General features: G+C 46.6%; 1 protein-coding gene across 1 annotated transcript; it reads right to left on the bottom strand.

Annotated features, from left to right (window-relative positions):
• Positions 1–29790: 29790 nt before the first annotated feature.
• LOC144599812 (organic cation/carnitine transporter 2-like) lies at positions 29791–55238 on the bottom strand. The gene is made up of 10 exons (XM_078411059.1): positions 54852–55238; positions 50950–51053; positions 43262–43416; positions 42521–42692; positions 40842–40968; positions 37722–37822; positions 34822–35036; positions 33291–33473; positions 30804–30939; positions 29791–29913 (listed from the first exon to the last, which is right to left on the bottom strand). The coding sequence occupies exons 1-10, from the start codon at positions 55236–55238 to the stop codon at positions 29838–29840; spliced, it is 1656 nt and encodes a 551-aa protein (XP_078267185.1). The 3' UTR covers positions 29791–29837.
• Between the last annotated feature and the right edge of the window lie 16851 nt (positions 55239–72089).

Here is a 72089-nt window from a genome sequence, read left to right as displayed (position 1 = left end):
ACTCCGTTATCCTTAAGAGCTCTATCTAGCTCTCTCTTGAATGCATTCAGACAATTGGCCTCCACGGCCTTCTGAGGCAGAGAATTCCATAGATTTACAACTCTCTGACTGAAAAAGTTTTTCCTCATCTCCGTTCTAAATGGCCTACCCCTTATTCTTAAACTGTGGCCCCTGGTTCTGGACTCCCCCAACATTGGGAACATGTTTCCTGCCTCTAACGTGTCCAAACCCTTAATAATCTTATATGTTTCGATAAGATCCCCTCTCATCCTTCTAAATTCCAGTGTATAAAAGCCTAGTCGCTCCAGTCTTTCAACATATGACAGTCCCGCCATTCCGGGAATTAACCTAATAAACCTACGCTGCACGCCCTGAATAGCAAAAATATCCTTCCTCAAATTTGGAGACCAAAATTGCACACAGTACTCCAGGTGTAGTCTCTCTAGGGCCCTGTACAACTGCAGAAGGACCTCTTTGCTCCTATACTCAACTCCTCTTGTTATGAAGGCTAACATTCCACTGGCTTTCTTCACTGCCTGCTGCACCTGCATGCTTCCTTTCAGTGACTGATGCACTAGGACACCCAGATCTCGTTGTACTTCCCCTTTTCCTAACTTGACACCATTCAAATAATCTGCCTTCCTATTCTTACCACCAAAGTGGATAACCTCACACTTATCCACATTAAACTGCATCTGCCATGCCCACTCACACAACCTGTCCAAGTCACCCTGCAACCTCATAGCATCTTCCTCACAGTTCACACTACCATCCAGCTTTGAAAGTATTTATAGTAACTCAGCAGGTCAGGCAGCATCTCAGATATAAGACCTGAAGATATCAGTCTGAATAAGGGTCTCGACCCGAAATGTCACCCATTCCTTCTCTCCTGAGATGCTGCCTGACCTGCTGAGTTACTCCAGCATTTTGTGAAATAAATACCTTCGATTTGTACCAGCATCTGCAGTTATTTTCTTACACCATCCAGCTTTGTATCATCTGCAAATTTGCTAATGGTACTTTTAATCTCTTCATCCAAGTCATTAATGTATATTGTAAATAGCTGCGGTCCCAGCACCGAGCCTTGCGGTACCCCACTAGTTACTGCCTGCCATTCTGAAAGGGACCCATTTATCCCCACTCTTTGCTTTCTGTCTGCCAACCAATTTTCTATCCATGTCAGTACCCTACCCCCAATACCATGTGCTCTAATTTTGCCCAGTAATCTCCTATGTGGGACCTTGTCGAAGGATTTCTGAAAGTCAAGGTACACCACATCCACCGGCTCTCCCCGGTCAATTTTCCTAGTTACATCCTCAAAAAATTCCAGAAGATTAGTCAAGCATTATTTCCCCTTCGTAAATCCATGCTGACTCGGAACGATCCTGTTACTGCTATCCCAATGCTCCGCAATTTTGTCTTTTGACTCCAGCATCTTCCCCACCACTGATGTCAGACTAACAGATCTATAATTTCCTGTTTTCTCTCTCCCTCCTTTCTTAAAAAGTGGGATAACATTAGCTACCCTCCAATCCACAGGAACTGATCCTGAATCTATAGAACATTGGAAAATTATCTCCAATGTGTCCACAATTTCTAGAGCCACTTCCTTAAGTACTCTGGGATGCAGACCATCAGGCCTTGGGGATTTATCAGCCTTCAGTCCCATCAGTCTACCCAACACCATTTCCAGCCTAATGTGAATTTCCTTCAGTTCCTCCGTCACCCTGGGATCTCTGGCCACTCGAACTTCTGGGAGATTGTTTGTATCTTCCTTAGTGAATACCAAGCCAATTAACCTACAAACCATCTTTGGAGCATGGGAGGAAACCGAAGAACTCGGAGAAAACCCACGCAGTGCATGGGGAGAATGTACAAACTCTTTACATAAGGTCATAGGGTCACAAGTAATAGGAGCAGAATTAGGCCATTCGGCACATCAAGTCTACTCCACCATTCAATCATGGCTGATCTATCTTTCCCTCCGAACCCCAATCTCCAGCCTTCTCCCCATAATCCCTGACACCCGTACTAATCAATAATCTCTCCCTGCCTTAAAAATATCCATTGACTTGGCCTCCACAGCCCTCTGTAGCAATAATTCCACAGATTCACCACCCTCTGACTAAAAAAAATCTTTCTCATTTCCTTCCTAAAGGAACGTCCTTTAATTCTGAGGCTAGGACCTCTTGTCTTAGATTCTCCCACTAGTGTAAACATCCTCCCCACATCCACCCTATCCAAGCCTTTCACTATTCGGTACATTTCATTGAGGTCCCCCCTCATTCTTCTAAATTCCAGCAAGTACATGCCCATTGCCGTTAAACACTCATCATATGTTTATTCCTGGGATCATTCTTGTAAATCTCCTCTGGACCCTCTCCAGGGCCAGCACATCCTTCCTCTGATATGGTGAACAATATTGCTCACAATACTCCAAATGCGGCCTAACCAGCGCCTTATAGAGCCTCAGCATTACATGCCTGTTGTTGTATTCTAGCCCTCTTGAACTAAATGCCAGCATTGCGTTTGCCTTCATTACTGATGATTCGACTTGCAGATTAACTTTTTGGGAATCCTGCACCAGCACTCCCAAGTCCCTTTGCGCCTCCGATTTCAGGATTCTCTCCCAATTTAGAAAATGGTCTACGCCTTTAACATAGAAACATAGAAAATAGGTGGAGGAGGCGGCCATTCGGCCCTTTGAGCTAGCACTGCCATTCACCATGATCATGGCTGATCACCATCAGTACCCCGTTCCTGCCTTCTCCCCATATCCCTTGACTCCGCTAACATTAAGAGCTCTACCTAACTCTCTCTTGAAAGCATCCAGAGAATTGGCCTCCACTGCCTTCTGAGGCAGAGAATTCCACAGATTTACAACTCTCTGAGTGAAAAAGTTTTTCCTCATGTCCATTCTAAATGGCCTACCCCTTATTCTTAAACTGTGGCCCCTGGTTCAGGACTTTCCCAACATTGGGAACATGTTTCCTGCCTCTAGCATGCCTAATCCCTTAATAATCTTATATGTTTCAATAAGATCCCCTCTCATCCTTTTAAATTCCAGAGTATACAAGCCCAGTCAATCCAGTCTTTCAACATACAACAGTCCCGCCATTCCGGGAACTAACCTCGTGAACCTACGCTGCACTCTCTCAATAACAAGAATTGGCATGGACTCGGTGTGCCTGATTCCGCGATGTATCACTAAACTAAACTAAACTGGGAAAAGAATCGGCACATGTTGGGCACTGTTTCTTGTATTTTCACAAGGTACAGGTGCACATTTGGCCCATTGAATCGAGTGAAATGCTGGCCAACGGACACGGATGACATCGTACGCAACTGCTTTGATTCAGGGGACTGGTCCACATTCAGAGATTCTGCAGCTAACCTGAATGTGTACGCCACTGCCGTGACGGACTTCATCAGCAAGTGCGTGGAAGACTGATGCCGCCGAAGGCAATCCGAGTGTTCCCCAACCGGAAACCATGGATGAACCGTGATGCACATTCACAGCATAAGGCCAGGTATGCTGCATACAACCCGAGCGGTACAACAAGGCCCGCTATGATCTCCGCAAAGCCATCCAGGATGCCAAGACACAATACCGGGACAAACTTGAGTTCCAATATAATCACTCGGACACACGAAGAATGTGGCATGGTCTGAATAAGATAACTGGCTGCAGAGCAAGTCCAGGCAACATCATTGGTGATAGTGCATTCGTACCCATGAACTGAATGGACAGATGATATTTCGGGTCGGGATCCTTCTTCAGACTGGCTGGTGATAGAAAGTTGGAAAAGAGAATTGGGGGTGGGGTTGATGGATAGCGGGGAGGGGGGTGGGGTTGGTGGATAGCGGGGAGGGGGGTGGGGTTGGTGGATAGCGGGGAGGGGGGTGGGGTTGGTGGATAGCGGGGAGGGGGGTGGGAGTGATAGTGGGGAGGGGGTGAGATTGATGGATAGCGGGGAGGGGGTGGGGTTGATGGATAGCGGGGAGGGGGGTGGGGTTGGTGGATAGCGGGGAGGGGGGTGGGAGTGATAGTGGGGAGGGGGTGGGGTTGATGGATAGCGGGGAGGGGGGTGGGGTTGATGGATAGTGGGGAGGGGGGTGGGGTTGGTGGATAGCTGGGAGGGGGGTGGGAGTGATAGTGGGGAGGGGGGTGGGGTTGGTTAGCGGGGAGGGGGGTGGGAGTGATAGCGGGGAGGGGGTGGCAGTGATGGATAGCGGGGAGGGGGTGAGATTGATGGATAGCGGGGAGGGGGGTGGAGTTGGTTAGTGGGGAGGGGGGTGGGATTGATGGATAGTGGGGAGGGGGTGAGATTGATGGATAGCGGGGAGGGGGTGGGGTTGGTGGATAGCGGGGAGGGGGGTGGGGTTGGTTAGCGGGGAGGGGGGTGGGAGTGATAGTGGGGAGGGGGTGGGGTTGGTGGATAGCGGGGAGGGGGGTGGGAGTGATAGTGGGGAGGGGGGTGGGGTTGGTGGATAGTGGGGAGGGGGTGAGATTGATGGATAGCGGGGAGGGGGTGGGGTTGGTTTGCAGATGTGTGGAGTAATTAACAAAGGCTGGAGGTGAAAAAGAGACAAGAGGGTGTCACATAAGGAAAGAAGTGGAGGACTGAAATGTAAAGCCAGAGGACGGGATGTGGGTAGAAGAGGACATTGGGGAGGGGAAAGTGTGTACACAGACACACGTAAACACAAAAGCAACAAACAATAATAATGCGAATAAGACAAAATCAATGCCCCCAAGTCTGTGTTAGTGCATTAGAGAATGAGCTGAGATCAGGCCAAATGAGTTAATTAGAGAGTGGGAATTAGGGAATGAGATAATTAGTACAAAGTTCAGAGTTAATTAGGAACTGCAGATGCTGGTTTACAAAGAAGGACACAAAGTGATGGATTTCCCAAGTGTTATCAGGCCACTGTACCATCCTATCAACAACTAGAGAGTGGTCCTGAACTACTATCTGCCTCATTGGAGACCCTCGGACTATCTTTAATTGGACTTTATCTTGCACTAAACGTTATTCCCTTTATCATGTATCAGTACACTGTGGATGGATCGATTGTAATCATGTATTTTCTTTCCGCTGACTGGTTAGCACGCAACAAAAGTTTTTCACTCTACCTGAACAGGTGACAATAAACTAAACTAACCTCAGCGGGTCAGGCAGCATCTCTGGAGAACACAGATAGCTGATGTTTCGGATCAGGAAAGACTGAATCTGAAGAAGGTCTGACTCGTCAACAATCCATGTTCTCTAGAGATGCTGCCTGGCCCGCTGAGCTACTCCAGCACTTTCTGTCCTTTTAATTAGTTAATTAGGGAGTGAGAATTGTTGAATAAGTGAATCAGGAAGTGAGCTTTGTGCTATGTGTCACTAATAGCAGTGTTGTGGGACTTGTCCAGTTTTTTTGGAAAGTTTCATTTTCCTCTTCATTTGCCTTTTCCTTTTTCAAAAACAGCAAAGCCTTGGCTGCATTTCACGTTGGCTATTGTAGTTTATGAGCCCCGACGCCAGATAGTGGTGTTGTACCGAACATTAGGCTGTTGCATTTATTCACAAAATGCTGGAGTAACTCAGCAGGTCGGGCAGCATCTCGGGAGAGAAGGAATGGGTGACGTTTCAGGTCGAGACCCTTCTTCAGACTGATGTCAGGGGGGGCGGGACAAAGGAAGGATATAGGTGGAGACAGGAAGATAGAGGGAGATCTGGGAAGGAGGAGGGGAAGGGAGGGACGGAGGAGCTATCTAAAGTTGGAGAAGTCGACGTTCATACCACCGGGCTGCAAACTGCCCAGGCGAAATATGAGGTGCTGTTCCTCCAATTTCCGGTGGGCCTCACTGTGGCACTGGAGGAGGCCCATGACAGAAAGGTCAGACTGGGAATGGGAGGGGGAGTTAAAGTGCTAGGCCACCGGGAGATCAGTTTTGTTAATGCGGACCGAGCGCAGGTGTTCAGTGAAGCGATCGCCGAGCCAGCGCTTGGTTTAGCCGATGTAAATGAGTTGACATCTAGAGCAGCGGATGCAATAGATGAGGTTGGAGGAGGTGCAGGTGAACCTTTGCCTCACCTGGAAAGACTGTTTGGGTCCTTGGATGGAGTTGAGGGGGGAGGTAAAGGGACAGGTGTTGCATCTCGTGCGGTTGCAAGGGAAAGTGCCCGGGGTTGGGGTGATTTGGGTAGGAAGGGACGAGTGGACCAGGGAGTTACGGAGGGAACGGTCTCTGCGGAACGCAGAGAGGGGAGGGGATGGGAAGATATGGCCAGTGGTGGGGTCCCGTTGTAGGTGACGTAAATGTTGGTGGATGATATGTTGGATCCGCTGGCTGGTGGGGTGGAAGGTGAGAACGAGGGGGATTCTGTCCTTGTTGCGAGTGGGGGGAGGGGGAGCAAGAGCGGAGCTGCGGGATGTAGAAGAGACCCTAGTGAGAGCCTCATCTATAATGGAGGAGGGGAAGCCCCGTTTTCTGAAGAACGAGGACATCTCGGAAGCCCTAGTGTGAAACACCTCATCCCGGGCACAGATGCGGCGTAGACGGAGGAATTGGGAGTAGGGGATAGACTTTTTGCAGGGGACCGGGTGGGAAGAAGTGTAGTCCAGATAGCTGTGTGAGTCAGTGGGTTTATAGTAAATGTCCGTCACTAGTCTGTCTCCTGTGATGGAGATGGTGAGGTCCAGAAACGGGAGGGAGATGTCAGAGATAGTCCAGGTATATTTAAGGGCAGGATGGAAATTGGAGGTGAAGTGTATGAAGTCAGGCTGTTGCATGTTGCATATTAGGCTGTTGCATGTTGCTCGCACCGTGTTGTACCTCTGCATGGACACTTGCAATTTGCTCGCACTAACACCAGATGGCAGTGTTGTACCTCTGCATGAACACTTGCAATTTGCTCGCACCCACACCAGATGGCGGTGTTGTACCTCTGCATGGACACTTGCAGTTTGCTCGCACCGACAACAGATGGCGGTGTTGTACCTCTGCATTGACACGTGCAATTTGCTCACACCGACAGCAGATGGCAGTGTTGTACCTCTGCATGGACACTTGCAGTTTGCTTGCACCAACAACAGATGGCGGTGTTGTACCTATGTGTGGACACTTGCAGTTTGCTCGCACCGACACCAGATGGCGGTGTTGTACCTATGTGTGGACACTTGCAGTTTGCTCGCACCGACCCCAGATGGCGGTCTTGTACCACTGTATGGACCCTTGCAGTTTTCCACAACCACTGCCAAATATGATGGTGATATTGGATAAATAAGAAACTATAGATGCTGGTTTACACCAAAGATAGACACAGAGTGCTGGAGTAACTCAGCGGGACAGGCAGCATCTCTTTAGCAAAAAAGGATGAGTGATATTTTGGGTCAGGACCCTTATTCAAACACTAAGTTCAAACTTCGAATTGTTCTTGGGGTTTTAACTAATTTAAATTAATTTATATGCAATAACAATAGGGCCCTGAAAGTTGCTTTTCCCCATGCAATCCCTATATTTAAAAAATAACTATTTAATTATTTACAATGGGGACACAAGAAATTGCAGGTGCTAGAATCTTGAACAAGACACAGAGTGCTGGAGTAACTCAGTGGGTTAGGCAGCATCGGTGGAGAAAAAGGAACAGGTGACTTTTCAGGTCGGACCCTTCTTCAGACTGGTTTACTGGTTTTCTTTAGACATGTCTGAGGAAGGGTCCCAACCCGAAGCATCACCTATCCTTTTTCTCCAGAGATGCTGCCTGACCCGCTGAGTTACTCCAGCACTCTGTGCCTTTTTTTGTAAACCAGTGCGTGCAGTTCCTTCAGTCTCCTCCGCCTGTAGCCCTGCATAACATTACCCTTCCTTGCTGTGCCTTGGAGGTCAGAGTGAGGTCAAATGCAAATTGCAGGAACAGCACCTCATATTTCGCTTGGGCATGTTACAACCCAGTGGAATGAGTATTGATTTCTCTAACTTCAAATAAACCTTGCTTTCCCTCTCTCTTCATGCTATTTGCTGTACTAGTTTCACTGTTGTCCTGTCTTGACCCAAAACATCACATATTCCTTTTATCCAGAGAAGCTGTCTGTCCCATTGAGTTACTCCAGTTTTTGGTGTCTGGATTCAGTTTAAACCAGTATCTGCAGTTCCTTCCTGCATGCAAAGTTTTAACCTGCTCTGGCTCTCGTTCTGCTGCTAACACTGTCTGAACCTTTGTCATTTTTTTACATCTCTTACCTCAGTATTCTGCTTATGTGACTGTGTGATTTCATTTGGGTCGAATCTCCGAAATGGGAGTTTTACTGACAACACTATCACCTGTGTTGTCACCTTGAGGAGCAAAGGAGGTTTGGCACCAGGCAAAATAAATTAGCTGTCAATATAAAATATGTCACACACAAAGACTTGGCATATAGGATCTAAAACACATCAGAGGAACAGATGTAGATTCATGCTATGAGATGGGTGGATCTGTAATGTAAATATTTCACAGTGTAAAGTCTTCAAAATGAACAGGATATTGTAGTATGAAGAAAGATCTCAACCCGAAATATCACCTATTCCTTTTCTCCAGAGATGCTGCCTGACCTGCTGAGTTACTCTAGTATTTTATGTCTATCTGGGTTATTTCTAAAAGTTGAAGAAGCAATGTTCCTGCAGGACTTCTTAATTAGTAGGCGGAACATGGAACTGCAGATGCCGGTTTACCAGCAAACACACAAAGTGCTGGTGTAACCCTGAGCATTTCCAACAAACCTGCCCATTACTGAATTCCATGTGGAGTCGAGAAGGAACACAACTACAAAACTTCCAGCTTTCCACCCACTCCTGCAAATAGATTGGTCCCGACCCAAAATGTCGCCAATCCATGTTCTCCAAAAATGCTGCCTGACCCGTTGAGTTACTCCAGCAGTTTGTGCTCTCCATTCTTGTCCCACACCTTCCCTTCACCTCCTTCTACCAGCACTCTCCCACCAAGGTCCCCACACCAAACGTCGGCTGCCCATTCCCCTCCACAGATGCTGCCTGACACCTCTGAGATCCTTCAGAATAGGAAGTAGAAACAAGGAACTGCAGATGCTGGATTACCAAGGAAAAGACACAATGTGCAGGAACAACTCAGAGGGTCAGGCAGCATTGTCGTCGCCGATCAACTGGACTCTGACAACTTGCATTCGTTTCCCAAACACACTTTATGTACCTGTGCACAAGGAGAGAAGCAAAGGCCCAGCTGCTGAATCACTCTCAAATTCCACTCGCAGCAGTCAATTCTTACACAGCTTTTGACCCTTGAAATTGTGCACAATTTCTCGTTTCTTATCATCAATAACAATAAGTTCTCTAAACACTAATACAAATGCAATGATACTAATAAAAGTAAAACGACATGCTATTTAATCCTTTATTTAATTCAGTAAGGAGGACTATCAAGAACCTTATAGTGGGCGTCGATGAAAACCTATTAGGAACATTGGGGTGTGTCAAGGAGTGCCTCAAGGCTGTTGTGCTGTACAGCTATCTTAAGCTTTGTCATACTGCAGCTTCCACAGCATCTCTGGAGAAGGTGATGTTTCAGGCAGCTGTGGAGACCTTTATCGAGGTGCTGCGGCTCGCTGGGCGTGGACCTGCCGGAGGCTCCGTCGGAAGACTGGACAAGAACAGAGGAGGTCGGGAACACATTGGGGCCGACGGAGCCTCGCGGCCGGAGCCTGGGTCGGTGGAGCCGAGGCGTCAGGAATGGACCCGGCGGCAGCCGTTTAGGTACCGTTGGTCCAGTACGGGCCACGTGGGAGCCGGAGAATGCGCCGCCAAGAACAAGGAGGACCAGGGGTGGGAGGACCGCCGTGAGGGGTGGGGGGAGGGTGGGGGTAGAACAAAGGACCAGGGGTGGGGGGAGGGTTGGGGAGGGGTGGGGGAGGGTTGGGGAGGGGTGGGGGAGGGTTTGGGAGGGGTAGAACAAAGGACCAGAGGTGGGGGGACCGCCGTGAGGGGTGGGGGAGGGTTGGGGAGGGGTGGGGGAGGGTTGGGGAGGGGTGGGGGAGGGTTGTGGAGGGGTGGGGGAGGGTTGTGGGGTGGGGGGACCGCCGTGAGGGGTGGGGGAGGGTTGGGGAGGGGTGGGGGGACTGCCGTGAGGGGTGGGAGAGGGTTGGGGAGGGGTGGGGGAGGGTTGGGGAGGGTTGGGGAGGGGTGGGGGAGGGTTGGGGAGGGGTGGGGGAGGGTTGGGGAGGGGTGGGGGAGGGGTGGGAAGGGTTGTGGAGGGGTGGGGGAAGGTTGGGGAGGGGTTTGGGAGGGGTAGAACAAAGGACCAGGGGTGGGGGTACCGCCGTGAGGGGTGGGGGAGGGTTGGGGAGGGGTGGGGAGGGTTGGGGGAGGGTTGGGGAGGGGTGGGGAGGGGTGGGGGAGGGTTGGGGAGGGGTGGGGGAGGGGTGGGGAGGGGTGGGGTGGGGTGGGGTGGGGAGGGGTGGGGTGGGATGGGGGAGGGGTGGAGAGGGGTGGGGAGGGTTGGGGGAGGGTTGGGAGAGGGTTGGGGGAGGGTTGGGGAGGGTTGGGGAGGGGTGGGAGAGGGTTGGGGAGGGTTGGGGAGGGGTGGGGGAGGGTTGGGGAGGGGTGGGGGAGGGTTGGGGAGGGGTGGGGAGGGGTGGGGGAGGGGTGGGAGGGGTGTGGGAGGGGTGGGGGGGGTGGGGGAGGGGTGGGGAGGGGTGGGGGAGGGATGGTGGAGGGGTGGGAGAGGGTTGGGGAGGGTTGGGGAGGGTTGGGGAGGGTTGGGGGAGGGTTGGGGAGGGGTGGGGAGGGGTGGGGGAGGGGGAGGGTTGGGGGAAGGGTGGGGAGGGGTGGGGGAGGGGTGGGGAGGTGTGGGAGGGGTGTGGGAGGGGTGGGGGGGTGGGGGAGGGGTGGGGAGGGGTGGGGAGGGGTGGGGGAGGGATGGGGAGGGGTTGGGGGGGGGTGGGGAGGGGTGGGGAGGGGTGGGGAGGGTTGGGGAGGGGTGGGGTGGGGAGGGGTGGGGAGGGGTGGGGAGGGGTGGGGAGGGGTGGAGAGGGGTGGGGAGGGTTGGGGGAGGGTTGGGGTGGGGTGGGAGAGGGTTCGGGGAGGGTTGGGGAGGGATGGGAGAGGGTTGGGGAGGGTTGGGGAGGGGTGGGGAGGGGTGGGGGAGGGTTGGGGGAGGGGTGGGGTGGGGTGGGGTGGGCTGGGGAGGTGTGGGAGGGGTGTGGGAGGGGTGGAGGGTGGGGGAGGGGTGGGGAGGGGTGGGGAGGGGTGGGGGAGGGATGGGGAGGGGTTGGGGAGGGGTGGGGAGGGTTGGGGAGGGGTGGGGTGGGGTGGGGAGGGGTGGGGAGGGGTGGGGAGGGGTGGGGAGGGATGGGGGAGGGGTGGAGAGGGGTGGGGAGGGTTGGGGGAGGGTTGGGGAGGGGTGGGGAGGGGTGGGGAGGGTTGGGGGAGGGTTGGGGAGGGGTGGGGAGGGGTGGGGAGGGATGGGGGAGGGGTGGAGAGGGGTGGGGAGGGTTGGGGGAGGGTTGGGGAGGGGTAGAACAAAGGAGGACCTGGCGTGAGATACTTTGTAACTTTGTTGGCGTCCTTAATGTGATGACTATTTGCATACCTTGGGTATGCAAAACAAACAGTTTCAATGTGGCTTGGCACGTGGCAATAAAATATTTATTCATTCATTCATATACTGTAACTACCGACTGTATATATAGGAACTCGTAATTACGTTAAGGTTGTTGGGTCTGAATTCCTTTTTACTTTAGAGATATAGCGTGGAAACAGGACCTTTGGCCCACCGAGTTCGCACTGTCTAGCAAGCACCCTGTCACTACCTCTATCCTACACACACTTGGGACAATTTACAATTTTAACCAAAGCCAATTAACCTAAAAACTTGTGCGTCTTTGGAGTGTGGGAGGAAACCGGAGCACCCGGAGTAAACCCACGTAGACACGGGGAGAACGTACAAACTCCATACAAACAGCTCCTGTAGTCAGGATCAAACCCAGGCACTGTAAGGCAGCAATTCTACCCTTTCTCTCACATGCTCATCAATAATCCCTGATTCCACCAAATGTCTGCAGTAGGCCAATCTCAGTACGGCACTGACATTGTGGGCCGAAGGGCCTGTTCCTGTGCTGCCCTGTTCTATGTAATCTGGGGAAAACCCAGATAGTCGCAGGGAAAAGATAAAAGCCCATAGAACAATCCCGGGGGTCAGGGCATCTGCAATTTCTTCTCAATCCCCCCGCAGTGTCATTGGATATATCTGATTAGGTCTGGGAGACTTGTCTACCTTCCTATGCCTTAGGACATTCAGCACCTCTCAACCGTAATACGGACTGTCCTCAAGACATCACCATTAACAGTCCCAAGTTACCCGATCTTCATGTGTAAGAAAGAGCTGCAGATGCTGGTTTACCCAGAAGAAAGACACGAAATGCTGGGGTAACTCAACGGCTCAGACAGCAACTCTGGAGACAAGAAATAGGTGACATTTCACGTCAGAAACTTTCTTCAGACAACTGGGAGTGACAGACGGGTCTGAAGAATGTTACCAATTCCTTTTCTCCAGGGATGCTGCCTGACCCACTGAGTTACTCCAGCATTTCGTGTCTATCCCCAGTCTTCATGTCTTTACAGTAAAACCAGAGGAAATACTCATTGAGGACCTTGCCCATCTCCTGTGGCTCCATTCAGAGATATACTTCACCCATACCTGGTCAAAATCCCTCTGAGGTCATTGAGAAAATTTAATTCAACAAATTTTTTAAAAGCCTTGTATTAGATCATATGATCATAAATGATAGGAGCAGAATTAAGCCATTCAGCCAACCAAGTCTACTCCGCCATTTATCATGGCTGATCTATCTCTCCCTCCTAACCCCATTCTCCTGCCTTCTCCCCATAACCCCTGACACCCGTACTAATCAAGAATCTATCTCTGCTTTAAAAATATCCATTGACTTGGCCTCCACAGCCTTCTGTGGCAATGAATTCCACAGATTCACCACCCTCTGAGTAAAAAAAATCCTTCTCCTCTCCTTCCTAAAGGAATGTCCTTTAATTCTGAAGCTATGACCTCTAGTCCGAGACTCTCCCTGGATGCAGAAGGGATTTATCAGGATGCTGACTGGTTGAGAGGGCATTAGCTATAAGCGGAGGTTGGACAAACATTGACTGTTCACACTGGAACCCCAAAGGTCACGGGGAGATCTGACAGAAACATATCAAGTTATGAGGCTTAGACATGGTAAATAGTCAGAACCTTTTTTTCCCAGGGTCAAAATGTCAAAGACCAGATGGCATAGGTTTAAGAAGGGCAAATTTCAAAGGAGATATGTGGGACAAATTTCCTTTTAACACAAAGAGTAGTGGGTGCCTGGAAAGTGTTGCCCAGGGTAGTAGAGGAGGCAGAGATAATAGTGGCATGTAGATCGGTACATGCATATGTAAGGAATTGAGCGATATGGATCACGTGCAGGCAGAGGAGATTAGTTTAACTTAGTATCATGTTTGTGAAAGGCCTTTCTCTGTGCTGTACTGTTCCATGGTCTAAGGCCAACAGATTTCACTTCTGGTAAATGGATCATTGAAAGAAGACACCTAATATAATGACCTGTTTCAAACTAAAGCAGAAGAGGAGTTTGAACCAAAACAGGAGGAATGGAACAGAAACAAGAGTTGATCATAGAAATCATTGACTGTAGGAAACCATCACAATAGACAATAGACAATAGACAATAGGTGCAGGAGTAGGCCATTCAGCCCTTCGAGCCAGCACCGCCATTCAATGCGATCATGGCTGATCACTCTCAATCAGTACCCCGTTCCTGCCTTCTCCCCATACCCCCTCACTCCGCTATCCTTAAGAGCTCTATCCAGCTCTCTCTTGAAAGCATCCAACGAACTGGCCTCCACTGCCTTCTGAGGCAGAGAATTCCACACCTTCACCACCCTCTGACTGAAAAAGTTCTTCCTCATCTCCGTTCTAAATGGCCTACCCCTTATTCTTAAACTGTGGCCCCTTGTTCTGGACTCCCCCAACATTGGGAACATGTTATCTGCCTCTAATGTGTCCAATCCCCTAATTATCTTATATGTTTCAATAAGATCCCCCCTCATCCTTCTAAATTCCAGTGTATACAAGCCCAATCGCTCCAGCCTTTCAACATACGACAGTCCCGCCATTCCGGGAATTAACCTAGTGAACCTACGCTGCACGCCCTCCATAGCAAGAATATCCTTCCTCAAATTTGGAGACCAAAACTGCACACAGTACTCCAGGTGCGGTCTCACCAGGGCCCGGTACAACTGTAGAAGGACCTCTTTGCTCCTATACTCAACTCCTCTTGTTACGAAGGCCAACATTCCATTGGCTTTCTTCACTGCCTGCTGTACCTGCATGCTTCCTTTCATTGACTGATGCACTAGGACACCCAGATCTCGTTGTACTCCCCCTCCTCCTAACTTGACACCATTCAGATAATAATCTGCCTTTCTATTCTTACTTCCAAAGTGAATAACCTCACACTTATCTACATTAAACTGCATCTGCCATGTATCCGCCCACTCACACAACCTGTCCAAGTCACCCTGCAGCCTTATTGCATCTTCCTCACAATTCACAATACCCCCCAACTTAGTATCATCTGCAAAATCACACTGGGTAGATGTCAATGGTTGGTTCATAGCATTTAATACATTGCTCTGCAAAGAGGAAAATATCCTAGGAATATAAAGTAATAGGATGCAAGAAAGACATCAAAAGTTCATGTCTATTTTTCTAACATATCTTAGAGAATAGGACCAGAAAATTGGTTTTGGAAGAATCATCAAATACTATTCCATGCAGAAGATCTGAGCATTTCACTGTGATCACGAGGTATCTCAATTTCATTTTGTATCGGAACAGAAGAAGTTACCACTTCTGGAGTTGCCACTCTTGAAGATTTGGCGTCTGCCCCAAATGGCAATAAATTCCTCAGTCCCTTGGCTGCCGGTGAAGATTTGTGCTCAAAGCATTTCTTCTTTGAAAATCACCACATTGTTTTCTCTGATTGTTTTAGTTTTATTTACAGAAGAGTAAGAACATCTTCGAATTTTAAACCTATATTGGAATAAAATAACATCATAAACCATGGACATATACTGAAACATTTCCCTGTAACACCGACAAGATATTTTTTTAAATTTCAAATCAGGTTAGTTTTAATTCAACAAGGTTCAGTGCCAGGGTACATTAGAACAGCACTGTGGTGCAACAGTAGAGTTACTGCCTCACAGCGCCAGAGTCCCAGGTTCAATCCAGATGACGGGTGCCGTCTGTACGGACTTTGTCCCCGTGACCGTGTGGGTTTTCTCCGGATGCTCCGGTTTCCTCCCACACTCCAAAAACCTACAAATGTGCTGGCTAATTGGTTTGGTAAAATTGTAAATTGTCCCTATGTGTGTAAGATAGTGTTAGTGTGCAGGGATCTCTGGTCAGCGTGGACTCGGTGGACCAAGGTTAATGATAAAGTTAGTTAAAGTTAGTCTACGAATGTGGCCAGTCAGTCTACAAGTAAGGCCAGTTAGTCTACAACTGTGGCCAGTTAGTCTATTACTGTGGCCAGTTAGTCTATTACTGTGGCCAGTTAGTCTATTACTGTGGCCAGTTAGTCTATTACTGTGGCCAGTTAGTCTACCACTGTGGCCTGTTAGTCTATTACTGTGGCCAGTGAGTCTACGTATGGGCAGTGAGTCTACGTGTGGGCAGTGAGTCTACGTATGGGCAGTGAGTCTACGTGTGGGCAGTGAGTCTACGTGTGGGCAGTTAGTCTACGTATGGGCAGTGAGTCTACGTGTGGGCAGTGAGTCTACGTATGGGCAGTGAGTCTACGTGTGGCCAGTTAGTCTACGTGTGGGCAGTGAGTCTACGTGTGGCCAGTTAGTCTACGTGTGGGCAGTGAGTCTACGTATGGGCAGTGAGTCTACGTGTGGGCAGTGAGTCTACGTATGGGCAGTGAGTCTACGTGTGGCCAGTTAGTCTACGTGTGGGCAGTGAGTCTACGTGTGGCCAGTTAGTCTACGTGTGGGCAGTGAGTCTACGTGTGGGCAGTGAGTCTACGTGTGGGCAGTGAGTCTACGTGTGGGCAGTGAGTCTACGTGTGGGCAGTGAGTCTACGTGTGGGCAGTTAGTCTACGTGTGGCCAGTTAGTCTACGTGTGGGCAGTGAGTCTACGTGTGGCCAGTGAGTCTACGTGTGGCCAGTTAGTCTACGTGTGGGCAGTGAGTCTACATGTGGCCAGTTAGTCTACTACTGTAGCTGGTTAGTCTACTACTGTGGCCAGTTAGACTACTGTGGCCAGTTAGTCTAGTACTGTGGTTAGTTAGTCTACTACTGTGGCCATTTAGTCTACGTGTGGCCAGCTAGTCTATTTGTGGCCAGTTAGTCTACTACTGTGGCTAGTTAATCTACTACTGTGGCCAGTTAGTCTACTACTGCAGCCAGTTAGTCTACTACTGTAGCCAGTTAGTCTACTACTGTGGCCAGTTAGTCTACTACTGTGGCCAGTTAGTCTACTACTGTGGCCAGTTAGTCTACTACTGTGGCCATTTAGTCTACCACTGTGGCCTGTTAGTCTACTACTGTGGCCAGTTAGTATACGAGTGTGGCCAGTTAGTCTACTACTGTGGCAAGTTAGTCTACTACTGTGGCCAGTTAGTCTACGAGTGTGGCCAGTTAGTCTACTACTGTGGCCAGTTAGTCTACTATTGTGGCCAGTTAGTCTACTACTGTGGCCAGTTAGTCTACTATTTTGGCCAGTTAGACTACTACTGAGGCCAGTTAGTCAACGTGTGGCTAGTTAGTCTACTACTGTGGCCTGTTAGTCTATTACTGTGGCCAGTTAGTCTACTACTATGGCCAGTTAGTCTACATGTGGCTAATTAGTCTACTACTGTGGCCAGTTAGTCTATGAGTGTGGCCAGTTAGTCTACTACTGTGGTCAGTTAGTCTACTACTGTGGCCAGTTAGTCCTCGAGTGTGGCCAGTTAGTCTACGTGTGGCTAGTTATTCTCCTACTGTGGCCAGTTAGTCTACTACTGTGGCCAGTTAGTCTACGCGTGGCTAGTTAGTCTACTACTGTGGCCAGTTAGTCTACTCCTATGACCAGTTAGTCTACTACTGAGTCTACTACTGTGGCCAGTTAGTCTATTATTGTGGCCAGGTAGTCTACTACTGTGGCCATTAGTCTACGTGTGGACAGTTAGTCTACTACTGTGGCCAGTTGGTCTATGGGTGGTTAGTTAGTCTACTACTGTGGCCAGTTAGTCTACGTGTATTTAGTTAGTCTACGACTGTGGCCAGTTAGTCTATGTATGGTTAGTTAGTCTCCTACTGTGGCTAGTTAGTCTACATGTGGCTAGTTATACTACTACTGTGGCCAGTTAGTCTACTACTGTGGCCAGTTAGTCTACTATTGTGGCCAGTTAGTCTACTACTGAGTCTACTACTGTGGCCAGTTAGTCTATTACAGTGGCCAGATAGTCTACTACTGTGGCCAGTTAGTCTACTACCGTGGCCAGTTAGTCTAATGTGTGGTTAGTTAGTCTACTACTGTGGCCAGTTAGTCTATGTGTGGTTAGTTAGTCTACTACTGTGGCCAGTTAATCTATGTGTGGTTAGTTAGTCTACTACTGTGGCCAGTTAGTCTACGTGTGGTTAGTTAGTCTACTACTGTGGCCAGTTAGTCTACGTGTGGTTGGTTAGTCTACTACTGTGGCCAGTTAGTCTACTACATGTGGTTAGTTAATCTACTACTGTGGCCAGTTAGTCTATGTGTGGTTAGTTAGTCTACTACAGCGGCCAGTTAGTCTACATGTGGCTAGTTATACTACTACTGTGGCCAGTTAGTCTACTACCGTGGCCAGTTAGTCTACGACTTGTTTATGATCATTTTTAGTGATAATTTTTCAAAACTCTTTAGATTCTGGAGTAGTTCCTGAGGACTGGAGGGTAGCTAATGTAACCATACTTTTTAAAAAGGGAGGGAGAGAGAAAACGGGGAATTATAGACCAGTTAGCCTAACATCGGTAGTGGGGAAAATGCTAGAGTCAGTTATTAAAGATGTGATAGCATCACATTTGGAAAGTGGTGAAATCATCGGACAAAGTCAGCATGGATTTACCAAAGGCAAATCATGTCTGACGAATCTTATAGAATTTTTCGAGGATGTAACTAGTAGAGTGGATAAGGGAGAACCAGTCGATGTGTTATATCTGGACTTTCAGAAGGCCTTCGACAAGGTCCCACATAGGAGATTGGTGTACAAACTTAAAGCACACGGTATTGAGGGTTCAGTTTTGAGGTGGATAGAAAATTGGTTGGCGGACAGGAAGCAAAGAGTAGGAATAAACGGGTCCTTTTTGGAATGGCAGGCAGTGACTAGTGGGGTACTGCAAGGCTCAGTGCTGGGACCCCAGTTATTTACAGTGTATATTAATGATTTGGACGAGGGAATTGAATGCAACATCTCTAAGTTTGCGGATGACACGAAGCTGGGTGGTAGTGTTAGCTGCGAGGAGGATGCTAGGAGGCTGCAGAGTGACTTGGATAGATTAGGCGAGTGGGCAAATGCATGGCAGATGCAATATAATGTGGATAAATGTGAGGTTATCCACTTTGGCGGCAAGAACAGGAAAGCAGAGTATTACCTGAATGGTGACCGATTGGGAGAAGGGGAAATGCAACGTGACCTGGGTGTCATGGTGCACCAGTCATTGAAAGCAAGCATGCAGGTGCAGCAGGCAGTGAAGAAAGCGAATGGTATGTTGGCATTCATAGCAAGAGGATTTGAGTTTAGCTGCAGTTGTACAGGGCCTTGGTGAGACCGCACCTGGAGTATTGTGTGCAGTTTTGGTCTCCTAACCTGAGGAAAGACGTTCTTGCCTTAGAGGGAGTACAGAGAAGGTTCACCAGATTAATCCCTGGGATGGCGGGAGTTGCATATGAGGGAAGACTGGATAGACTGGGCTTGTACTCGCTGGAATTTAGAAGACTGAGGGGGGATCTTATAGAAACATATAAAATTCTTAAGGGGTTGGAGAGGCTAGATGCGGGAAGATTGTTCCCGATGTTGGAGGAGTCCAGAACCAGGGTTCACAGCTTAAGGATAAGGGGGAAGTCTTTTAGGACCGAGATGAGAAAAAATTTCTTCACACAGAGAGTGGTGAGTCTGTGGAATTCTCTGCCACAGATGGTAGTTGAGGCCAGTTCATTGGCTATATTTAAGAGGGAGTTAGATGTGGCCCTTTTTGGTAAAGGGATCAGGGGGTATGGAGAGAAGGCAGGTACAGGCTACTGAGCTGGATGATCAGCCATGATCATATTGAATGGCGGTGCAGGCTCGAAGGGCCGAATGGCCTACTCCTGCACCTATTTTCTATGTTTCTATGTTTCTATGAGTGTGGCCAGTTAGTCTACTACTGTGGCAAGTTAGATTATGTGTGGCCAGTTAATCTACATGTGGCCAGTTAGTCTACTCCTGTGGCCAGTTAGTCTACGACTTGTTTATGAGTGTGGCCAGTTAGTCTACTACTGTGGCAAGTTAGATTATGTGTGGCCAGTTAATCTACATGTGGCCAGTTAGTCTACTACTGTGGCAAGTTAGATTATGTGTGGCCAGTTAATCTACATGTGGCCAGTTAGTCTATTCCAGTGGCCAGTTAGTCTATGTGTGGTTAGTTATACTACTACTGTGGCCAGTTAGTCTACTACCGTGGCCAGTTAGTCTACGACTTGTTTATGAGTGTGGCGAGTTAGTCTACTACTGTGGCAAGTTAGATTATGTGTGACCAGTTAATCTACATGTGGCCAGTTAGTCTATTCCTGTGGCCAGTTAGTCTACGACTTGTTTATGAGTGTGGCCAGTAAAGGGCCTGTCCCACTAAGGCGATCATTTTGGCGACTGCCGGCGATTGTCAAAGTCGTAGCAGATCGCCAAACATATCTTTTACCCGACGACAATGACCATGACAATGCTGAGTCAGGTCGGGATTACAGCGTCTTCTGAAACATCGTAAAAATTCCCACGCTGTCAATGCTTCTCCGGCGTCCTAATTTTCGCTGAAATCACTGACAAGTCGGTAAGTACTTGAGAGTTTTGAACTATAACACCTTGTATGGGTTACGTAAAAACCAAGCTTCACTGTAACAAGGAATAAACTGGAATAAAAAGTGAGTGGGCATTCTTTGAAAATGTAAGGGAGATGCATATCTGGTTTCTGGGTTGAATATCTGGGTTTGGAGCCCACTTTAAATGTAATGGCTGATGGCCATAAACATCGCGAAAATTCCCTGACCATCAAACTGTCCCCTCCAATCTACCTGTCAAATGTCCTGACGGTAAATAAATTGGTTAAACACAAGCATTTTATGTTATTTTGAAATGACTTTACTCATTTTAATATTATGTGCTTCTAAATGTATCTTAAGAGAACCTATCAAACCTGAGGACAGCAGGCGACAGCGCCCGCAATAAGCTACGATGCCTGGCGACAAGATAGCTGTCGCCGAGAGATTTCAAACCGTTTGATTTCTCAGCGACGCGCCGAGATCCACTACGATCCACTACGATCTTTGGAAGACTACTCACGATCATGCCCGCGACACCCCGGCGAACTGTCGGCGACAGCCTAGTCACCAGCAGTCGCCTTAAAATCGCCTAAGTGGGACAGGTCCTTTTTTAGTCTACTACTGTGGCTAGTTAGTTTATGTGTGGCTAGTTAGTCTATGTGTGGCCAGTTAATCTACGTGTGGCCAGTTAGTCTACTCCTGTGGCCAGTTAGTCTACAACTAGATTATGAGTGTGGCCAGTCAGTCTACTAAGCCGCAGGTTTTTGGGGTGTGTGAGGAAACTGGAGCATAGACAGAGAGCCAACCATGCAACAGTGAGTACTTGCAAACCACACAGACAGAACCAGGGGCCAGGATGGAACCCAGGTCCCCAGATCTGTGAGACATCATCTCTACTCGCTGTGTCATTGTATCACCCCTAAAATCTGCAGACAGAAATTGCTGGATTCATTGCATTAAAAACTAATTTCTCACCTTAGGTTTTCCGTGATGGGGGAGGGGGGGCTCGGCGGGGAGGGGTTGTCGAGAACAAAGGGGGAACCTGGTGGGGGGGGTAACCATGAGCAAAGGGGGGGCCCGGGGGTGGCCCCCTGCGGCCAGGAGCAGCAACAGGCCTGGTTCGCCATGGCAAGCTGAAGCCAAGACTGCTCGATGAACGTTTTGTAACTTTGTCGGCACCATAAACCCTTGTGAACTGCCTCGGTAAGGTCTGCTGTATGATTTTATCGGGTTGTATGCAAAACAAAGCATTTCCCTGTACCTAGGAACATGTGAATCATTGAATTACTGAATTCAGTCCTCCCATCAATACACTTTCTACTCTAAAGCTACTGTAATTTCATAGAATTACTCAGCATGGAAACAGGCCCTTCAGCCCAACTTATCCATGCTGACCTTGCCCCATCTACACTAGGCGTACCTGCCTGCGTTTGGCCTGTATCCCGCTTCATCTTTCCCAACCAGGGCAGAATCTTTTTGTTAAAAAGAGAATGGATGAGAAACTACATTGACTTACCATTTAACTTTTTGCATTTGGTTAATAGTATCTGGAAGAGGAATGTTGAATGTTTCTGGCAGAAACAAGACCACAATTGCTGAGAACACCATCAACACCCCCATCACAATAAATAACAGGTTGTCTTTATAAGTATCTGTGAAAGTAAAGCATACATTTACCAACAAGTAAACATCAACAAATGAATATAAAAAATCAAAGAGTTTCATGCAACAGAGGCCATGATATTTAGTTTAGTTTAGAGATACAGCACCGGAACACGTCCTTCAGCCCATCGAGTCCGGACTGACCAGCGATCCCCGCACATTAACACTGTCTTACCCACACACGCTAGAGAAAAATTACACTGATATCAAGCCAATTAACCTACAAACCTGTTCATCTTTGGAGTGTGGGAGGAAACCGAAGATCTCGGAGAAAACCCACGAAGTCACGGGAAGAACGTACAAACTCCTTACAGATGGCGGAGGTCAAGAAGGCTGGGACTCTATTCCTTGGAGTGCAGGAGGATGATGGGTGATCTTATAGAGCTGCATAAAATCATGAGAGGTTTAAATCGAAGGTAGACACAAAATGCTGGAGTAACTCAGCGGGTCAGGCAGCATCTCGGGAGAGAAGGAATAGGTAACATTTCAGGTCGAGACCCTTCTTCATTCCTTCTCTCCCGAGATGCTGCCTGACCCACTGAATTATTCCAACATTTTGTGTTTACCTTCGATTTAAACCAGCATCTGCAGTTTTTTTTCCCAGAGGAATAAATCGGGTGGATGCACAGAGTCTCTTGTTCAAGGTAGGGGAATCAAGGACCAGACAACATACACGTTTAAGGTGAAGGGGAAAAGATTTAATAAGAATCTGAGGGGTAATGTTTTCACACAAAGGCTGGTGGGTGTATGGAATGAGCTGCCAGAGGAGGTAGTTGAGGCAGGGACTATTGCAATGTTTAAGAAACAGTTAGACAGGTACATGGATAGGACAGATTTGGAAGGATATAGGCCAAACGCAGGTTGGAATAATGTAGCTGGGACATGTTGCCAGTGTGGGCAAGTTGGGCCGAAGGACCTGTTTCCACTCTGTATGACTCCATGACTCTTCTTGGTGAGGAAGGGTGTACCAATGTTCCAACTTCTATACTCAATACCCTGACTGATGAAGGCCAATGCACCTAAAGCCTTCTTTTCCACCCTATCTACCTGTAACCTCTGTTGGGATAGTGTCAAGAATCCTTATATTCTACTAGTATAAAGAAATGTAATTGTCACCTTACCGAGCATAACAATGTAAGGAGAAACAATGCTGCCAGCTCTGGAAGCCATTGAGCTCACTCCAATGCCTGTGTTTCTCATTGGGGTTGGATACAGTTCGGAGGTGTAGACAAAAGCAATGGAGAAGGCGCATGTGTTTCCCAATTTTCCAATTAATACCAGCACTGTAGAAAGTATCAAGAGATCTAGCAAAAACAGAAATAGCTATATCAGGTAAGATACTTTGGTCTTTTTGGTTTAGTTTAGTTTAGTTTAGAGATACAGCATGGAAACGGGCCCTTCGGCCCACTGAGTCCGCACCGACCAGCGATCCCCACATACCAGCACTATCCTACACACTCGGGACAATTCACAATTTTATTGAAGCCAATTAACCTACAACCCTATACTTCTTTGGAGTGTGGAAGAAAACCAGAACCACCGGAAAAAACCCCACACAGGTCACAGGGAGAAAGTACCAACTCCATACAGAGAGTACCCGTAGTCAGGATTGAACCCAGGTCCCTGGCACTGTAAGGCAGCAACTCTACCAGTTGTAAGATTTGAGAAGTTTTCCCTCATTTGGAAAGCAACACCAAACCAAAGAGCTGCAGTTTGGACATTTTAAACGAGAGACTGCGGCTGATAGCGGAGAAAGGCTGCGGTCAGATTAACAAAGGATGTCACAATCCGTGGGTCCTAAAATGGCCGCAGGACCTCGTGACCAGCCACAAAAAGTAAAAACCTTACAACCCAGTCTCTAGGTTTTCTGCAAAGCCACGGCCAGAACAAAGGATGGGTATTGGCCATGCAGAAACCTACGAAACCAGGTCGGAGTCCAGACACTGGGGCGCTGACATCAGCATACTCACAATGCCCCAAGCCGACCTAAACAGTTCATCTCGGTGAGGGGGCACAATAGCCCATAGAAAACTACCTGGTAGGTGATGGGAAACCAGTTAACACCCATCACCTCACAACGAAATACCAATTAACACCGTCTGGCCATCCCCGGTATCCCCGAACATAAGGCAGATCAGAAGAAAACTCATACATATCTTTTTGAACAAAGAGATTCCAAGATCTGGCAGGAGATAGGACGGGTCAGAAATAGTATAACTGGCCACTACTTTTGGGTGAAAAAGTTAAGTCAACTGAAGTCAAGAAGAGAGTCGGAAGGAAGTCAAACGAATACAGGAGGAAGAAACGACAGGCAAGAAGAACGGATGCAAGAGAGAGGAACCGGCACGCAACTCGAGAAGAAATACTGCAAAACGAACAGCCAGTAATGTGGCGCCCAGGCCGGATGAGGCAGCCGATCCCATCTCATCGGGACTTCCACGGCCGATTGGTGGATTGAATCTGCCCCCTGCGGCCGGGGCTCTGGAACTCCGGCCCGGCCGGAGCCGGCAGATCCGTTCCCACAGCCGACTTCAACGGCCGACTTTGCGGGCCGGTATCTTGGTCCCCCGAGGCCGTGACCTCTGTTGGCCCGGCAAAATGGATCATACGGCAAAGCTCTGGAACCAAGGGTGCCGGGAAGTTGGTGGTGGACCTGAACATAGAGTCAAACAATGATCGTACCCAGATAGAAGATGTAAGGCGGGATGATGCTGCCCACCCGGCTGGCAATTGAACTTACTCCGACACCCATGTTCCTTACTGCCGTCGGGTACAGCTCAGCCGTGTAGACATATATCATGGCAAAGCCACACGTGGTGGAGAGTTTCCCACTCATCACCAGCACTGCGGTGAGTCCTGAAATATCTAAATAAACGAGAAATAGTCGTAAATTTGGTGGAGGCACAAGGAACTGCAGATGCCGGAATCTTGCCAAGAACACAAACGCTAGAGTAACTCAGCATCTGTGGGGGACATAAATAGGCAACGATTTGGGTCGAGATGCTTTGTCAGACTATTTAGTTTAGTTTATTAAGTATTGTTTAGCTTATTTTTGTCAAGTGTACCGAGGTACAGTGAAAAGCCTTTTTGTTGCGTGCTATCCACTCAGCAAAAAGATTAAACACATGATTACACGATTACTTTGAAGGTCTCAATTGAGGTAGTGTGAGGGCAGGACTGCTCTCTAGCTGGAGAGAGGACTGGTCAGTTACCTGATAACAGCTGTGAAGAAACTGTCCCTGAATCTGGAGTTGTGTGTTTTCAAATTTCTGTACCTCTTGCCTGATGGGAGTGGAACGAAGAGGGAGTGACTGGGGTATGACTCGACCTCGATTATGTTGGTGGCCTTGCCGAGGAAGCATAATGTTTAGTTTAGTTTGGAGATACGGCGTGGAAACTGGCCATTCGGCCCAACGCACTGCACATTAACACTACCCGACACACTGGGGACAATTTTCATTTATACCAAGCCATTTAACCTACAAAACTGTACGTCTTTGGAGTGTGGGAGGAAACCGAAGATCTTGGAGAAAACCCACGGAGGTCAGGGGAGAACGCACAATCTGTCTGATTTGAGCATGAAGGACATGTAGTTAAGGTCATAAGTAATAGGAGCAGAATTGGGCCATATGGCACATCAAGTCATCACCATTCAATCATGGCTGATCTATCTCTCCCTCCTGGCCCCATTATTTGCCAAGTATGTTTTGCAACATACGAGGAACTTCATTTGCCATACAGTCATAACAATAAAAAGCAACAGGACACACAAAATACATTTTAACATAAACATCCACAGTGACTCCTCCACATTCCTCACTGTGATGGAAGGCGAAAAATTGTTCAATCTTCCCTTCTTTGTTCTCCTGCGGTCGTGGGCCTCTAACCTTCCGTTGACGGGACGATCTTTACTCCCATAGCCGGAGGTGGGCCTTCCTCATCGGGGCGATCAAGCTCCTGCATCAGGGGGGATCTCAGCTCCCCTGCGCCGGCGATCTATCCCGGGTCGGGACCAGTCGAACCTCTTACAACTTGGAGGTCCCGACCAGTCTCAACCCGAGACTGCGAGCTCCTTGATGTTAAGTCTGCCGGCCGCGTTGGAGCATCGATCCCAGGCAAGGAATCGGCTCAGATGTTAAGTCCACGGCCCCGCGGGGGCTCAAGGTCAGTCCCAGGCAAGACCTCCAGCTCCACGATGTTAGGCCACAGAGTGACTGGAGATACAATCCGGAAAACAATCGCATCTCCGGCAAGGTAAGAGATTGAAAAAAAGTTACCCCCTCTCCCCTCCCCCACCCCACACATAAAACAAACCAGAGAACATTCACACAAACTTTTAAAACACTAAAAATAACAAAAACAGTTCAAAAAGGACAGACAGACTGTAGGCGAGGCAGCCATCGTGCGGCCCCCCGCTGGTGATATTTCATCTTTTTCATCCCGTATTGCCTATTTAGTTACCTTCTGTTGTTCTTTAAAATCTTCCCAAATCTCTTTGCAATGTTATAGGCCTTCTCTTTTAATTTTATGTTGTCCTTGACTTCCCTTGTCAGCCGTGGTTGCCCCATTCTCCCCCTAGAATTCTTCTTCCTCTTTGGAATGAAAAGATCCTGCATCTTCTGAATTATTCCCAGAAATTCCTGCGATTGCTGTTCCACCGTCATCCCTGCTCGGGTCCCTTTCCAGTCAACTTTGGCCAGCTCCTCCCTCATGCCTCTGTAGTCCCCTTTGCATTACAGACACATTTCCGATATCACCTTCTCACTCTCAAATTTCAGGTTAAATCTCATCATGTCCCTACCTGCTAGTGGTTCCTTTACCTTGAGTTCCCTTATCAAATCCGCTTCATTACACAACACTAAATCCAGAATAGCCTTTTCCCTGGTAGGCTCCACTACAAGCTGCACTAAGAATCCATCTCGGAGGCACACCACAAATTCCCTTTCTTAAGGTCCAGCACCAACCTGATTTTCCCAATATACCTGCATATTGAAATCTCCCATGATCACCGTAGCATTGCCTTTCATACATGCCAATTGTATCTCCTGATGTAACTTTTACCCTATATCTGTTTGGGGTCTATAAATAACTCCTATTAGGGTCTTTTACCCTTACAATTTCTCAGCTCTACCCACAATGACTCCGCATCTTCTGATCCTATGTCACCCCTCACTAAGGACTGAATTTCATTCCTTACCAACAGTGCTACCCCACCCCCTCTGCCCACCTGTCTGTCTTTCTGATAGAATGTATAACCTTGAATATTCAGTTCCCTGCTCCAATCCTCTTGCAGCCACGTCTCTGTAATTCCCACAAAATCATATTTACCCATACTAAAGCTACAGGCTCATCCACTTTGTTTCTTACACTACGCGCATTCAAATACAACCCCTTTCATTCGGTATTCACCTCCCCTCCTTTCACACACCGGTCCCGATTTTACATAACCTTACTTTCTTCTCCATTCTTAAAATTTTGTCCCATTTGTGCAACCTCGTGTAACAACTGATGAGCAAATAGATTGAGCACGAGGCAAAAGGGACTGGTTACCAATTTAAGCCACACACAAAGACATTGCGTACGGGATCTAAAAAAACAAGTCAGAGGAACAGATGTAACTTAAGGCTACGAGATGTGTGGATCTGTGACATCAATATTCCACAGTACAAAGTCTTCAGAATGAACAAAGAATTTCCCAAAGTTGGAGAGGAAGCAATGCTCAGGCAGTACTTTGGCTTAATCAGCAGGTGAAACAAGAAACTGCCGATGCTGGTTTACAAAAAAACATAAAGAGCTGTTTACAAAAAAACACAAAGTGCTGGTGTAAACCTGAGCATTTCCAACAAACCTGCTCCATTACTGAATTCCACATGGAGTCAAGAGAAAGAACACAACTATAAAACTTCCAGCTTTCTCCCCACTACTGCAAATAGTCTGAAGATGTGTCCCGAAACGTCGCCTATCAATGTTCTCCAGAAAAGCTGCCTGACCCACTGAGTTACTCCTGCACTTTATGCTCTCCATTCTTGTCCCACTCCTTCCCCTCATCTCCATCTGCCAGCTCTCTCCCGACAAGGTCCCCACACCAAACATTGCCTGTCCATTTCCCTCCCTAGATGCTGCCTGACACTTCTGAGATCCTCCAGAATAGAAAGTGGAAAAAAGGAACTGCAGATTCTCGTTTACCAAGGAATAGACACAAAATGCTTGAGTATTTCAGCCGGTCAGACAGCATCTCTGAAAAACATTGGTAGGTGACGTTTCGGGTAGGGACACTTCTTCAAATGATTGTGGTGGAGGAGAGAGGTGGGGAGGGGGTGGTGGGGATGGGGAGGGAAAAGGCTAGAAGAGAGGAGGGGCAGGACAATGCCTGGCAAGTGAAAGGTAGATATACATGAGGGGGACCGAGGTTGATAGGCAGATGATTGGACAAAGGCCAGAGATGAAAAGACAGGTATGAGATCCCTTGTACCTTCACAAGTTGTGTTCTGATATTAAATAGTCAATGGTAATTTAGTACAACTTGTACCTACATACTTTGCCCTGCACACAATTTAGTAGAGTCAACACAATCATATATATGTACAAGGGGCAACAATGGTCGTGCAGCAATAGTAGATATCTTTTAAAACAGAACATAAAGGGTGGCACTGTGATGTAGCGGTAGAGCTACTGCCTTATGGCGCCAGAGACCCGGGTTTGATCCTGACTACAAGTGCTGTCTGTCTTGTGTTTGTACATTCTCAGCATGACCTGCGTTGGTTTTCTCCGAGATCTTAGGTTTCCTCCCACAATCCAAAGACGTACAGGTTTACAGGCTAATTGGCTTGGTCAAAATATAAAATTGTCGATAATGTGTGTAGGATAGTGTTAATTTGCAGGGATCACAGGTCGGCGCGGAATCGGTGGGCTGAAGGGTCTGATTCCGTGCTGTATCTCTAAACTATGTCTAAACGCCGACCAGCGATCCCCCAGTACACTAACACTATCCTGCACACACTAGGGACAATTTGAAAAGTTACCAACGCCAGTTAACCTACAAACCTCTACATCTTTGGAATGTGGGAGGAAACCGGAGCACCCAGAGAAAACCACGTGGTCACGGGTGCAGAAGAGATTTACCAGAATGCTGCCTGGTTTAGGGGGCATTAGCTATGAAGAGAGATTGGACAACTTGGATTGTTTTCTCTGTAACATGAAAGATCGAGGGGAAACCTGACCAAAGTATATAAAGTTCTGAGAGGTAGAGATAGAGTAGCATTCAGAATCTTTTTTTCGAGGGTGGAAATGTCAGTCTAGATGAGAGGGGAGGCAAACTTTAAAGGAAATGTGCGGGGCAAGTTTTATTTTACAGAGAGAGTGGTGGGTGCCTGGAATGCACTGCTGAGGGGAGTTGTGGATGCAGAAAGGATAGTGGTATTTAAGAGGTTTTTAGATAGGCACATACATATGCAGGGAATGGAGGGTTATGGATCACGTGCAGGCAGAGATTAGTTTAACTTGGTATCATGTTTGTCATGATTGTGGGCTGAAGGGCCTGTTTCTGTGCTGTACTCCTTCTACGGTCTAAAGCTAACAAGATCCACATTCAATAATGGATCATTGAAAGAAGGCGCCCTATATAATGACCTGCTGCGAACTTTAAAGCAGAAGAGGAGTTTGAACCAAAACAGGAGGAATGGAACAGAAATAAGAGTTGATCACAGAAAGCATTGACTGGAGGAAAGCATCACACTGGGTAGATGTCAAGGGTTGGTTCATAGCATTTAATAAATTGCTCTACAAAGAGGAAAATATCTGAGGAATATAAAGTATGCAAGGAAGCCATAAAAAGTTCATGTCTTTTTTAAAATAATGTCTTAGAGTAATTTGGTTTCGAGAAACTTTGGAAGAATTATCAAATCCTATTCTAAGCAGAAGCTCTGATCATTTCATTATGATCAACAGGTATCTCAGTTTCATTTTATATCATAATGGAAGAAGTTGCCACTTCTGCAGTTACCACTCCTGAAGAGTTGGAGTTTGACCCAAATGGCAATGAATTCTTCAGTTCTTTGGCTGCTGGTGAAGATCTGTGCTTAAAGCATTTCCTCTTTGAAAATCACCACATTGTTTACTCTGGCTTGAGTTGAATCGGAGTGAGAACCTTTGCACCTGTATTTAAACAAAATAAGTCATGAACCATGGGCATATACCTAAACGTTTTCTTGCAACACTGTCCAAATGTATCATTTATTTCAAGTCAGGTTAGTTTTAATTAAACAAAGTTCAGTTCCAGAGTTTATCATCATGGGCTGTGTGTTTGCAACAATGCATTGTTGTGACACAGATTGCAAGCATGTGGGGTCGCTGCATGCAGGTTTTTACCAAACTACCCTGTGCATTACTTGAGAGAATTATGCAATCAACTAACTAAAAAAAGTTAAACAAGCAAATAATGAGATTATCTGGTTTCTATGTTTTCTATGTTTCTGTTTTCTATGTTGTTTAGGTATAGTCAGAGATAGTCATAGTGTCATACAGCTTGGAACACCTGCCGTTCCTGAAGAAGTCTGAAAAAGGGTCTTGACCCAAAACGTCAATTATTCCTTTTCTCCAAAGATGCTGCCCGACCCGCTGAGTTACTCCAGATTTTGTGTCTGTCTTCGGAACTTGGATAGGACAGATTTAGAGGGACATGGGCCAAATGCAGGTAGGTGGGGCTAGTGTAGATGGGACATGTTGGTTGATGTGGGCAAGTTGAGCCAAAGGGCCAGTTTCCACACTTTCCATGTACCTGTCCAAATGTTTCTTAAACGCTACGATAGTACCTGCCTCATCTGTTATAACATTCAAAACTGATGAAAGCAGATACATTACAGATAGGATAGGAGGGGTTTGTGGAATATGGGCCAAATGCAGGCAAATGGAACTAGTCCAGTTTGTCAACCTGGAATTCAGTCCTCCCATAAACAAACTTGAGACACTACACCACAGCAACTGTCATTTATGGTAGAAGTTTCTTTTCAGAAAGGGAAAGAATGAAAAAGACCACATTGACTTACCATTTAACTTTTTGCATTTGGTCAATGGTGTCTGGAAGAGGAATATTGAACGTTTCTGGCAGAAACAAAACCACTATTGCTGAGAACACCATCAACACCCCCATCACAATAAACGGCAGGTTCTCTTGATAAATACCTGTGAAAAAAAGCATACATTTACTTACAAGTGAATATCAACAAATCGATATAAAAAGCCGAAGTATTTTATGCAACAGATGCCAATGTGAAATCAAATGCACTTCACAAAATGTATATTCAAGTCATTTCCAATTTCAGGTGTAGGTTTTTTTTCATTGTTCCTGATCTGGTTACAGTGATATCCCTTCTTGGTGAGAAGATGGGAAACATTTTTTGCGTTTGAGTTTAGTTTACTGTCACGTGTATCGCGGTACTCTGAAAAGCTTTTGTTGCGTACGAACCAGTCAGCGGAAAGACAATACATGATTAAGACAATACATGGTAAAGACAATACATGATTGATCATCTGCAAATAGGGATGTGGATTGTGCTAATTTGGTGACAGGGAACCGTAGACAAAGCCTAAAAGTAGAGACATGGAATGCAGCAGTGACGACACCCAAGTTTCCAGAACTTCATGAATGATATTATCGTGGGCACCCATCGTTGTAACAGAAAATTGGATCTACTGTCAACTAAGTTAGACTTGTGGATAATCATTTTAATTTGTAATTAAGACCTAGTTTGTTACCTCATCAAGCCTTTCTGTAACTTCCATTCTGTAATCAAGACCTAGTTTTGCTGTTAACCAAGTTTCTGTGTAATCTGTTCAGCTGAGAATATAAAAGCTGTACTGAAGTTGTGCTCAGGAGATCAGCCTTGACTGGTCTCATGGTGTGCACCAGTTTTAATAAATCGTTCGTTACTTTGAACACCAACTCCGCACGGCCTTTCCATTTGCTCCAAAACTGGACTAGAATTTATTTGTTACATTGTACTTTTCATGAGCACAATATAACACCACCCAATGTTACTGAATAATTAGGAAATTATTACTGGGAAATTAAAGACTAAATCTTTCTTACTTCACTGTTGTAGTTGGCTAGGGAATTGACAAACTGATATGGGTCATTTTTCTTTCATTGTGTTAATCAAATGCATCATTGCCTTCTTCTTGTTCTTAATTTCAAATAATGTGGGAGTATGTGTTCAGAATCTGTCACCCCTTCCTTTAATACATACTCAAGTACTGAGATACGAACAAATATCATTCCATATTTCAACTCCAAAATAATTTCAACAGCTCACATCACCACTAACAATTATATATTCCATAACCTAGGGTACTGTCCCATTCACCTGTTTCCCATTGAGGACATTGGACTTTGTGGAAGGAACTGATACGCTATGAGGCTGAGGATTATATTTTGCACACTGTATCTTTCCCTTTGCTCTATCTCTTGTACCTGAGTTTGAACTGATTGTATGTAGTATGTATGTATGTATATATGTATGTATGGTTTAGCTGATTTGATTGCATAGCATGCAAAACAAATAACTATACACGTCTATATGATCACCCCTCAGCCTCTTGTGCACCAAGGAATAAAGTCGTAGCCTGCACAATCTTTCCGAATAGCTCTGGCCCTCATGTTCTGCCAACATGTTCACTGCACTCTTTCCAGCTTCGTAACATTCTTCCGATAAGAGGGTGACCAAAACTGCACACAATACTCCAAATACAGCGTCACAATGTCTTGTACAACTGTAACTTAACATCCCAACTTCTACACTCAGTATTGTGACTGATGAAGACTAATGAACCTTCCTTCATGTGTAGGAAGGAACTACAGATGTTGGTTTGCCCCGAAGATAGGCACAAAATGCTGGAGTAACTCAGCGGGACTGGCAGCATCTCCTTAGAGAAGGAATGGGTGACATTTCGGGTCAAGACCCTTCTTCAGACTGAGAGTCAGGGGAGAGGGAGACACAGAGATATGGAAGGGTAATGTGTGAAAACGACAGATCAAAGCAGACGATGATAAGGAAATGTAGAATGGTTCATTGCTTGCTGAGGTGAAAGTGACAAGGAGGCATACAATCAATAAAATTATTCAAGACAGTGAAACTGGTCAGAGAACTGGGGTGGGGGATGGACGTAGGGATAGTGTCAAAAATCCTTATATTCGACAAGAATATGGTGGCACAGTGGTAGAGTTGCTGCCTCACAGTGCCAGAGACCTGGGTTAGATCCCGACTACGGATGCTATCTGTATGGAGTTTGTATGTTCTCGCCGTGACCTGCGAGGGTCCTCTCTGAGATATCTGATTTGCTCCCACACTCCAAAGACGTAAAGGTTTGTAGGTTAATTGGTTTAAGTAAAATTGTAAATTGTCCCTAGTGTGTGTAGGATAGTGTTAGTGTATGGGTATCGCTGGTCAGAGTGGACTTGGTCGGCCGAAGGGCCTGTTTCCATGCTGTATCTCTCTATTTAAAAAAAAATTCAAGAGGTGTCATTGTTGCCTTACCAAGTAAAACAATGTAAGGAGAAATAATGCTGCCACATCTGGAAGCCATTGAACTCATTCCAACACCTGTGTTTCTCATCGGGGTTGGATACAGTTCGGAGATGTAGACATAAACCATGGAATAAGCACACGTGTTTCCCAGTTTTCCAATTAACACCATCGCTGTAGAAAGTATTGAAAGATCTAGAAAAAATCAGGAAGAGCTGTATTAATGCTGTCGGTCTGCAACTGGCTGTGTGGATCAGTCACAAACGCAACACAAAGCTTAGTTTTCCCCAGTCACTTATTGTCAATAGTTTATTGTCAATAGATGTTGTGAAAAGCTTTTGTTGTGTGCTAACCAGTCAGTGGAAAGACAATACATGATTACAATCGAGCCATTTACAGTGTGTAGATACATGATAAGGGAATAATGTGGAGGAGTTTAAGGAGATCATAGTTAATGTAAGAAATGTTGCTGTAGGAGTAGAGATTTAAGAGTGTGGAGCGAGTGCAATATGTGATTGTAGATCTGCTTCTGTGGTTAGCATGTTAATAGTCGCCTGGGTTGGGCGTTATCTTGCCTGCTCCGATTGCACGTACATGTTAGCTCCAATCATGTTAGCTCCAAAGAGTAAACATTGGGAAACTTTTGTATCTTTTTTCTGCCTTTAAAATTGGTTTGTGTGGATTTATTTTTTAAATAAAGGAAGCAATGCAGTGTATTTCATCTTTACGAACTGACAGGGCCTTCTGATGTGATTTTTGACACTTTGGTGTAAGAGGTGGTTGGCCATTCAATGAAGCTCGTTCATTTGGTAGCTCAGACTGTTAATTGCTGCGATGAATGCACAGTGGCACAGTGGTGTAGCGGTAGAGTTGCTGCCTTACAGCGGCAGAGACCCGGATCTAATCCTGGCCATGGGTGCTGTCTGTATGTAGTTTGTACGTTCTCCCTGTGGCCTGTGTGGGGTGTTCTCTGGGAGCTCCGGTTTCCTCCCACACTCCAAAGACATAGATTTGTAGGTTCATTGGGTTGGTAAAATTGTAAATTTGTCACTAACTTGTGTAGGATAGTGTTAATGTGTGAGGATTACTGGTTCGCACAGTCTCAGTGGGCCAAAAGGCCGATTTCTGCACTGTTTGTCAAAACTGAATTAAACTAAACTGAACTAACGGTGACGTTTCAGGTCAGGACCCTCCTTCAGACACTGTATCATGTTGGTGTCGTGGAGGTGGTATTGAGTCCATAAATCTGTACAGGAAAGATATAATGTGGCAGTCCTCCTTGTGACCGTGTGAGTTTTCTCTGGATGCTCTTGTTTCCTCCCACACTCCAAAGACGTACAGGTTTATAGGCTTTTAGAAAACTAAATTGTCCCTAGTGTGTAAGATAGTGTTAGTGCACGGAGCGATTTCTGGTTGGCACGGGCTCGGTGGGCCATGGGACCTGTTTCCACGCTGTATCTCTAAAGTCAAGTGCAGTCTGATGTCTAAAGGCTTGTTCGCGGTTGTCACACTAGGATCACGATAGAATCAGTGTAAAATTTACTTGATGGTATGAGGTTCATGAAGAGCAGAACACCTCCACTCAGAACAAGAATGCCTGAATGGCTGAGTCTGCGTGGAAACTTCCAGAGGAGAAACATGGCTGCGATATTGGCCGGAATCTCAATGGCACCAAGGAGGAAACAATTCAGATAGTCGTTGCCATGGAGATTGGGGACATTCAGAGACAGACCATAGTATCCAATTGCTATAATCATCCTGCAAAATAAAAGGCAAAATACTTCTCGTCAAACACTTTTGTTTTTAATGTTCTCCCAGCCTCTTTTTGTTGTCTTGTTGAGTCTCATTCTCTGTAACTCATTTTCACCTTGCCCACGGCCAACAATGTTTCCTTTATCATCGTTACTTTTTAGCATATCTTTCATTCATATCTCTCTATATCACCATGTATATCTCTCGTTTCCCCTTCCCTTGACTCTCAGTCTGAGGAACGGTCTCATCCTGAATCGTCACCTATTCCTTTTCTCCAGAGATGCTGTCTGACCCGCTGAGTTATTTCAGCTCTTTGTGTCTATCTTTTGTCTTTTTTCTTGGATTTTTTCTTCCATTTGATTTAATGTCGTTTGTAGAACCTGAACATGTGTAGCCTTTGCAGCCTTGTTTTAACATAGAACAGTACAGCACAGGAACAGGCCCTTCAGCCCACAATGTTTGTGCTGAATGTGATGCCAAGTTAAACTGATCTCACCTACTGTGTGTGATCCATGTCCTTTTATTCCCTGCACTTCCATATGCCTATCTAAAAGCCTCTTAAACACCACTATCGTATCTGCCTCCACCACCACCCCAGGCAATGTGTTCCAGGCCCCCACTGCTCTCTGTGGAAAAAACTCACCTGACACATCCCCATTAAACATTCCTCCTCTCACCTTGTAGCTGTGCCCTCTAGTGTGGACATTTCCATCCTGGAAAAAACATTCTGACTGTCTACCCATTCTATACCTCGCATAATTTTATATACTTCCATCTAGTCTCCCCTTAACCTCCAACGTTCCAGACAAAACAATGCTAGTCTATCCAACCTCTCCCTCCAGCTGAATCCAGGCAACATTCTGGTAAACCTCCTCTGCACCCTTTCCAAAGCCTCCACGTTTCCTGCAATGGGGCGACCAGAACTGTACGCAATACTCCAAATGCGGCCCAACCAAAGTCCGATAGAGCTGTATCATGACTTCCTGACTCTTACACTCAAAGTCCCTCACAATGAAGGCAAGCATACCATTCGCCATCTTTACCACCCTGTCCACTTGTGCTGCCATCTACACTGAGCTATGAACAGACTCTAGGATCCCTCTGTATATGAATGTTATTAGGGGTCTTGTTATTAATTGTATACTTTTGTCTTTCTCTCAACCTCACAAATGCAAACTCTTGCAGTCTCTCTGGCTAAACTCCAACTGCCATTTCTCTTCCAATTTCTGCAGATGATCTATATCCATTATATCTCTGACATCATTCCTCACTGTCTGCAACTTCTCCAATTTTGGTGTAATCGGTAAAATTACTCACCAACCCATCTACATTTACATCCAGGTTATTTGTATACATCACAACATCAGAGGTTCCCGCACAGATTATGGTTTGTAGGTTAATTGGCCTCTGTAAATTGACCCCAGTATGTAGGGAGTGGATGAGAAATTGGATAATATAGAACTCGTGTGAACGGGTGATTGATGGTCGGCATGGATTTGGTGGGCGGAAGGGCCTGTTTCCATGCTGTATTTCTCAACTAAACCAAATAATTAAAATCCGGTCAGTGGAAAATATGTAGAAATTACTTTAGTTTAGTTTAGTTTAGTTTCAAGGTCAGTTTATTGTCACATGTACCAATTAAGGTACAGTGAAATTTGAGTTACCAGTTTAGAAATACAGCGTGGAAACAGGCCCTTCAGCCCACCAATTCCTTTTCGAGCCTCCCAATGGGGGCCCTTCTACGCAGGGATTCTGCACCTCTACATCGGGGGCCCGGGTGGAGGTTACAGCACCGAGGTGTCCCTTGCAACCTGTTTCTCTCGCGGTTCACAGACTCGCCAGCCGCCTGCCACTTTTGCGGGCTGGAAGAATCTGTGTTCCACGAGTACATAGAATGTGTGAGGTTGCAGCCCCTGTTCCAATATCTAAAAGGGCAGCTCCTTGCCTTTTGGCTGCACCACACCCACCATCCTCATCGTTGGACACCCTGTGCCTAGGGGAGATGGTAGGGCCGAAGATGTCCTGGTTGGGTTGCTCCTCGTCCTGGCAAAGCTGGCCATCCGTGAGTCATGGCGCCAGATGGAAGAGGGCTCTGCCTGAGTCGGCTGCCTGCCCCTTTTCCGGGGTCACGTCCGCGCACGGGTGGTAATAGAAAGGGACTACGCTTTCCATGGATGCCGTGGATGATTTCCGGGAATGTTGGACACCGAAGAGGTTGGAATGGATCGTCAATAAGGATGGGGAATTAGTGATTTAGTATTTTAGAATATTTGCTTTATTTTGGTGGTGTGTTTGTTTGTATTGTTTTGTATTGTAAATAGCACTTTTGTAAATAATCAATTTAAATTATATTTGGTTAAAAAAAGGTCCTTGTCGACCAACGATCACCCATACACGAATTCTGTTATGCCAGCTTTGCATCCTGCACATTAGGGACAATTTACAATTTTATAGAAGCCAATTAATCGACAAAGCGGTATTCTTGGGAATGTGGGAGGAAACCGGAGCACCTGGAGGAAACCCACACGGTCACATTGAGAACGTACAAACACTGTACAGACAGCATCTGTGGTTGCGATTGAACCCAGGACTCTGATGCTGTGAGGCGTCAATACTCTCGCCGCGCCGCTGTTCCTCACAGATATTTTTTAATAAACACATCTGAATATTCTTCTTGAAACTCATACTTACCACATGAGTAAGTTAATGACTGTGATGACTATGATATTGCGAGATTTTATCAATTGAGTAACTGGAACATGTTTTACTTGTTTATTCTGCAGATGTTCAAGCTGGAAGAAAAACAGAAGATTCAACATTGCATCGGCAAAGGAAAGTGTCAGTATTATTATCCACATCTCCTGATTCACATTGGGCATGGGATGTCCAGAAACTGATGATTCACAATATGTTCTGTGAGCTTGTGAATGAATGAATGAATGAATGAATGAATGAATGAATGAATGAATGAATAAATGAGGGCATGAATAAATGAGGGAATGAATGAATGAATAAATGAGGGAATGAATGATACTTTATTGTCACATGTGACAAGTCACAGTGATATTCTTTGTTTTACACACCCAAGGTATGCAAATAGACGCCACATGAAGGGCGACGACAAAGTTACAACATATCCTACGCCAGGTCCTCCTTTGTTCCCCCCCCCCTCCATACCTCACAGCTGTTCCCCCATGCTGGGTCCGCCTTTGTTCTTGTATGCAGCATCTATAGAGATCTGTATACAGCTTGTACAGAGGATTGAGCAAGGTTGCACAAACATTGCAAAGAAGCGTTAAAAACCTTGGCACAACGTCCTAAATCTCAGCATCGTTCCTCTTCCCCAAACTGCTAGAAAATGCGGCCTAGTGGAAATTAAATTTCAACCCAATGAAATTTATGGCTTTATAAAAATATGCTGAATATTCTCCCACATGTAAAGTTAAATTAGAATCTGCACAACTCCAAAACTGAATCTTGATTAATGGTGCCAACTCCATAAATAGTGCTCCGAAATTTAGTTAGAATTTTTGTAAAAATGTGCAATTTTCAAACACATGTGGAAACAAGGAACTGCAGTTGCATGTTTACAAAAAAAGACACAAACTGCTGGAGTAATTCAGTGGGTCGGGCAGCATCTCTGGAGAACATGGATCTCTGGAGAATTTTTTACAAATGACTATTTCAGTAGAGGATCTACTCTCCAGTGTTGGTTAACAATTGTGGAGATAAACTCTTACATCCAATCATATCTAGATTGTGACATTTGTGTATCACACAAGGGGCTGCATGGTGGCGCAGCAGTAGAGTTGCTGCCTTACAGCACCAGGGACCCGGGTTTGATCCTGATTATGGGTGCTGTTTGTACGGAGTTTGTACATTCTCCCTGTGACTGCATTGGTTGTCTCCGGATGTACCAGTTTCTTCCCATACTCCAAAGATGAAAAGTTGTGTAGGTTAATTGTCATCTTTAAATTATCCGTAATGTGTAGGATTGTGCTAGTGTACGGGGTGATTGCTGGTCGGTGTGAACTCAGTGGGCCGAAGGCACTGCTTCCACACTGTGTCTCTAAAGTCTAAAGTGAAGTCTAACACAAAACCTCAACAATTTTCCTTTCTCAATATGACAAGCAATAGAACTGTTTTCCACTAATAAATGTTTTAGGATAAAGCCCATGGGAAAATGGCAAGAATCGGAGAGAGAATTAGTGAAACAATCTTGCTGATGATCTGAGAGTGATCCTATGTAATGTATAAGAAAATAACTGCAGATGCTGGTACAAATCAAAGGTATTTATTCACAAAATGCTGGAGTAACTCAGCAGGTCAGGCAGCATCTCGGGAGAGAAGGAATGGGTGACGTTTCATTAATATATATCTATAATGCTTAGAACTACATTCTGCATTCTGTATCTTTGCTCCACCTATTGTGCTTGAGTTTGGTTTGGTTGTGTTTATGCACAGCATTATCTGACTTGATTGGATAGCAGGTAAAACAAAACATTTCACTGCACATCCATACACGTGACAATAATAAACCTGAACCTGTCATAATGGAACGAGGCAAATGTGATCTTATCTCCAAATTACTGCTAATAAAAAAATCAAAAATATTTTTTTCCAGTGAGAAGTTACAACACACAGTTCATGTTAATCTCCTGTAGTTTTGTTTAGTACAGAGATACAGCATGGAAACAAGCTTTTCGGCCCAACGAGTCTGCGCCGACCAGCGATCCCCACACACACTATCCTACACACCAGGGATAATTTACCAAGCAAATGAACCTACAAACCTGTACGTCTTTGGAGTATGGGAGGAAACCGGAGCTCCGGGAGAAAATCCACGCAGGTCACGGGGATAACGTACAAACTCCGTACAGACAGCACCCATACTCAGGATCAAACCCGGGTCTCTGGTGCTGTAAGGCAGCAACTCTACCACTGCGCCACAGTGCACCCTATGTGTACAGTTGTTATAGTACAGCTGCATATTTGTCAGAATATTCATGCCTAATGTTTTTGTAGTGAAGTCTAATCGAAAATGTATATCCATTCGTTTTGGGGTGAAGTCAGGTTTACATCATTAATTTTTTAATGATTGATTAACTTGGTGAAGACTTATCATCTGAAAACAAGAGGATAACAAAAACCAAAGAAGTGGGACAGACTTGTCGGCCCAAACAATATCAAGTTGTGTCGGGAGCAACTGCAGATGCTGGTTTATACCAAAGTGACACAAAACGCTGGAGTAACTCAGCAGGGCAGACAGCATCTCTGGAGAAAAGGAATAGGTGATGATTTTGATCACAACCCTCCTTCAGACTGAAAGATAGAGAAGGCTCAATATCAAGGAGTAATCACCTTCTGAATAGAAGAGATATCATAAGTGAGAGGAGCAGAATTAGGCCATTCGGCCCATCATGTCGACTTTGCCATTCAATCCTGGCTGATCTATCTCTCCCTCCTAACCCCATTCTCCTGCCTTTACCCCCTAACCCCTGACACCCGTACTAATCAAGAATCTATCTATCTCTGCCTTAATAATATCAATTGACTTGGCCCCGACAGCCTTCTGTGGCAAAGAATTCCACAGATTCACCATCCTCTGACTGAAGAAATTCTGCATCATCTCCCTCTTAAAGGAAGGTCCTTTAATTCTCAGGGTATGACCTGTGAGCCTAGACTCTCCCACTAGTGGAAACATCCTCTCCACATCCACTCGAAATGAAAATAACTGAGAGGAAAGTGTTGCTCTGTATTAAAGAACTGAACAATCACACAGCAATGAAATAAATGGTCTTGCCCCAATACCTCATCGTCAGTGAAAAGTACTGTTGGTGGAGTGATGCCATTTTTCTTTGCCATGAGTCGAATTATTGATTCAGCTTCCTTTACCCTTCCTTTGGACAGTAGCCAGCGTGGAGATTCAGGAATAAACCTAGAATTAAACAAGGTATTCTGTAACAGGATTATTGAAGCATCAAAGGACTTGTGAAATTACTTCTTAACAATACGATACGATAAAACTTTATTCATCCCTGGATGGAAATTGGTCTGCCAACAGTCACTAAGCACAACAAGGTGCACGAAAACTAAAAATTAACATTAAATTAAAAGTAAGAAAAAAAAGAATATGTCTAGTGACTGTTGGACGGCTGCCGTGTGCACAGCGCCTTAACCAGCGCGAGCTAATGAACATACAAACAAACGGATGCAGGCTTATCCCCTGGGCAGAGGATTGTAAAAGTAGTGCCCCCCCTCCCCCCCTTCTCCACACCGGGTCCCCTTTGTTCTCTCACCGTCTCTCACGGCAGTCCCCCCACGCCGGGTCCCCATCGTCTTACCCATCCCCCCCACACACTCATCGACTGCTCCTGCTGCCGCCGAGGCCCCAGCACCGCCGAGGCTCCCGCTGCCGTTGAGGCCCCCGTTGCCGCCGAGGCCCCTCCACCGTCGAGGCCCCCGTTGCCGCCGAGGCCCCCCCGCCGCCGCCCACGTTGAGGCTCCCGCTGTCGCTGTCAAGGCTCCCATCGCCGCCGCCACTGAGGCTCCTTCGGCCCAGACAGGCCTCACCGCCTGACTTCTCTGCGGGCCCCTGGGAGGCCTGTGGGGTGAGTCGGGCCTAGCAGAGTGCGAACCGGTCGGCAGCGCGGTTGTTCGGCAGATGGATCGGGCCCGCGCGGCTCCCCGGAACACTCCCGCCGCCCGCGCGGCTCCCTGGGACCCAGGACGGTAAGAGTGGCACAGTGGCACAGCTGGTGGAGCTGCTGCCTCACAGTGCCTGAGACCCGGGTATGGTCCTGACCTCGGGTGCTGTCTGCCTGGAGATTGCATGAATCCTGTACGTCTTTGGAGTGTGGGAGGATACCGGAGAACCCAGAGAAAGCCCGTGCGGTCACAGGGAGAACGTACAAACTCCGTACAGTCAGCCTCGTAGTCAGGATCGAATCCAGGTCTCTGGCTCTGTAAGGCAACAACTCTACTGCTACATTACCGTGCTGCCCTGATGGGACATATCCCAGGTTATTGAAAGAAGAGATTGCAGGAGCCTTGACAATGATCTTTGCATCTTCTGTAGCCGCAGGCGAGGTCCCAGAGGACGGAAGAGTATCTAATGTTGCCTCACAGCACCAAAGCACCATCTCTGACACCTCTCTCCCCAATCTTGATTTCTCCATCTCCAACACAGTGGACACACTATCGACTGGCAGGTAATAGGTTAAAATGTGCAGGAAGGAACTGTAGATGCTGGTTTACACCAAAGATAGACACATAATGCTAGAGCAACTCAGCGGGACAGACAGCATCTCTAGAGAGAAGGAATGGGTGACTTTTCGGGTTGAGACCCTTCTTCAGACTGAGATACAGGTGAGGGGGTTTTCCATGGGCAAATGGACATATTTTGGTTATCTTGGTCAGAATGAATCCTAGTGACACCAGCTTTATAAGGTCATTACCTACTGATTGAATGGGTTAAAGGGTCTACATACCACCACAAAGGAATGTACAGCAAACTGATCAGGCTCAGGGTCAATATCAACATTTTCCATCCTCTTATGAAATAGGCAATAAAAGGCAGCAACATGTAACCCACGGCATAAAAACAGCCAGCTCCAAGTGTAGAGTATGCAACCCGAATGGATTTCTGTAGAAGTTCAGATCCTGCAAGAAGAGTAGAACAAAGTTCAGTGATTCGTGAGTTCATTTTTATTCACTGTCACTCTGGAACTTTTATATTCAAGTAAAAATTGCCAACATTAAATTACCTGCTGAACCATAAACCGTGCCATGTGAAGCTTGAAAATTTTCACCTTAATGAGGCCACTTATCAAACAGCACGGAGATGTAATAAAAAGCAGCACACAATGGGGAAGAAAGTTTAATTTTTTATTGCGTGTCAGGGCGTTTGAATGTGACAGCATCTAGCCTCTTTGATAATGGTTCAATGGTACTTCTTTAATCACGTGTACCAAATTACAATGGGATTCATTTTCTCCATACCGATCAGTTAGATAGTGCCCTACATAATAGGGCGGTGCAGTGGCACAGCGGTAGAGTTGCTGCCTTACAGCTCTTGCAGCGTCGGAGACCCTGGTTCCTTCTCGACTACGGGTGCTGTCTGTCCGGAGTTTCCCTGTGACCGCATGGGTTTTCTCCGAGATCTGATGGCAATCGCAACTGAATAATTAAATGTAGAAAACGGGCTAAGAAATGGCATGAATGAAACTTACCAAGCACAAACGCAGTCACATAGTTTGAAACGTCACCGATGGGTCTCAAGAAATTAATCAGGCAGAAGATTTTCCAGCTGGGTGATAATGTGAGAAGAAGATTGAATAAAACCTGTACCGCCATAGTTCCAAACAAAACAATCTTCCTCCCAAACCTAAAAAACAGAATAGAAATTTCCATTATATACGATTACTGCACGATTACTGACAAAAGTATCCACATAAACTTATGCAAGTATTTAAACAATCTAAATCACACATTTAGTTTAGTTTAGAGATACAGCATGGAAACAGGCCCTTCGGTCCACCAAGTTCATGCTGACCAGCAATCCCCATACATTAGTTTTATCCTACACACTGGGGACAATTTGCAGAAGCCAATTAACTTACAAACCTGCACGTCTTTGGAGTGTCGTAGGAAACTGGAGCACTCGGCGAAAACGCACGCAGACATGGGAAGAACGTACAAACTCCATGCTGACAACATCCATAGTCAGGATCGAACCCGGGTCTTTGGCACTGTAATGTAGCAACTCTAACGCTGTGCCACTGTGCCACCCCCAAGATTTGTTCATTCAATATATATTCTCTACAGGTGTACAATAGAGAGCATGTTGATTGGTTGCATCATGGCCTGGTTTGGCAACTTGAAAGCCCAGGAGTGAAGAAGACTGCAAATCTTGTGAACACTGCCCAGTCCATCAAGGGGTCTGATCTCACCATCATCAAAGGGATTTACTGGATCAGAGACCCACACCACCCTGGCCACACTCTCATTTCACCCCTGCTATTATGGGAGATAATACGATATTATTTTATACATGATATTATTTTATACATTAGACATTGTTACGGTATTATTTTATACATTGTTGTTTAAGGTTTGTAACTACTTAGGCATTAGGCGCCTCTCTGTAACTAATTAAGGCGCTCTAGACATTCCTTACCCTTGACACGTGTCTGTAACATAACACTCCTTTGCTTTAGCCTTTACCTTTGCTTTAGCCTAGACGATAAGGGTGGCAGAATGTGAAGAGATGCAGACATTCATCAATGAGTAGGATTTAATGGTGGCAAGAGAAGAGATAAGGAAAGACATAGGCCTTGGGGTGATGGATGGATGTGAGGGATGGACTAGCAGGAAATAAGGGAGGCGAAGTATGAAGGAATGTGAGCATTGAGATAAGGATATATTACTAAATGGGATTTAATGGTGGCGGGACAGACGGGTGACTACAAAGAAATGAAGGACTGAAGAAAGGAGTGTGGGTATGAGGTAATGTAAAGAAGATAAGGTTTAGAATAATCCTATAAAAATAGGCTGCCTGGTGTACTAAGTGGGCAGTCAGATGGTTGACATCCTGATTGTTCCAGCCGTTGTTTGCAAATAAAGACTTTTAACTTCTTGAAGAATTCTTCGTGTCATCTGCTTCATTTTGAACACCGGTAACCACGACACTATCAGAAAAAAGGTACAGGAGCCTGAAAACTGCAACTTCCAGGTGCAGCAGAAGTTTCGTCCCTACTGCCATCTATATACTAAACTCTCATTTGTTTGTTTGTTTGTTCCTGAACTGCAGCCAAACCGGACATGATAGCGCGACAATTTTAGGCCCACCTTACTCACCGTTGTCCCTTTGGTGCTAATGGAAGAAGTTTCATTGAAATCGGTGTTATATTTAAAAAGTTATTGTAAGGGGTTTCTGCGCCGAGCTTTCGCCCGATCTAAGGTCCCCGTGCCTTGCTCTGATCCCTTGACCAGGCCGCGCACACTGGTTCCCCATGAGTGGTTCGACCCACTCACCCCTTACGGTTCTAGACATTGGACTTAGATGCAGGAGCGTTTATAGTGCAGAAAAATTCAACCAGACCAGATTTGAAGACCAGGGTTTAAATGGAAAAGGCTTTTATTGAACGCTTGGGACTATTGTCCATGAATACTTAGACACAGTTCTAAACGACATATGCATCACTACATGAATACTTAGACACAGTTCTAAATGACATATGCATGACTGTAAGATGGGGAACGTACGACACATCGCAAACTTGACCAACACATATTCATTTACACACCCACGTTTATTCAAACCACCCTCCCCTCTACACTAAACTATGTCCAGGATATGCAGGATTGGGGTACATGCTCACCATGGGGCTATTACTGGGGTTACTGGCTGTTCGTGCTGCTTCTCCGCTGCTTTCCATGAGGGTCGTGCTTGTCCCGTGAGTTTCTTCCTTCCGTTTCTTGCGTTCCTTGCAGGTTTTCTTGCAGTATTTCTTCTCGAGTTGCGTGCCGGTTCCTCTCTCTTGCATCCGTTCTTCTTGCCTGTCTTTTCTTCCTCCTGCATCCGTTTGACTTCTGCCTTGCATGTTTAAAACCCAAAAGTCGTGGCCAGTTATACTAATTCTGGCCCATCCTATCTCCTGCCAAATCTCGGGATCTCTTTGTTTAAAAGATATGTATTGAGTTTTCTCTCTGATCTGCGCTTATGTCCGGGGGGGTACCGGGGATGGCCAGACGGTATGTTAATTGGTATTTCGTTGCGAGGTGATGGGTTTAACTGGTTTCCCATCACCTACCAGGTAGTTTTCTATGGGCTATTGTGCCCCCTTAACGAGATTAACTGTGTAGATCGGCTTGGGGCATTGTGAGTATGCTGATGTCAGCGCCCCAGTGTCTGGACTTCGACCTGGTTTCGCAGGTTTCTGCATGGCCAATACCCATCCATTGTTCTGGCCGTGGCTTTGCAGAAACCTAGAGACTGGGCTGTAAGGTTTTTGCTTTTGTGGCTGGTCACGAGGTCCTGCGGCTATTTTAGGACCCACAGATTGTGACATCCCTTGGTAAACTGACCGCAGCCTTTCTCCGCTATCAGCCCCAGTCTCTCGTTTAAAATGTCCAAACTGCAGCTCTTTGGTTAGGTGTTGCTTGCAGAATGAGGGAAAACTTCTCAAATCTTACATTATTCACATCTGGCACTGTGGTACTCTGGTGTCAGGACAGCAGCCTCCTCTTGAATGTCGTACAAACTAAGGAGCTGATTGTGGACTTTAGAAGGGCTCAACATCCGAGGATGTACACGCCACTGGAGATAAATGGGATTACTGTGGATAGGGTGAGCAGCTTTAAATACCTGAGAGTCCACATCACAGAGGATCTGACATGGACAACACACATTGCCGCACTGGTGAGTAAGGCAAGGCAGCGCCTTTACCACCTCAGACAGCTGAGGAAATTCAGAGTCTCTCTGAGGATCCTTCAGTGCTTCTACTCTGGGGCTGTAGAAATATCTTGTTTGGGAACATCACTGTCTGGTTTGGGAACAGCTCTGCCCAGGACAGGAAGGCCCTGCGGAGAGTAGTGCGTTCGGCTGAACGCATTATGGGAACTACACTCGCCCCCTGCAGAACCTATATATCAGGAGGTGCTGATCCAGAGGCAGCAACATTTTGGGGGACCCCTACCACCCCAGCAATGGACTGTTCCAGCTGCTACGGTCAGGCAAACGCCTCCGCTGTCACGCTGTGAAAACAGAGAGGATGAGACGGAGATTCTTCCCACTAATTTACTGTATTAATTACCTTAATTTTGTGACCTCCCGCTGAAACCGGACAAAACCAAACCCGGGCTGAGAGAGGGGCTGACTGAAACCCAGGGAAGGGGAAGGAGGAAGGGGGGAAGGGAGCTGGGGGGAGAAGGAGGGTGAGAGGGAGGGGGGGCGGTAAGGGTGGAGGGAGGGAGGAAGGAAGGGAGGAGGGGAGGGAGGGGGAGGAGGGGAGGGGGTGGAGGGGAGGGAGAGGAGGATGTGGGAGGTGGGGTGGGGGAGTTAGGGGGGTGGAGATGGGGAGGGAGGGGAGGGGGGGAAGGAGAGTAGGGAGAGGGTAGGGAGGGAGGGGAGGGAAGGGGGAGGGGGGAGGAGAGGGTGCTGCACCAATGCAGAAGAGGCAACCCTTTATAGGGAGAGGGCGGGGAGGGAGGAGAGGGGGGAGAGAGGAGGGAAGGGGAGGGCGAGGGGGGAAAGGGAGGGGAGAGGGAGGGGAGGAGGAGAGGGTGGGAGTGGGGGGAGAGGGGTGGGGGAGGAGAGGGTGCTGCACCACTGCAGGAGTGGCAAACCTAGGGGGAGAGGGAGGGGGAAGGGGGCGAAGGGGGGAGGGCGGGCAGGGGGAGGGAGAGGGGAAGGAAGTTGGGGAGGGGGAGGGGCGAGTGGGAGGGGGATGAGGGGAGTGGGGGAGGAGAGGGTGCTGCACCGATGTAGGAGAGGCAACCCTCAGGGGCAAGAGGGGGAGAGGGGCAGAGGGGGAGAGGAGAGGGGAAGGAAGTTGGGGAGGGGGAGGGGCGAGTGGGAGGGGGATGAGGGGAGTGGGGGAGGAGAGGGTGCTGCACCGATGTAGGAGAGGCAACCCTCAGGGGCAAGAGGGGGAGAGGGGCAGAGGGGGAGAGGAGAGGGGGAGGGAGGATGGAGGGGAGATTGGGGGGAGGGGCAGAGATAGAAACATATTGAATTACTCTAATACTTGGGAATGAGAGGCAGAGTCATGTTGTTGTACAGCATGGAAACGGACCATTCAGCCCGACTCGTCCATGCCAACCAAATTGTCTATCTGGTCTCATCCCATTTACCTGCAATTGGCCCATATCCCTCTCCACCTTACTTATCTATTTACCCATCAAAATGCTTTTTAAACAAAACTATTGTATCAGTCTATTCCACATATGAAGACAGCTCGTCCCACATACTAACAACTATCTGAGCAAAAAAAGTTATTCCTCAAGTCTTCCTTAAGTCCTACATCTCTCATCTTAAATCTATGCCTTCGAGTTTTTGTCACCCTAACCCTGGGAAAAAACTTATGATCATTCAGCTTATCCATGCCCCTCGTGATTTTATGATTCACTACAAGTTCACCCCTCAGTCTCCAACACTCCACTTAATAAAGAGAATTCTAATGAGGACAATTGGTCAGATATGTCCTTCCAAAAAGCGGGATGATTTTTACGGTGGGTTAATGGCCGGTTCATCACATAGTGAGAGGTTAAAACTACGCTGCAGTTATCTGAATGCGAGCAAATATGTCCAGGCTTGAAGATGTATCTATTCCCCAAAACATGTAGGTTTACATTCCACAGACCGCAGTTCTGGTTTAAGCTTTAGACTTTAAAGACACGGTGCGGAAACAGGCCATTCGGCCCACCAGGACCGCACCGACCAGTGATTATTGGAATCCAATTAGACATGTAAATAGAAAGGACAGGTTTAGAGGTATTCTAGACCAAATGGACCCTTTGGGCCCAAACCACTCCTGCATTGGTGCAGCACCCTCTCCTCCCCCACTCCCTTCTCCCCCCACTCCCCGCCTCCCCCTCCACTCTCTCCCACCCCGCTCGCCCCCTACACCTCCCTCCCAGCCACCCTCCCCCTGCCTCTCTCCTCCCTCCCTCCCTCCCTCCCCAACCCCTCACCTCCTCCCTCCCCTCTCCCTCCCTCTCACTCCCTCCCTCCCCCTCCCTCCCTCATTCCCCCCTCACCCCTTCCGCCCCTCTCCGCCCTTCCCCTATCCCCCTCCCCCTAGGGTTGCCTCTCCTGCATTGGTGAAGCACCCTCTCCTCCCCCACTCTCCCTCCCCTCTCCAACCCTCTCCAACACTCCAGAGAAATGAGCTCTAGCTTTTCTTTGGATTAATGTAAAAGTCACCATCTTCTCAGACAGCCCCTTGTGATTGTGGATGACTTACTTCCACAGATAGAAACAAATTACTCGAGTAACTCAACAAGTCGGGAAACATCACTGGAGAAAATAGATAGGTGACGTTTCAGGTCAGGACCCTTCTTCAGATTTGTTCAGATAGCCTGAAAAAGGTTCCAAATCTGAAACATCACCTATCCATTTTCTCCAGAGATGCTGCCTGCCCCATGGAGTTAATCCAGCATTTCGTATCTATCTTTGGTACAAACCAGTATCTGCAGTTCCTTTTTATTCCATTGGGACTTACTTCCACTCTGTTTTTGTGGATTCCAGGGTGCCTAATGAAGCCAAAGGGGGAATTGTAGGCTCTTCCATAGACTGGGCCATGAGTCTGTAGGTTGTGGAATTCACAGCTCCTCCCCCATTGAAGCAGTTAATTTAATTTAGTTTAGAGATACAGCACGGAAACAGGCCCTTCGGCCCACTGAGTCCGCGCCGACCAACGATCCCCGCACATTAACACAATCTACACCCACTAGGGACAATTTTACATGTCTATGGAATGTAGGAGGAAACCGAATATATCTAAGAAAACCCACGCAAGTCACGGGGAGAACGGACAAACTCCATACAGACAGCACCCGGGTCGATCCTTGGTCTCTGGCGCTGCTTTCACTGTAAGGAAGCAACTCCACCGCTGCGCCACAGTGCCGCCCACCAGGCTCTCAACACCATCTGTAAAGCTGCTGCATCAGGGATCAGGCTGCCGAGTGGCTGAGTTGTCCACTTATTAAAGAGAATTCTAATGAGGACAATTGGTCAGATATGTCCTTCCAAAAAGCGGGATAATTTTCACTTGATGGGTTAATGGCCGGTTCATCACATAGTGAGAGGTTAAAACTACGCTGCAGTTATCTGAATGTGAGCAAACATGTCCAGGCTTGAAGATGTATCATCATATCATATCATATACATACAGCCGGAAACAGGCCTTTTCGGCCCTCCAAGTCCGTGCCGCCCAGTGATCCCCATACATTAACACTATCCTACACCCACTAGGGACAATTTTTACATTTACCCAGCCAATTAACCTACATACCTGTACGTCTTTGGAGTGTGGGAGGAAACCGAAGATCTCGGAGTAAACCCACGCAGGTCACGGGGAGAACGTACAAACTCCTTACAGTGCAGCACCTGTAGTCAGGATCGAACCTGAGTCTCCGGCGCTGCATTCGCTGTAAAGCAGCAACTCTACCGCTGCGCTACCGTGCCGCCCCTATTCCCAAAAACATATAGGTAATTATATCCTCCCCTTCTCCCCCCTAGGGCTGCTGCATTGGTGCAGCACCCTCTCCTCCCCCACTCCCCCCATCTCTCTCTCCCCCTCCTCCTCCCCTCCCATCCTCACCCCCTCCCTCTCGCCCCCCTCTCTCCCTCTTCCCTCCACCCCCCCCTTCTACCGTTTGGCTGTAGTTTCCCGGTGGCCATATTACATAAGTATAGGCGCGAATCCGGCGGCCATCTTACATAAATAAAGGCATGGATCCGGCAGCCATCTTACCGAGGTATCGGATCAACTGCGCATGCGTGGTTTTTCTTAGACTTCAAAATGTGAATAACTTTAAGAATATAACACCGATTTCAATGAAACATCTTCCATTAGCACCAATGGGACGACGGTGAGTACGGTGGGCCTAAAATTGTCATGTTATCGTGTACCGTTTTGGCTGTAGTTCAGGAACAAACAAACAAACGAGAGTTCTAGTATATAGATGGGCCAAACACGGGCAGGTGGGACGAGTGAAGATGGGACATGTTGGTCGGAGTGGGCAAGTTGGTTGTAAGGGCATGTTTCCAAGCTGTATGTCTCTATGACTATGACCCTACGAAACTGAAGCATCTAACTGCTGCGAGCCTATGTCTTGCCTTGGGGTACAAAAGTGATGGAGAAGATTTATGATGAATATATCTCTTCCTGTGAATACAAAGGAGAAAGCTCACCTGTCTGATATTACCCCAGAACCACCAGAACCTATCAGCACTCCGAAGAAGTACAGTGATGTAGTAAATGGTCCTTTCCACGTATCGTCACACACCAAGTCCCACTGAAATGCAAAAAGAAATCCAATTATCCAAATATATGCAAAAAATGCTGGAGTAACATAGTGGAACAGGCAGCATATCTGGAGAGAAGGAATGGGTGATGTTTCGAGTCGAGACCCTTCCTCAGACTGATAAAGTCTGTCTGAGGAAGGGTCTTGACCCGAAAAGTCACCCATGCCAACTCTCCAAAGATTCTACCTGTCCCGCTGAATTACTCCAGCATTTGTGTTTATCTTCAATTTAAACCAGCATCTGCAGTTCTTTTCTACACGTCCAAATATATGCTCTTATTATACAAAGTTGGGAGCAACATTTGACCACTTAATCAATTATTTTTACAGTCTTTACCATGGACATCTGTCTCTTTACACAGAGTCATGGAGTCACAGAGTGATACAGTGTGGAAACAGGACCTTCGGCTCAACTTGCCCACACCGGCCAACATGTCCCTGGTACTCTCGTCCCACCTGCCAGCATTTTGGGCATATCCCTCCAAACTTGTCCTATCCATGTACTCGTCAAACTGCTTCTTAAATGTTGGGATAGTCCCTGCCTCAATTACCTCCTCTGGCATCTTGTTCCATACATCCACCACCCTTTGGGTGAAAAAGTTACCCCTCAGATTCCTATTAAATCTTTTCCCCTTTACCTTAAACCTATGTCCTCTGATCCTCGATTCAACCTCACTGGGCAAGAGACTCTGTGCATCTACCGATCTATTCCTCTTATCATATTATACACCTCTATAAGCCCACCTCTATAATATCACCTCTATAAGATCACCCCATCATCCTCCTGCGCTCTAAGGAATAGAGTCCCAGCCTACTCAACCTCTGCCTCCAGCTCAGACCCAGCAACATCCTCGTAAATCTTCTCTGTACCCTTTCCAGCTTGACAACCTCTTTCCTGTAGCACAGTGCCAGAACTGAACACAATACTCCAAATGTGGCCTCACCAACGCTTTATACAACTGCAACATGTCCTCACCATCTACTCTCAATACCCTGGCTGATGAAGGCCAATGTGCCAAATACCTTTTTGACTACCCGATACACCTGCAACTCCACCTTCAGTGAGCCATGCACCTGCACTCCTAGATCCCTCTGCTCTACAACACTCCCCAGAGCCCTACCATTCACTGTGTAGGTCCTGCCCATGTTCGACTTCCTAAAATGCAACACCTCATATTTTTCTGCATTAAATTCCATCAACCATTCCTCAGCCCACTTGGCCAATTGATCAAGATCCTGCTGCAATTTTTCAAAACCATCTTCACTATCTTGCATCATCTGCAAACTTGTTAATCTTGTCGTTATATGTACTCATCCAAATCATTGATATACTGTAGATGACAAACAATAACGGACCCAGCACCAAACCCTGAGGCACACCACTAGTCACAGTCCTCCAGTCCGAAAAGCAACATCCCACCATCACCCTTTATTTCCTTCCACAAAGCCAATTTTCTATCCATTCAGCTATCTCTCCTTGGATCCCATGCGATCTAACCTTCCAGAGCAGCCTCCCACGAGGAACGTTGTTGAATGCTTTACTGAAGTCCACATATACATCTACAGCTCTGCCCACATTAGTCAGGAAATGGTGTTGCGTAATCTGTTGGGACTGAAGGAAGATAAATCCCCCAGGGCTTGATGGTCTGCATCCCAGTGAACTCAAGGAGGTGGCCCTGGAAATCGTGGATTCGTTGGCGATCATTTTCCAATGTTCTATAGACATGACAGTTCCTGTGGACTGGAGGGTAGCTAATGTAACCTCACTTTTTAAGAACGGAGGGAGAGAAAACAGGGAATTATAGACCAGTTAGCCTGACATCGGAGTGGAGAAGATGCTTGAGCCGATTATTAAAAATGTAATAGCAGCGCATTTGGATAGCAGTGACAGGATTGGTCAAAGTCAGCATGGATTTGTGAAGGGGAAATCTTGTTGACCAATATTCTGGAATTTTTTGAGGATGTAACAAGTAGAATGGATAAGGGAGAGTCAGTGGATGTGGTGTATCTGGATTTTCAAAAAGCCTTTGACAAGGTCCCACACAAGAGATTAGTGTGCAAAATTAGAGCATATGGTATTAGGGGTAGGGTATTGACATGGATAGAGAACTGGGTGGCAGACAGGAAGTAAAGAGTAGAAATTAACGGGTCCTTTTCAGAATGGCGGGCAGTGACCAGTGGGGTGCCGCAAGGCTCAGTGCTGGGACCCCAGTTATTTACAATATATATTAACGATTTATTCAAAGGAATTAAATGTAACATCTCCAAGTTTGCGGATCACACAAAGCTGGGTGGCAGAGTGAGCTGCGAGGAGGATGCCATGAGGTTGCAGGGTGATTTGGATAGGTTCGGTAAGTGGGCAGATGCATGGCAGATGTAGTATAATGTGGATGAATGTGAGGTTATCCACTTTGGCGGCAAGAACAAGAAGGCAGATTATTATCTGAATGATGTCAGATTAGGAAAAGGGGAGCTGAACGAGACCCGGGTGCCCTTGTACATCAGTCACTGAAAGTAAGCATGCTGGTATAGCAGGCAGTGAAGAAAGCAAGTGGCATGTTGTCCTTTATAGTGAGAGGATTTGAATATAGGAGCAAGGAGGTCCCACTGCTGTTGTACAGGGCCCTGGTGAGACCGCACATAGAGTATTGTGTGCAGTTTTGGAGATTCTTGCTATTAAGGGAGTGCAGCATAGGCTCACCAGTTTATTTCCCAGTATGGAGGGACTGACGTATGATGACGGAATGCATCAACTGGGTTTATATTCACTGGAATTTAGAAGGATGAGAGGGGATCTTCCTCTGGATTCCTAGTAAGAGGCATGTTGGGAAGTGTAGTCAAGGTAGATGTGGCTGGCAGTGGATGTGTAGCAGAAGTGCATTAGGGTTGTCTCCTGAATCCATGCAGGACCATGCATCAAATGACATGATTTTCATTTTATCAACATCACCATCAATGTCCCCCCTGCCCTCGAATTCCTTATCTCTGACCTTTTTTCATCTCTCTGTCTCCATCTCAGGGGACAGACTATCCAAGCACTTCTGCTACACATCCACTGCCACCCACGTCTACCTTTTATCGACACTTCTTCCCAACCTGCCTCTTACTAGGAATCCAGAGGTTCGTCCATCTCTGCTGCATCTGCTCATGAGATGGGACTTGCCATTCCAAGACATCTGAGATGTCCCCTTTCTTCAGGAAAAGTGGTTCCCCTTCCCCCCTCGCCCACCTACCCGGCAGGTGTGGAAGGAGCCCTTACCTGTGTCTCCTCCATTTCCTGCAATTCAGCCCCCGACCCTTCTCTCCCCAGACCAAACGGGGATGGTGTTCCCCTGGTCATGTCCATAAGTGATAGGAACAAATTAGGCCATTCGGCCCATCAAGTCACTCCCCATTCAATTATGGCTGATCTATCTTTCTCTCTTAAACCCATTCTCCTGCCTTCTCCCCATAAACCCTGACGTCCGAACTAATCACAATCTGTTCATTTGACCTCACCAGTCTCCGCACCTGAGTTACTCCAGCACTTTGTGCTCTCCATTCTTGTCCCACTCCTTCCCCTCACCTCCTTCTGCCAGCTCTCTCCCGCCAAGGTCCCCACACCAAACGTCGCCTATCCATTCCCGTCCCCAGATGCTGCTCGGCCTGCTGAGATCCTCCAGAATAGAAAGTACAGGAGTAACTCAGTAAACAAAGTGCACACAAAGTGCTGGGGTAACTCAGGGGGTCAGGCAGCTTCCACGGAGAACACGGACAGGGGACGTCTCAGGTGGGAAGTCTGAAACAAACCTCGGAGACGATGGTGGAGGTGTACTGGTCCTGACTGTACTCCCATCCATCCAAACACGGCTCCTCTTCGATCCCGGACACGTTGAGGAGATCTGGGTCTGGAAACACCTCCGAGAGGTTCCTGATCACATCCAAGCGGTAGCGACTGCATTGTCTGTACTGGTCTTGGGTTCCTGGCACCAGTGGGATGGTTCTGTTCATCCAGGCTTGGCTGAGGTTGAGATTCCCGGGAATCAAGCAGCGATGCGCTGGGGTATCCCCGACGAAGATTATGATTAAAGGGCTGAAACCGTTGGGAATAACGGTGACACCCAAGAGCAGGAAGATGAGTTTCTGAGCCGGTCCCCATTCCCCCAGGAAGGCTGTTATTTCATCGTAATCCCGCATGTTAGTTGCAGACGCGGCGCTGACTGAACCTTGGTTTCAGAAGCCTGGAGCGCTTCAACATTGTGGGTGGACCTGAAGTTGTCGAGCAGGTTGTTCCAAAATGATGTTGGTTAACCCCTTGGACTGTTAACCCAACAGGTTCTGGAAACACCGTCAGTGCTAAACAGCACACTTTCTGGTAGAAGTAACTGGGAAGGAACAGATGCTGGTTTACACCGAAGACAGACACAAAAATGCTGGAGTAATTCAGGCAGCATCTCCAGAGAGAGGGAATGGGTGACATTTTGGGTCGAGACTCTTCTTTAGACTGAGTAGACTAATTCTTCAAAATGTAGAAATGGGGTGGAATATTGGCATCGAGCCAAATCCCTTTTAAATATTACTGACAGTAGACCTGCTTTTACGCTGTATCTCTAAAGTCTAAAGACTAACTTAAATGAAGTACTCCAAAGATGTACAGGTATGTAGGTTAATTGGCTGGGTAAATGTAAAAATTGTCCCTAGTGGGTGTAGGATAGTGTTAATGTACGGGGATCACTGGGCGGCACGGACTTGGAGGGCCGAAAAGGCCTGTTTCCGGCTGTAGATATATGATATGATATGATATGATATGATATGAAGACAGAATTTAGATGTGCGCATTGGGTCAGGGTTTGTCGTTAACTATGTGACATCTTTGATAACCATGCACCTCTGAAACAAGATTGCTCTGTTTAATTTCTCCCATAATATCTATAATATCTGCCTGTTGAGCAAGTCTTACTTTGATATCCTCCTGCGGTTACACACAAGATAAGACACAAAGTGCTGGATTAACTCAGCAGCTCAGGCAGCATCTCTGGAGAAAAAGGAATAGGTGACGTTTCGGGTCGAGTCCCTTCATCAGACGACCCGAATCGTCACCTGTTCCTTTTTCTGCCTGACTCGTTGAGTTACTCCAGCACTTTGTGTCTATTTTCAGTATAAAGCAGCAACTGACACGGTGGCGCAGCGGTAGACTTGCTGCCTTGCAGCGCCAGAGACCCGGGTTTGATCCTGACTATGGGTGCTGACTGTATGGAGTTTGTACATTCTTCCTGTGACCGCGTGGGTTTTCGTCGGATGCTCCGGTTTCCTCCCATACTCCAAAGGCCTAAAGGTTTGTAGGTTAATTGGCTTCTGTAAATTGTAATTATCCTTCGTGAGTTGGATAATGCCAGTGTTCGAGGTGATCGCTGGTCGGCGCAGACAGCACCTGTAGTCAGGATCGAAGCCAAGTCTCTGGCGCTGTGAAACAGCAGCTGCATCGCCGCACTATTCATTTAACCAAAAATACACCAGAACATAACATGACAGAACGTAACAAGACAGCATGTAAGTAACAGAAAAAGCATGTGAAAATGCAGATTGTAAATAATTACAGGCATCTCGATAGTTTAATACTTTAGAGGTACAGTTAATTTTTTTTTACATTCACTTCAGTCAAAATCCTACTTTACATAGGCACAATCATACTTAAATGCAAGAGTATAAAACTCAATCAGATTTGTGAGACATGCTCTCCCACGTACAAAACCATGCTGACTATTCCTAATCACCATCAGATTCCGGAACAGTTTCTTCCCATTTCCTAGCTGTTGTCAGAACTAATATCTGCCTCGTCGGGGACCCTCGGACTATCTTTGATTGGACTTTACTGGCTTTACCTTGCACTTAAAACTATTCCCTTATCATGTTTTAATAACCCTTTAATATTCATGTTTGCTGTCCCACTAAGCCTCTTGTGAGTGAATTTATGCACCTGGTTGAGTCCTTCAATCTGACTCTTCACACCAGGGGACCCACTCACAAGTTAGGCCATACTGTCGACCTAATGTTATCGTCCGGATTCCCAATCAACAACATTGAAACTACTGAAGCCTGTCTATCGGACCACAGCGCTATCATTTTTGACGCATCTCTGCCTTTATCTCCCGCAAAATCTCATCTCCCTGTTCGCTACTCCCGCGACATAAATTCATTGACTGCCAGTAAATTCTCCGAGGCTCTCACAGCTGCCCCCAACATCTGCACTATTGGGGCCTCTCCCCCCCATCTCAGCACTGAGGATCTCGCCTCTTTATTTAATATCACTTGCTCTTCCATCCTGGATTCTATCGCTCCCCTTAAAATGAAAAAGCCTAAGCCCAAAGGTCGGCCGTGGCTCAATGACTCCACCAAAGCCCTAAGAAGGGAGTGCAGAAAATCAGAAAGGAGGTGGAAATGTGACAAGCTTCAAATTTCCTTCGAAATTCTGAGAAACAATCTTCTCAAATACCAGGAAGCAGTAAAGTCTGCTGGAGCACAATACTTCTCCGACCTTATTTCCAAAAACTCTCATAACTCCAAGGTCCTATTTAGAACAATTATCTCTGTCATATGTCCCGCCCCCAGTACCAGCTTAGTTGGGTCCCCTGCTAAGTGCGAAGAATTCGCTAAATTTTTCACCAACAAAGTTGAGAACATTAGAATGAACATTTCCTCTCCCACCCGTAACCTAGCTGTCTCACTAGTCTGTTCATCTAAATTGGACTGCTTCCAACCCGTCACTCTATCCTCCCTTGCAAAGCTTGTCTCCGCTATGAAACCTGCAACCTGCAGGTGGTGTATCTGGATGATCTCCTCATCACAGGAAAAACTGAACGAGAGCATCTGCAAAACCTGCATAAAGTGCTACAGAGACTGCAGGAGAGCGGACTGAGAGTCAGGGACGCAAAGTGTGAGTTTGGAAAGAAACAAATCGAATACTTGGGTCATGTGTTAAACAGCCAGGGCATTCAGCCGTCACCGGAGAAAGTCAGAGCAATAAAGGATGCACCAGCCCCCACCTGTGTGAAAGAGCTGAGAGCTTTCTTGGGACTAGTGAATTATTATGGACGGTTCATGCCCAACCAAAGCACCGTGCTTGCTTCCCTGTACAGGTTGCTGAAAGACCAGGTGTCGTGGGAGTGGAAAAGTCGAGAGCAGAAAGCTTTTGACAAGTGCAAATCGCTGCTCACAAGTGACAAGATCCTGGTGCACTATGACCAAAAGCTTCCTCTCACTCTGGCCTGTGACTCCTCAGCGTATGGCATTGGAGCTGTCATACAACACAAAATGCCTACAGGGGAGGAGCGCCCCATCGCCTTCTCATCACGCACATTATCCCCTGCTGAGAAGAAATATTCTCAGATTGAGAAAGAGGGACTGGCGCTCATTTTTGGTGTAAAGAAGTTTCACCAATACCTGTGGGGGAGGAAATTCAAACTTGTGACTGATCACAAACCCCTGCTAACACTGTTTGGAGAACACAAAAACCTGCCTACCATGGCTGCAGCTCGAATCCAAAGATGGGCAATAATTCTCTCTGCCTATGATTATCACATTGAGTACTGTGCTTCAGAGAAACATGGTAATGCAGATGGCCTCCCAAGAGTTCCGCTGCCTGACACAAACGACACAGGGACCACAGCCGTCACTGACAGCGTATACACACTGTTAACTGAACATCTTGAGCAGGCTCGACTGAACGCAGACCAAGTGGCACGTGCAACACGCACAGACAACGTGTTGTCAAAGGTGCTGAAATTTGTCATGGACGGCTGGCCTGCTGAAGTGGATGAGACTCTGAAAGCTTTCCACACGCGTAGATGTGAACTTTCAGTAGAGCGAGGATGTGTCCTGTGGGGCACCAGAGTGGTGATTCCTGAAAAGTTGAAAAAAACTGTGTTAAAGGAGCTGCATTCTGGCCATCCAGGAATTGTGAAAATGAAAGCACTAACACGCAAGTACGTATGGTGGCCTAAAGTTGATGCAGAGGTGGAGCAAGTTTGCAGAGCATGTGAGTCATGTCAATTGGAGCAAAGGATGCCTCGTCAGGTGCCTTTGCATCCATGGGAATTTCCTGGCCAGAGCTGGAAAAGACTACACATAGACTTTGCTGGTCCATTTTTGGGACACACTTTCATGTTGGTGGTGGATGCTTACTCCAAGTGGTTGGAGGTGTTTAAAATGTCTAGCATCACATCACAAGCCACTATCACACGACTGAGAAGACTGTTCGCAGCTTATGGATTGCCGGAGCACATTGTCACGGATAATGGAACGCAGTTCACGTCAGAGGAATTTAAAAACTTCATGCAGCAGAATGGAATCCTTCATTCTACAAGTGCTCCTGGTCACCCTGCCTCGAATGGCCTGGCAGAACGGTACGTTCAGTCATTCAATGGTGGAATGAAAAAGTTGACACACACCGTAATGGATGTGGAGGACAGGGTCTCCCTCTTTTTGATGCAGTATCGCACCACACCAAACTGCACTACTGGTCAGTCACCTGCTGACCTGTTTCTGAACAGACACGTGCGCACCCGTCTGGATTTCATCCGTCCGGACACAGCAGCCGTTGTTCGTAAAAAACAGTACAAGCAGAAGTTTCACCATGACCTCCGTGCAGCAGACAGGTGTTTCTCAGTGGCTGACCCAGTGTATTTATACAATACGGCTGGGGGAGGATGCAAATGGATTCCTGGAGTCATAGTGGATCAAACAGGACCGGTGTCTTACAAAGTACAAGGAGGAGACACCGACATCACCTACAGGAGACATGGAGATCAGCTGAGATTCAGAGTCATGGGAGATGGACTGGATCAGGACATTGAAAACTCAACCACTGACACTTCTGCACCGAGCCAACCCGCACAGCCGGAGGACATGTCATCATGCAGCGAGCCAGGGACTGTGGACCGTACAGCTGCAGCTGCTGCGCCGCTGAGTCCACGCCGATCATCAAGGGTCAGGAAGCCTCCAGACCGCTATGTCCCTTAAGCTTCATTTTTTTTTTTTAAAAGGGGAAATGTTCGGCATGAAGGACTGTTTAGTTGTTTAAGTTGTTTTCATTAATATGAACACACAGATGGACTGAGACTTGTTAAAACTACAAGAGGGTCTCTAGTGATAACAAGTAACTTTGCATAGTAGTAATTTTGGGAATGGTTATTGTTAGTAATAAGGCACTTGCTAATTTCAGTTATTTAAGATTACCTTCATTTTAAAAAGGGGGTAATGTGGTGTATTTACCATTTTGAGTTTTGTGTTTTGGCAGCTGAGCCTTGCCGTAGTTCCGGGTATAAAGCATTGTGGGATACCTGATTACACTCTCTGGTGGTGTTGAAGTAAAGCAGCCATATGTTCAACGTCGCTCCAAACTCACAGTTAACTGCACACTGTTTCAGCTCCGCAACGTAACTGGTCACAGACTCATCCGCCCGCTGGTTGCATCGGTTAAAGCGGAATCTCTCCGCAATAAGCAACGGCTTGGGTTCAAAATGAGTCTTTAAAATGTTCACAATGTCGTCGTAGGACTTATCTTTTGGCTTCAGCGGCTGCACCAGGTTCCTTAACAGACCATATGTAGATGCTCCCATCACACTTAACAGAGTAGCCACTTGCTTCTCCACTGCAATGTCGTTAGCCTCAAAAAACTGCTCTAAACGTTCCACATACGCCGACCAAGACTCTGTCTTCGGGGCGAACTCCCCTATGGAACCTATCATAGGCATTTTCTGCTTGTTTTATCCTCGTCGCCAACTTTAACTGTGGTGTATTATGATAAGAATCGACGAGTGAGACAGGTTAGCATACAACATATGGCTGCTTTACTTCAACACCACCAGAGAGTGTAATCAGGTATCCCACAATGCTTTATACCCGGAACTACGGTAAGGCTCAGCTGCCAAAACACAAAACTCAAAATGGTAAATACACCACAAGAACATTAGAATGAACATTTCCTCTCCCACCCGTGACCTAGCTGTCTCACTAGTCTGTTCATCTAAATTGGACTGCTTCCAACCCGTCACTCTATCCTCCCTTGCAAAGCTTGTCTCCGCTATGAAACCTGCAACCTGCCCCCTTGATCCTGCCCCCACTGCCCTTCTGAAGGATATCATTGCAATAGCCGGTCCCAGCATCCTCTCTATTATCAACAGTTCTCTGGCCACTGGCACTGTTCCAACCAGTTTCAAGCACGCGGTGGTCCAGCCCCTACTGAAAAAACCTAACCTAGACCCCACCTTGCCTAGCAACTACAGACCCATTTCCAAACTGCCATTCCTGTCAAAAGTCCTTGAAAAGGCAATTCTAAACCAATTAGTGCCCTACCTGCACCAAAACACCATCCTGGAAAGTTTCCAGTCAGGTTTCAGAGCCCACCACAGCACAGTCTGCCTTGTTGAAGGTACACAACGACCTGCTTCTCGCCATCGACACCGGCGACTGTGCAATCCTGCTCCTTCTCGACCTCAGCGCAGCGTTCGATACAGTGGACCACACCATCCTTATTGACCGTCTCCGGTACGCGGTTGGCATTGATGGCACTGCCCTGAGCTGGTTCGCTTCGTACCTCAAAGATAGGAGTTTCGCCATCAACATAGGCAGTTATTCCTCTGCTCCAGCTAGCCTCTCCTGCGGAGTTCCACAAGGCTCCATCCTAGGCCCCATTCTCTTCTCTCTATACATGCTCCCCCTTGGCCAAATCATTCAAAGGCACGGCATTTCTTTCCACTGCTATGCCGATGACACTCAGCTTTACCTCCCCCTGAAACCCAACAACCAGTCAAATTTAAACAGCCTCTCACACTGCCTTGAGGACATAAAATGTTGGATGGCACAGAACTTCCTCCAATTAAATGAGAGCAAGTCTGAGGTCATCCTATTCGGCCCCCCCCGACTCCATCAAATTGATAACAGGCAGTCTTGGAAGTCTATCCTGCCTAGTCAAACCGCATGTCAAAAACCTCGGCATGATATTTGACTCTGCATTAAAATTTGATAAGCAAGTCAACGCTGTGGTAAAAGCCAGCTTCTTCCAACTTCGAACCATAGCTAAAATCAAACCTTTCCTCCAATTCGACGACACAGAAAAAATCATTCACGCTTTCATTTCCTCCCGCCTAGACTACTGCAACTCCCTATACACCGGGATCAGCCAATCTTCCCTGTCCCGCCTGCAACTGGTCCAAAACGCCGCAGCGAGACTCCTGACGGGTACCCGTAAAAGGGACCACATCACCCCGATTCTGGCCTCTCTCCACTGGCTCCTTGTACGGTACAGAATCAACTTCAAGCTCCTCCTATTCACGTATAAAGCCCTAAATGGACACTCCCCCCCTACATCAAAAATCTTCTAACCCCCCTCTCTAACTCCAGGTCCCTCAGGTCGGCCGACTTGGGGCTACTCACTATCCCACGGTCTAGGCTTAAGCTCAGGGGTGACCGCGCTTTTGCGGTTGCAGCTCCTAGACTGTGGAACAGCATCCCTCTCCCCATCAGAACTGCCCCCTCCATCGACTCCTTTAAGTCCAGGCTCAAAACCTATTTCTACTCCCTAGCGTTTGAGGCTCATTGAGGAGGCGCTGTGAACTGTTTGCGTGCTACTGTATGTTTTTTTTTTTTTCCATTGGAACCTAATCAGATGTACAGCACTTTGGTCAACGTGGGTTGTTTTTAAATGTGCTATACAAATAAAATTGACTTGACTTGACATGTATCTGTACACGGTGGATGGCTCGATAGTAATCTTGTATTGTCTTTCCGCTGACTAGTTAGCTTGCAACAAAAGCTTTTCACTGTACCTGGGTACAGGTGACAATAAATTAAACTGAACTGAACTGAACTAAATGCATATATATATATTATCCCTCAAATTACTCTCCAGTAATTTGTCCACCACAGATGTTAGGCTCGCTGGTCTCTAGTTCTGAGGCTTTTCTTTGCAGCCCTTGCTAAGTCTAGATACAACATTTGCCACTCTCCAGTCTTCCGGCACCTCACCTGTATTTAATGATGATTCATATATCTCAGCCCAGACACCAGCAATTTCTTCTCTAGCTTCCCACAGTGTTGTTGGATATATTTGATCAGGCCCAGGAGATTTGTCTATTTTCATATGCCTTACAACATTCAACACTCTTTGACCGTAATACTGACTGTCCTCAAGAGATCTCCACTCACCGTTCCAAGTTCCCCAGTCTTCATGTCTTTCTCCACAGTTTAGATAGAGGAGAAATACTCATTGAGGACCTTTTCCATCTCCTGCAGCTCCACACAGAGATGAACAAAAATGCTGGAGTAACTCAGCGGGACAGGCAGCATCTCTGGAGAGAGGGAATGGTGAAGATGTCTGAAGAGGGGTCTCGATCCGAAACGTCACCCATTCCTTCTCTCCAGAGATGCTGCCTGTCCTGCTGAATTACTCCAGCATTGTGTGTCTATCTTCAGTGTAAACCAACATCTGCAGTTCCTTCCTCCACATAGAGATGACCACTTTTGATTTATGAGGGGCCCTTTTCTTTCTTGTTACTCTCTTGTACATAAAATTTCTTCACATTTTCCTTAATATTATCTGCCAGAGCTATCTCTTGGTCTCTTAATGCCCTCCTGATTTCCTTCTTAAAAATGCTCATCATTTCCCAAACTCCTCCAAAGTTACATTTAATACCAGTTGCCAAGACCTGTCCCACGCCTCTTTCTTTTTCCTGATCAGAGCCTCAATTTATCTTGTCATCAAAACCTCCTTACGCCCACCTGCCTTGCCCTTCACTCGAACAGGGGCATGCATGCCCTGAGCTCTTGAACTAACACATTTGAAAGCTTTTCACTTGTCAGAAATTCATTTGCCTGTAAACAACCTACTCCAATCAAGTTTAGCAGGTTCTGATCTAATACCATCAAAGTTGACCTTGTCCCAATTTTGAATTTTAACTGGTGGGCTGGCCCTGTCATTATCCATAACTATTTTTAAGCTAATAGAACAGTGGGCCCAAGAGGCTCACCCATGAATACCAGATCAAGCTTTGCCCTCTCCCTTATAGGGCCTCCACATATTCTCTGAGGAAACTGCTGAACATACGTGATAAATTCCACCTTGTCTGAAAGAGACTGTTGCAGCTGCCTTACATGTATCAACCAAATGTCATTCAAACATCATTGTGTTAATCCTCTGGACCTGCATACCGAATGAGGACTACCTTGCAACATTTTTTGGTTGCATTTATTAAAAGCCTCGTTCTCTCTTCACTTGCCGACACAAACAAAAATGAAATGCAGATTTCTCAGTCTCAAAATGTACATTCAGCAACTGAAAAATCCAAGAATTTTGAGTTTGAGTTTAGTTTATTGTCACGTGTACCGAGGTACAGTGAAAAGCTTTTTTTGCGTGCTAACAAGTCAGCAGAAAGACAATACATGATTATAATCGAGCCATTCACAGTGTACAGGTACATATCATCATCATATCATATATGTACAGCCGGAAACAGGCCTTTTCGGCCCTCCAAGTCCGTGCCGCCCAGTGATCCCCATACATTAACACTATCCTACACCCACTAGGGACAATTTTTACATTTACCCAGCCAATTAACCTACATACCTGTACGTCTTTGGAGTGTGGGAGGAAACCGAAGATCTCGGAGAAAACCCACGCAGGTCACGGGTAGAACGTACAAACTCCTTACAGTGCAGCACCCGTAGTCAGGATTGAACCTGAGTCTCCGGCGCTGCATTCGCTGTAAAGCAGCAACTCTACCGCTGCGCTACCGTGCCGCCCTGATATAGGAAATAACGTGAATAACGTTTAGTGCAAGATATAGCCAGTAAAGTCTGATCAAAGATAGTCTGAGGGTCTCCAATGAGTTAGATAGTAGTTCCGGACTGCTTTCTAGTTGTTGGTGGGATGGTTCAGTTGCCTGATAACAGTTTGGAAGAAACTGTCCCTGAATCTGGATGCGTGCGTTTTCACACTTTTATGCCTTTTGCCTGATTGTAGAGGGGAGAAGAGGGAGTGGCCAGGGTGCGACGTCCTTGATTACGCTGGTAGCTTTGCCGAGGCAGCTTGAGGTGTAAATGGAGTCAATGGAAGGGTTGGAGAGGAAACTAAATATACTTCACGCTCAAACCTGACTTGGACAATTCATGTAAGAGTTTTATAACTCAATTGCTTTGAATCGCTTGTCAAAGGCTTTATTAAAGTCAGAGATATTTGAAAATGAATATAATGCAAACACTTTTTTTTAACCATAGTTTAAAAAAATATATAAATGAAAAACAGGTATGTAGAAATTTTGAGTAGAACAGCATGGACTATGTCAATTAGTGACTAATGGGTGGTACAGACTATTGGTGACGGAAGAGTGACAAAATGTTCTTCCCTACCAATCTGCCTGACCTGCTGAGTTACTCCAGCACTTTGTCATTTTATAAAAAACCTCCAGCTTTCAACCCCCACTACACTCAGTCTGAAGAAGGACCTCGAATGGAAATGTCACTTATCCGTGTTCTCCAGAGATGCTGCCTGACCCAATGTTACGCCAGCATTTTGTGTCCTTTGCTTAAGATTGCAGCATCTGCAGTTCCTTGTGCCGATGTCTGCATTTGTGCAGCAGACTTAAAATTGTTGGCAAAATGTAGCAGTCTGTTCGTAACAGAATCCACAGGCAGAAACGTAATCTCATTACCAAGGGTTTTCAGGAAAAGTTAATATTCAGATGTGATAGTCGCAGAACTAGGCCCTGAAGCCCACTCTGCCATTCAATCATGGCCGATCTATCTCTCCCTCCTAACCACACTCTCCCGACTTCTCCCCATAACACATGACACCCATACCAATCAAGAATCTATCTATCTATGTCTGCCTTAAAAATACCCATTGACTTGGCCTTCACAGCCTTCTGTGGAAATGAATTCCACAGATTCACCACCCTCTGATTAAAGAAATTCCTCCTCATCTCTTTCCTAGTGAAAGAAGAAAGATCAGAATGGCAGAATTTCTCAAAGATACCAAATGCTGTTCACAGGAGGATGAAGTCCCAGAGGACTGTTGCAAGGGAAACATCTCCTTATCTGACACTCTTGTCTCCTCTTCATCTCCAGCCTTTGTCACTTATGTAAGGGGTTTTCTGCGCCGAGCTTTCGCCCGACCTAAGGTCCCCGTGCCTTGCTCTGGTCCCTCGACCAGACCTCGCACACTGGTTCCCCGTGAGTGGTTCGACCCACTCACCCCTTACGGTTCTAGACACTGGACTTAGATGCAGGGGCGTTTATAGTGCAGAAAAATTCAACCAGACCAGATTTGAAGACCAGGGTTTAAACGGAAAAGGCTTTTATTGTGCACTTGGGACTATTGTCCATGAATACTTATACACAGTTCTATTAGACATATCATATCATATCATATCATATCATATCATATCATATCTATACAGCCGGAAACAGGCCTTTTCGGCCCTCCAAGTCCGTGCCATATGTATAACTACACGAATATTTAGACACAGTTCTAAACGACATATGCATAACTACACGAATACTTAGACTCAGTTCTACTAGACGTATGCACACTTACACGAACACTTTTGACGCAGTTCTAAAAGACATATGCATAACTACACGAATACTTAGACACAGTTCTATTAGACATATTCTTGACTGTAAGATGGGGAACGTACGACACATCGCTAAGTTGACCAACACATATTCATTTACACACCCATGTTTATTCAAACCACCCTCCCCTCTACACTAAAACTATGTCCAGGATGTGCAGGATGTGCAGGATCGGGGTACATGCTCACCATAGGGCTATTGCTGTTCGTGCTGCTTCTCCGCTGCTTTCCGTGAGGGTCGTGCTTGTCCCGTGAGTTTCTTCCTCCCGTTTCTTGCGTTGCTGGCCAGTCGTTGCGAGCGTTGCTGGCCAGTCGTTGCGAGCGTTGCTGGCCAGTCGTTGCGAGCGTTGCTGTCCCTGCTGCGAGCGTGTCTTTCTTGCCTGTCTTTTTCGTCTTCCTCCTGGCTTGCGTTCCTTGCAGTTTTTAAAACCCAAAAGTCGTGGCCAGTTATACTATTCTGACCCGTCCTATCTCCCGCCAGATCTCGGATCTCTTTGTTTAAAAGATATATATTGAGTTTTCCCTTTGTCCTGCGTTATGTCCGGGGGTACCGGGGATGGCCAGACGGTATGTTAATTGGTATTTCATTGAGAGGTGATGGGTTTAACTGGTTTCCCATCACCTACCAGGTAGTTTTCTATGGGCTATTGTGCCCCCTTAACGGGATTAACTGTGTAGGTCGGCTTGGGGCATTGTGAGTATGCTGATGTCAGCGCCCCAGTGTCTGGACTTCGACCTGGTTTCGCAGGTTTCTGCATGGCCAATATCCATCCATTGTTCTGGCCGTGGCTTTGCAGAAACATAGAGACTGGGCTGTAAGGTTTTTGCTTTTGTGGCTGGTCACGAGGTCCCGCGGCCATCTTAGGACCCACGGATTGTGACATCCCTTGGTAAACTGACCACAGGCTTTCTCCGCTATCAGCCCCAGTCTCCCGTTTAAAATGTCCAAACTGCAGCTCTTTGGTTTGGTGTTGATTGCAGAATGAGGGAAAACTTCTCAAATCTTACACTTACTCCACCCACTTGCGAAACAAAGCCCCTCACCTGTATCCACCTGTCACTTGGCAGGTGTGGAAGAAATTTATTGAGAGGGAAATTAAAGGAAAATGAAAAGCAACAGACTTCGCAGGTTTGCTTCGAGACTATATTGCATGATATCATGGAGAGATGATGGCATTTAACTGCTCACCAGTTCTCTGACTTCACAGCAGAATTCGCCGACAGTTATACTGTGCAGTAAACAACTTTTCTTTTTTGTTAGATACAACTCTACGAAAATATTCTATCAAATACATGGGTACCATTTATTTCATTAGTCGTAACATTCTTTTTGTTTATGTCTATCTTATTCAACAGCAGATGGTTAATACAAGTCAAACACAATACAAGGGCATCTTGACATTATTCTATCTCACCTTTTAGGCAGCCCGCGCCACCATCCCCTCTCCGAGCCAATCATTTACAGTAACAGGTCAATGCCACTAGCGGTAGGGGGCGCAGGTGGTCTACTGTAACTTTTCAAAAAGGAAAACAAGCTTCCTTATCTCCTCCATTATTTCATGTTTTCATTTACCATCTACCCTTCAACACATTCCCAGACAAGAGGTAATACATCTGATCCTACTTTGCCGATTCCCACAAACCTCTTCTGCACCTGGTCAATGAGAGATGCCAATTGTCACATCCAAGCACCCTTTCATTAACTTGTTCAATTCCAATCAAAATTAAGAAAGAAAGGATATTATTTTTTTCTTCCACACCACCTATCACTCGCCAGTGTTGTCCTGCCCCCAACTCCCTTTACTCTATTTGCAGAACCTCATCTCTTTTCCTACCTACATCGTTGGATCAATGTGGATTACGATGGATCATCAATATGGATGATGACCTCTGACTGCACATTCTCCTCTCAGAATGTCCTTTTCCAATCAAGGCCATCTTGACCCTGGCACCAGGGAGACAATGCACCAACCCAGAGCCTTGCTTGCAGCCACAGAACCTCATGTCCGTACACCTGACTATTGAGTCCTGTTTCAAGTATCGCTCGACTGTACTTAGGCCTCCTCAGCTGTTCAGTGGAGGCAGTGGTGGGGCCAGTGTTCCAGCTGCTGCTATTTGCCATGAGAGGTAATCACCCCTGACAGTGTGGAGATGAGGAACGCAGAGCCAGATCTGTCCTTTTTGTTTGCTTCGGCCACTGGACTTTGCATGGGCTTTGCAACATTGTGTGCTAGGTTGAATCACATGCTTGAGGCTCTCTCTCTCTCTCTCTCTCTCTCTCTCACACACCTGCTTGAGGCTACGTAATCACAAAAATGCTGAACTTGCTAAAGCTAGTAGTAATCAGTAGCCCAAACCGCAGAATGTTCCAGCTCGTCTTCAGAGGAGAAAAACACAATGTATAAAGAACACAAACACTAAACAGACGCCGACTAAACCTTGAACAATAGCATGTTAGGACCTTATATGGGAAAACTGACTTTGTTCCAACACTCGGCCGTATAAGGGAAAACTGACTTAATTCCAATATTGATTGGTTGTGATACTTGTAAATAACTGTGAATTCTGCGGTTTTGGGGAATAAAGGGGGCTTAATTCTAGGAGCTGGTGTGACACGTTTCCACTGGCCCCGGAGTCCGCAACTCTGTGTGTGCTTTTAGAAACCTGTCTACGAGATCTCTAATAAACTAACAGGTAAAGTCTGTGCCGTCTCTGATTATTGTCATCCAACTGACCGGGAACGCGAACTCGACAACAGTATCCAAAACAGTCGACTAGTTTGAGGGGGAGATTGCCACGGGAAACCCCTGCGCTCTCTGCCTGCCTCTCCTGGCTTTGGTGTGGCAGCACAGTGGCGCAGTGGTAGAGTTGCTGCCTCATAGCGCCAGAGACCCGGGTTCGATTCTGACTATGGGTGCTCTCGGTATGGAGTTTATACCTTCTCCCCGTGACCGCGTGGGTTTTCTCTGGGAGCTCCAGTTTCCTCCCACATTACAAACACAGGTTAATTGGCTTTGGTAAAATGGTAAACTATCCCTAGTGTGTACGATTGTGTTCGTGTACGGGGTGATCGCTGGTCGGCGCAGACTAAGTGGATGGTATCTTTAAACTAAACCAAGGGTAATGTCCCCTAACGTTTAATATTTCCAAAGACTAGAGGGTGTAACCTAAAGATGAGAGAGGCAAACTTTTAAGGAAATGTACGAGGCAAGTTTTACTTTACACAGAGAGTGGTGGATGCCTGGAATGCACTGCTGAGGGGAGTTGTGGAGGCAGATAGTTAGAAATATGATTTGGATGATTTGGAAGGCTTTATGACCCAGTTTGCGGATGATGCGAAAATAGGTGGAGGGGAAGGTAGTGTAGAGAAGTCAGGGACTCTGCAGGAGGATTTCGCTAGGTTGGGAGAGTGGGCAACGAAGTGGCAGATGGAATATAGTGTAGCAATGTGTGGAGTCATGCATTTTGGTAGTAGGAATAAAGGCGTAGAATATTTTGCAAATGGGGAGAGAATCCAGAAATCGGAGGTGCAAATGGACTTGGGAGTTCTGGTGCAGGATTCCCAAAAGGTTTATCTGCAAGTAGAATCGGTAGTAAAGAAAGCAAACGCAATGCTGACATTTATTTTGAGAGTGCTTGTACACAAAATCAGGGATGTAATGCTGAGGCTCTACAAGGTGCTGGTCAGGTCACATTTGGAATATTGTGAGCAGTTTTGGGCACCATATCTGAGGAAGGATGTGCTGGCTCTGGAGAGGGTCCAGAGGAGGTTTACAAAAATGATCCCAGGAATGAGTTGGTGAGCATATGATGAGCGTTTGACTGCACTGGTCCTCTACTCACTGGAGTTTTGAAGAATGAGGGGGGGGCCTTATTGAAATGTACAGAATAGTGTAAGGCTTGGATAGAGTGAATATGGAGAGGATGTTTCCACTAATGGGAGAGTCTAGGACTAGAGGTCATAGCCTCAGAATTAAAGGAAAGTTCTTTTAGGAAGGAGATGAGGAGGAATCTCTTTAGTGGGTGGTGAATCTGTGGGATTCTTTGTCACAGAAGGCTGTTGAGGCCAAGTCAGTGGATATATTTAAGAGAGAGATAGACAGATTCTTGATTAGTACGGGTATCAGTGGTTATGGGGAGAAGGCAGGAGAATGGGGTTAGCAGTGAGAGATAGATCAGCCATGATTGAATGGTGGAGTAGACTTGATGGGCCGAATGGACGATTTCTGTTCCTATCACTTATGATCTTATAATCATGATATTTAAACAAAGTTGAAATGGCATTTAGAACAGATTGGGTGATAGAGGGCAAGAACAGATTGAGTGATAGAGGGATACTGAAAAAGTGTGTGCAGATGATCTTAGTTGGATTAGCATCAGGATCAGTGCAAAACATGTTTTCTTCAAGGCCCAGTTCCCATGTACTATAATCAGGAAATGTTGCAGTCACTTGATAGGTTGGGCAGTCAGTGTGTGTACGAGAAATGAAAATAACCTTCATCGAAGCGGGAGGAAAGGCAAGTTAGTTATAAACCGCAGACAGGGCTGGGTAAGGCTAGATACAACAAAGGAACATCTCTGACAGGGTAGGGTCAGGATTGCCCTTGTGTTAAACGGTCGATAAAACCAGGTCGATAGATTTAGAGATTAGAGTTCAGAGATACGTCATGGCCCACCAAGCCCATGCCAACCTACAGTCACCCCGTACACCAGCACTTTCCTACACACGAGGGACAATTTACAATTTTACTGAAGTCAATTAACCTACTAACATGCACGTCGTTGGAGTGTGTGAGTAAACCGTAGCACCCAGAGAAAACCCACATGGGTCTCGGTGAGAAAGTACAAACTACGTACAGGCAGCACCTGTAATCAGGATCAAACCCAGGTCTCTAGCGCTGTGAGACAGCAACTCTACTGCTCCGCCACTGTACTACCTGAACGAGGGCATTTAGCGAGAACGGAAACAATGAGGCATGTAGGAAACTTTTAGCAGATTAGGCAAAATTCGTCCTCATCTGCTTTGAGCAAACTAGAGTTAATACGATGGATGGATGACATCCGATCAGGCAAAACATTCAACAATTCCGAAAAAGATCAACTGTTTGTGGTTTAGAGTCTAATCATCCATGACATTGTTAGAACTGCCAGGATGGATATTAAACAGAAAATATAAGATTCAGTAAAGTTACAGGTTAATATCTCAAGCACAATAATTTCATTTTTGCATTTTGGGCGATGTTGCAGAACAGAATTCATTATTATGTGTCTAGGTGGAGCTGAGCTGAGAGGGAACATTGAAATGGACTGGCAGATATAAGGAACTGCAGATGCTGGTTCACAAAAACAGACACAAAGTGCTGGAGTAATTCAGCGGGTCCCGGCAGCATCTGTGGAGAACATGGATAGGTGACAGTTT

This window comes from Rhinoraja longicauda, chromosome 14 (assembly GCF_053455715.1).
Source record: "Rhinoraja longicauda isolate Sanriku21f chromosome 14, sRhiLon1.1, whole genome shotgun sequence".
Taxonomy (NCBI): domain Eukaryota; kingdom Metazoa; phylum Chordata; class Chondrichthyes; order Rajiformes; family Arhynchobatidae; genus Rhinoraja; species Rhinoraja longicauda.
This window is presented reverse-complemented; position numbering and strand designations above follow the sequence as displayed.

What these genes read in the sequence shown, in the direction of transcription:
- LOC144599812 (XM_078411059.1), bottom strand. Translation starts at nt 55,238, where the DNA reads ATGCGGGATTACGATGAAATAACAGCCTTCCTGGGGGAATGGGGACCG. An exon ending in CCTCCACCATCGTCTCCGAG is followed by an intron (nt 51,054 to 54,851) that starts GTTTGTTTCAGA and finishes TTTGCATTTCAG; the next exon opens with TGGGACTTGGTGTGTGACGA. An exon ending in TACTTTTCACTGACGATGAG is followed by an intron (nt 37,823 to 40,841) that starts GTATTGGGGCAA and finishes TTTTTCTTCCAG; the next exon opens with CTTGAACATCTGCAGAATAA.